General features: G+C 38.9%; 1 protein-coding gene across 1 annotated transcript; it reads right to left on the bottom strand.

The window, feature by feature from the left end:
- Positions 1–42338: 42338 nt before the first annotated feature.
- B3GNT5 (UDP-GlcNAc:betaGal beta-1,3-N-acetylglucosaminyltransferase 5) lies at positions 42339–43469 on the bottom strand (the record flags this gene model as incomplete). The annotated part of the gene is made up of 1 exon (XM_080919601.1): positions 42339–43469. The coding sequence occupies one exon, from the start codon at positions 43467–43469 to the stop codon at positions 42339–42341; it is 1131 nt and encodes a 376-aa protein (XP_080775727.1).
- Positions 43470–72089: the final 28620 nt, after the last annotated feature.

The following is a 72089-nucleotide window of genomic DNA, read 5'->3' on the forward strand; positions in this document are numbered from 1 at the left end:
TCTAGTCCAATTTACCATGTTTCTCCAGCATTAAGAACATTTTAGTATTTCTTGAAGAATATCTACCAGTAATAATTTCTTTTCACGTAGCTGTCTGGAAATATCTTTATCTTCACTTTTAAAATGAATCCTTAATTCTGGTTTAGGTACTCTGCTGATACATTGGATTTGGTTTTTATGTTTTCTCTTGAAATCAACTATTTTTTAAAAAATTATTTGAAGTCTGCATTTTTGTTAATTGGTTGTCTTTCTCTTCATGTTTCATTTGTATTAGTTTGGTTCTGATATGCTTGATAATGTTCCTTTGTTGTATCTCTGCTTGAATCTGTTAGTTGACATATTCTGTCAGCTTCCAAACGTTCTTAATGAGTTTTGAAAACTTTGTTTTTCTAGCATGCTCTTCCTCCACTCTCTCTAGGGTTTGCAGCCACACCCACATCACCCCCACATTCTGTTTGTCCCAAGATTCTCCGTTCACTGTTTTCAGTTCCCAGATCCTGACTTTCATTCTGTTCAATCTGCTGTAAAAAAATCTAGTCAGTTCTTAATTTCAGATTTTGTTATTTTCTACTCCTAAAATATTCTTATACTCCAGTGACCTGTTGAAATAATTTATCTTTTGTACCTTTTTCTCTGCTCTGTAGCTTATTGGTCAGATTTGCTTCAGTTGTTCTTTGGTAACAATGGGAATAGCTCTACATGTAAATTTGTTGATTATTTTTGTTCCATTGATTACAAGTCATTCTTTCCTGTCTTCAACTGTTGGTGACTAAGATATTGACAATTACTTCAACTGTTTCTATTTTTTGTAGGCTTTGCTTATGCCTCTGTCTTATTCATGTACAGATAAATTTTTGTTCAGATAAAGACCATGTTTTACTTGCTCTGCAAGAACTACTAAAGGTTCATTTTTCACTTATTGATATGTCATTTAATCATATGACAAGCACATAAGAAAACACACACATGTTGAATTATGTTCATAAAATGAAAATCACTTCTCTCATCAGTCCCTTTGATAGGTAATATTTTATTAGTCCTGACAAATGAAGAAATCTTACAAGTATAGTGGTTGTGTGATCTCCTCCTTCCAAAGGCAAATACAAGTCAAGATACATGAAAGGACTGAATCAGCCAAAGTCAGGGCATGGCTTAGCTGATTCCATGACAGGCTGCAAAGTGACAGTTTGGGAGACTGGGCCTAGGTTTCTGTTTCTCAGAACTGGAAAAAATCCAAAACAAGTCAATTTCAGGAAAAACCACCTCTCACAGGCAGCCAATCAGGAAGGTACCCCACCATGAAGCCTGAGTCAACCTCACAGGCACAGCCAGTCAGGAGCTGTAGAAGCTACCCCACCACCTAGCTTGAGTCAAGTATAAATAAATTTAATAAAATTAATAAGCAAAAGTCGCCCTCCCCCCAGAACTTACCAATCACAAAGGCACCCATATCCCTAGAGATAAAGCCAAACATTCATGGGAAACAAAGGTAAAAGTCACCCAATCCTACTCTAACAGACTTTAATTTGACCCTGCAAATGTTCACACTTCTGTCTAAGTCACCCAGTCCTACGTTCACACTTCTGTCTTCCACATATGTTAGATTCCTGCATGCAAGTTCTGTGCGGAATAAACACTCTTTGTTGTTGCATGCTATGTATAAATCAAAGACTTCAAAGTTCAAGTCAGGCTAGGCTGCTTGTAGAATTTATCTGTTCTACTACATCTGTACTGGTGGAGTTATTCTGATTTTACAGAGACTAAAGATGCATTTTAGAAAGGTTTGGTGATCTATCTAGTATCTGAGCATTAGGGAATACAGTATGGGAATTTGAGCCTTGGCATTCTATAATGCGAGGTGACCATGTAGGCTACATTTTACCTACATACTAGATTGCACTCTCTTGGTAGTTTAGTGCATAAGGATCAAAGAATTTAAAGTTATCAAGTTTGAAGCAAATGTCAAAATGGATTTTACCCTTTAAATGACAGTTCCAGGTATTGTTAGCTCATCTTTTCTTAACTTTTTTAGTACAGAATAGAGTTTATTCAAGTCATGGGAGAGTTAAGAGGGTAGTAGAGGCAGACAGAGAGAGAGAGAGAGAGAGAGAGAGAGAGAGAGAGAGAGAGAGAGAGATAGAGATAGAGATAGAGATAGATAGAGAGAGAGAGAAAGAGAGGGAGAGAGAGGATTAGAGGAGTAAAGAGGCTGGCCATGAGCACGTGGAGGGAGAGGGGGGAGGGAAAGGGAAGAGGAAGGATGGGGGGAGAGCAAGGCTGCAAGAGAGCAAGAGCAAGAGAAAGAGAAGGAAGCAAGCAGCTCCTAGTTCATCTTTTTTTAAAATCTTATTCTAAAACATGGCACTTTCTTTTATATCTCACTTTCCTCTACTATCATAACAGTTCCCTGCTCAGTTCACTCTTTTCTATAGAAGAAACATTCCATATGTCATGTTTAGATCATGTTTCCCCTTCCCACCTCCTCACAGATACTCTCAACTTCCCTGCCCAACTAACTCACTCATTTCAAAATAGTGTGTCCACTCTTTGCCCTCTCTATGGGGACTTTGCTAGACTGGGGATCCGAGGACCTGAAAGGATGGGCAGACCATAGTCTGGTGCTCTAGACAATCTAAGTTAGTCTCAGTGTACCTGTACACACGAATTTAACCAATAAACAATTATCCAAGGAAGGTTGTTTGAGGTCAGAAAAACATATTAGAAGAACATAATTCGTCAGTAATGCACATATTAAATATTAACAGAACAGTTTTTTCTAGAATTTTCTCAGGGCAGATCAATAAACACCTTTGCCTGACACATACTGTAGATTGCATCTGGGAGGGCATGAGAACAAGGCAGAAGGGTTTGTTCAAATTTATGGTACACTGACCATATTGGGTTCTATAGCTGTGATCAGAGATCCAACAAGAATAAAAACGTCTTAAAAATTGAATCTAAGTGTTTTTCACCTTGTCGTGTATGCAGCAAATGTCTGCTTAGGTATCCAATGTCAGTCAAACACTTTGGACAAAAACGTGCTCAGTGTAGCTGCCTTACTAAATGTCTCTGAGGACACTGAGGCAGTCTCACAAGATCTCTAGAAAGTCTATGGATATCTAAATGACTTTTGTTCATAATAATAATAAAGTCAGCATGTAACCCATCACAGTCCCAGAACTTGGGAGGCTGGTCCAAGGGGATTTTATATTTGAGGCTAGCCTGGGCTTAGAGCAGACACTGATTTCAAAAAGTCAAACTAGTCAAACCAAACCAATCTGTCAATCAATCAACCAGTCAAGTTTGTGACAGAAAATAAAAAATATTTTTAAGCTGCAGAGAACAGCAGAGATCCAGGGACACAGGTCTGGTGAGACTGTGCTGTGAGTAGCAAGGGCTCAGAGAGGGTTAGGCCTAGCGCACAGTAGGTGTGGCCCTCTGGTTGGTCCAGGGGAGCAGGAACTCTTCCGAAGAGACTCGGGTCCACTCGGAAGGCCCTTGCATCCAGACCAAAAGTTCAAGCAATTTGCCACTTAAAACAGCAGAGATCCAGGGACACAGGCCAGGTACATGGGAAAGACGAGAATCGATCACTGACAACAAGACCACATATAATCACAGAGAACAAGATGGAAAAAGGATAATGAAATAACTTACCTAATGGAAACCAAGACAACTTGGCAACACCAAAACCCAGCTCTCGAACAACAGTAAATAGCAGGATGCCAAACACTCCAGAAAAAGAAGACTCAGACCCAAAATCATACCTCAAGATGATGACAGAGATCCTTAAACAAGAATGGGAGAAAAAGCATAAAGAATTAGAAGCTTGTTAAGAGGAAACAAGAAAAACACTCAAAGAAATCAAAGAACTAGAGGAAAACAGAATTAAAGAGATAAAGGAATGGAAGAAGGAATTTAAAATGGAAATGGAAACAATAAAGAAAACACTAAAAGAGACAACGCTAGAGGTAGAAAATCTAAAAAAGAAATCAGTAGTCACAGATGCAAGCATCTCCAAACTACAAGAGATGAAAAAGAGAATCTCGGGGGCCAAGACAACATTGAAAACATAGACAAAACAGTCAGAGAAGATGCAAAAGCCAAAAAACTCCTAACCTAAAATATCCAGGAGATTCAGGACACAATGAGAAGACCAAACCTAAGGATAATAGGAATAGAAGAGGGCAAAGAATATCAACAAAGAGGCACAGTAAATATCTTCAACAAAATCGTAGGAAAAAAACGTCCCTACCCTTAAGAATGAGATGACCATGAGTATACAAAAAGCCTACAGAACTCCAAATAGAGGGGACCAAAAAGAAATTCCCCCCGACACAAAATAGTCAAAATGCCAAGTTCCCAAAGCAAAGAAAGAATACTAAAAGCAGTAAGGGAAATAGGTCATGTAACATATAAAGGCAGACCAATAAGAATCACACCAGACTTTTCAACAGAGACTATGAAAGCTAGAAGATCCTGGACAGACATCATGCAGACCCTAAGAGAACACAAGTGTCAGCCCAAGATGCTATACCCAGAAAAACTCTCAATCACCATAGATGGAGAGACCAAGGAAAAAACTAAATTTACACAATATCTGACAACAAACCCAGCACTACAACAAATTAGAGGTGGAAAACCCAATAGAAAGAGGAAAACTACATCCTAGTAAAACAAGAAAATACCTAAGCAAGAAAACCAAAAGAAGAAAGACACACAGGCACAATTCTACCTCTAAAAGCAAAAATAGCAGGAAACAGCAACCACTATTCCTTAATATCTGTTAACATAAATGGACACAATTCCCCAATAAAAAGACATAGGCTATCAGACTGGACACATAAACAGAATCCAGCATTTTGCTGCATACAGAAAACTCATCTCAGAGTCAAAGACAGACACTATCTCAGAGTAAGAGGTTGTGAAAAACCTTCCAAGCAATCGGACCCAAGAAGGAAGCTGGAGTAGCCATTCTAATATCAAATAAAGTAGATTTTCAACCAAAAGTTATCAAAAAGATAAGGAAGGACACTTTTTACTCATTACAGGGAAAATTGGTCAAGAGGAACTCTCAATCCTTAACATACATGCTCCAAATAGAAGAGCACGGGTATTCATAAAGAAACCCTATTAAAGCTCAACAAATACATTGCACCCCACAGAATAATAGTGGGAGACCTCAACACCCCACTCTCATCAATGGACAGATCATGAAAACAGACACTGAACAAGGATGCAGTGAAATTAGCAGAGGTTATGAACCAATTGGAATCAATATATATCTACATAACATTTCATCGTAAAACAAAGAATACACCGTCTTCTCAGCACCTAATTGCAGCTTCTCCAAAATTGACCCTATAATTGGTCACAAACAAGCCTCAATAGATATAAGAGGATTGAAATACTCCCATGTATCCTATCAGATCACCATGGTCTAAGGCTGGTCTTTAATAACAACAAAGACAACAAAATCCCATATATACATGGAAACTAAACAATGCTCTTTAAAAACATAGCATGGTCAAAGAAGAAATAAAGAAAGAAATCAAGGATTTTTAAAAATTTAATGAAAATGAAAACACAACATGCCCAAACTTATGGGATGAAATAAAAGCAGTACTGAGAGGAAAACTCATAGCTTGGAGTGCTTCCAAAAAGAAACTGGAGAGAGCATACACTAGCAACTTGACAGCACAGTTGAAAGCTCTAGAACAAAAGGAAGCAGATACATCCAAGAGGAGTAGACAGCAAGAAACAATCAAACTCAGAGCAGAAATTGACCAAATGGGAACAAAAAGAACCATTCAAAGAATCAACAAAACCAAGAGCTGATTCTTTGAGAAAATCAACAAGATTAATAAACCCTTAGCCAGACTAACTAGAGGGCAAAGAGAGAGTATCCAAATTAACAAAATCAGAAAAGATAGTGGAGACATAACAACTAAAACTGACAAAATTCAAGAAATCATCAGATCCTACTACAAAATCCTATACTCAATAATGCTGGAAAATCTAGAGGAAATGCATAAATTTCCAGACAGATACCAGATATTAAATTTAAACCAGGACCAGGTAAACCATCTAAGTAATCCCATAACACCTAAAGAATGCCTCTCAACCAAAAAAGGCTCAAGTCTAGATGAGTTCAGTGCAGAATTCTATCACACATATATTGACGACCTAATACCAATACTCTCCAAATTATTCCACAAAATAGAGTCAGATGGAATACTATCTAACTCATTTTTTGAGGTCACAATAACCCTTGTTCCTAAACCACTCAAAGAACCTACAAGGAAAAAAAAAACTTCAGACCAATCTCACCTATGAACTTTGATGCAAAAATACTCAACAAAGTCTTTGCAAGCTAAATCCAAGAACACATCAAAACGATCATTCACCATGATCAAGTAGGCTTCATCCGTGGGATGCAGGGATGGTTTAATATGCAAAAATCCATCAATGTGATTTACCATATAAACAAACTCAAAGAAAAAAAAAACCACATGGTCATCTCACTAGATGCTGAGAAAGCATTTGACAAAATTCAAGACCTCTATGTTAAAAGTTTTGGAATGAACAGGAATCCAAGGCCCATTCTGATACATAATAAAAGCGATATACAGCAAACCAATAGACAACATCAAACTTAATGGTGAGAAACTTGAAGCAATCACACTAAAATCAGGAACTATAAAAGGCTGCCCACTCTCCCCCTACCTATTCAGCATAGTACTTGAAATTCTGGCTGGAGCAATTAGACAGTAAAAGAAAATCAAAGGGATACAAATTGGAAAGGAAGAAGTGAAAACATCACTGTTTGCAGATGATATGATAGTGTACTTAAGTGACCCCAAAAATTCCACCAGAGAACTCCTATAACTGATAAACAAGTTCAGCAAAGTGGCGGGATATAAAATTCATCTAAACAAATCAGTAGCCTCCCTCAACTCAAAGGACAAACAAGGAGAAAGAAAATAAGGAAAAGATACCCTTCACAATAGTCACAAACAATATAAAATACCTTGGTGTGACTCTAACTAAGCAAGTGAAGGATGTGTATGACAAGAACTTCAAACCTCTAAAGAAAGAAATTGAGGAGGATCTCAGAAAATGAAAAGATCTCCATGCTCATGGATTGGAAGGATCAACATTATAAAAATGTCCATCTTACCAAAAGCAATCTACAGATTCAATGCAATCCCTATCAAAATTCCAACCCAATTCTTCATAGAGTTGGAAAGAGCAATGTGCAATTTCACCTGGAATAACAAAAAACCTAGAATAGCGAAATCTATCCTCAATAAGAAGAAAACATCTGTGGGAATCACCATCCCTGACCTCACGCTATATTACAAGGCAATTGTGCTGAAAACTGCATGGTACTGGTACAGAGATAGGCACGTGGATCAATGGAATAGAATACAAGATACAGAAATGAGCCCTCACATGTAAGTTCAGTAGATTTTTGTAAAAGGCTCTGTAAACATACAATGGAAAAAGAACAGCCTCTTCAACAAATGGTTTTGGTTCAACTGGCACTCAGCGTGCAGAGGATGAAAATAGACCCTTTCTTATCTCCCTGTACAAAGCTCAAGTGCAAGTGGATCAAAGATCTCCACATTAAACCAGGTACACTGAAACTATTAGAAAGAAAGTCGGGAAAACCTTAGAACACATAAGCACAGGAGAAACACCAATGGCTCGTGCTCTAAGGTCAAATATCGACAAATGGGACTTAATGAGATTATAAAGTTTCTGTAAGGCTAAGGACATTGTTAAGAAAACCAAATAGCAGCCAACAGATTGGGAAAAGATCTTTACCAGCCCCACATCTGATAGAGGCCTAATATCCAAGGTATACAAACAACTCAAGAATTTAGACACCAGAGAATGAAGCAATCCTATTAAAAAATGGGGTACAGCGCTAACAAGAAGTACTCAATTGAGGAATATCGAATGGCTGAGAAGCATCCAAGGAAGTGCTTGACATCCTTAGTCATCAGGAAAATGCAAATCATAACAACCGGGAGATTCTACCTCACACCAGTCAGAATGGTTAAGATCAAAAATTTAGATGACAGCAGATGCTTTCGAGGATTTTCAGAAAGAGGAAAACTTCTACACTGTTGGTGAGGTTGTAAACTGTCACAAGCACTCTGGAAATCAGTCTGGCGGTTCCTCAGAAAATTGGACATAGTACTACCTGAAGACCCAGTTATTCTACTTCTGGGCATATACCCCAGAGACGCTCCAACATACAACAAAGACACATGCACCACAATGTTCATAGCAGTCCTATTTATAATAGCCAGAAGCTGGAAAGAACCCAGATGTTCTTCAGTAAATGAATGAATATGGACGCATCTAGAGAATATCATCCTGAGTGAGGTAACCCAGTCACAAAAGAACAGACATATTATGCAGTCACTGATAATTGGATAGTACCCCCAGAAAGCTTGAACACCCCAGAAACAACTCACAGACTCTATGAAGTTCAAGAAAAACAATGGCCAAAAAAAAAAAAAAAAGAAAGAAAAATTATTATGCTAAATCTTTATATACCAAGAAAATTATTTCCAGGTTATATCTTGTTTTACATGTACTTTATGCTCATTGTAACTTGTAAGATTTTAATGCATCAAACCTTTAAAAAAATCGAGTACTGACAAAAATGTATTTATATACTTTTATGCAAAAATGCTTTAACAATCTGTACATTTATTTCTGTTTTTTAAAATAAAGTTGTTCAATAAAAAAAGGACTAGATAGGAAAAAATTATGAAATTTAAAAAACATGTAATAATAAAAAAGAGGTTTTTAAAAGTTATATATATATATTCATTTTTATCAATTAATTATTTCATTTATTTACATCCCAAATAATACAGTTGTCCCAGTCAGCTGCCTGGGAGTACTTCTCAGAGGACAGCCACTCAGGCTCCTGTCTGCAAGCTCAACATAGCAACAATAATAGTGCCAAGTTTTGGTGCCTGTTTGTGAGATGAATCCCAAGTTTGGCCTGTTAGTGCTCCGCCATTCCTTCAGTCAACACTTCATTTTTATCCCTGCATTTCTTTTAGACAGGAATAATTTTTGGTCCAAAGTTTTGTAGGTGGGTTGGTGTCCCCATCCTCCACTGGAAGTCATGTCTTACTATTGGAGGTGGTCTCTTCAGCTTCCAAATCCCCACTGTTGGGCATTTCTGGTAAGGTTACCCACACTGAGTCCTAGAACCTTCCCCCATGCCAGGCCTCTGGGGCTTTCTAGAGGTTCCCCCAACTCCCACCCCTAGCAGCTGCATATTTCATATTTCCATTCATCTTTCTGGACCTCTGGGCTTCTTTCCTCTCTTCCCCCCATACCTGATCCAGATCCCTGAACATAAAACTGAATACACCGAATCTAATAGGAGAGAGAATGAGAAATATCCTTGAAAGCATTGACACAGGAGAAAACTTCCAGAACAGAACAGGAATGGCTCACGCTTTACAATTAACAATTGATAAATGGAACCTCTTGAAATTGTAAAGCTTCTGAATAGGACAAAATGGCAGCCTATAGATTTTGATTGAGATTTTGAGGCACATTGGCCATAAAAAGCTTATGTCCAGGCAAGGTAGTATACTCCTTTAATTCTGGGAGATAGAGGTAAGCAGATATCTGAGTTCAAGGCCAACTGGAGGCAGAGCTTGTTTTAAATATAGGTGTGGTGGTACCCCCTTTTAATTTCGGCCATAACTTCTGATACATGCCTGTGTATAGACGATTGCTTATTTCTTCTTTACCTGCTTGCACTTAATTGCCAGCACATCTGTTGGAACCTACTTCTTCATGATTCCAGTTTATATAGAAGACCAGCTGAAACATCCACTCTTGTGGGACTAAGCAACTAGAAGATTCTTAGACTTCCCATTCACAGCTGCCCATTATTGGGTTAGTTGAACTGCAGACTCTTAAGTCATTCTAATAATTTCCTGTAATATATAGAGACACCCCATAAGTTCTGAGACTATAGAGAACCCCAACTAACACATGAGTATAAAACAACATCAGTGTAGCCCAGGATAGGCTCAACCGAATATCTGATCCTTCTGTCTCAATCTCTTAAATGCTAGGTTTATAAGTGTCCACCACTGTGCCCAGCTAAATAACCAGTTTAAGTACAGATTTACAAGGTTAGTAAATTTTACATGCAAAATTATTATGGTGCTTCAAGTTCCTCCACAGAATTGTAAAACTGTAAAAACCAAAAAAGGCCCGTTGGTTCCATGAAGTGTAATAGAAAATGGAAAATGTCATAGTATAATTGCTCAGACTCCATTTTTTGAAATTTGTTCATAAATTTGCATGAAGAACAATTACTTTAAAATTTAAAAAATTAATTATTCCATTTATTTACATCTCAAATGATAACCCACTTTCTAGTTACCCCTCTAAAAAAACCCCTATCCCACATCCACCCTCTATGTCTTCTTCTCCCTCCCTTTTGCCTCTATGAAGATGCTCCCCCACCCACCATCTCCCACCCCACTGCTCCAGCATCTTCCTGTGCTGGGGCATCAAACCTCCAAAGAACCAAGGGCCTCCCCTCCCATTGATGTCAGACAAGGCCGTCCTCTGCTACATATGTATCTGGAGCCATGGATCTCTCTCTGTACACTTCTTGGTTGGTGGCCTAGTCCCTAGGAACACTGGGTAGTCTGGACAGCCTATGTTGTTCTTCCTATGGGGTTGCAATCCTCCTCTGCTTCTCCAGTCCTTCCTCCAGCTCTCCTACCTGGGTCCCTGAGCTCAGTCTGATAGTCAGCTCCAAGCATCCACATCTGCATTGGTTAGTTGCTGGTCAAACCTCCCAAGGAACAACCACACCAGGCTCCTGTCAGCAAGCGCCTCCTGACCACAGCAAGTGTTGTGTTTAGTGTCTGCAGACAGGATGGATTAGCAGATGGAGCAGTCCCCGGATGGCCCTTTCTTCAGGCTCTGCTTCAATTTTTGTCCCTGTTCTTTTTTTGGACAGGAACATTTCTTGGTTAAAAACATTGAGATGGGTGGGTGGCCCCATCTCTTGACTGGGGGCTATGCCTATCTTCTGTAGGTGGTCTCTACAGGTTCTATCTCCCCCTTTCTGTGCATTTCGGCTAAAGTCATCCCTGTTGGGTCCTGGGAGTCTCTCATTTCCCTGGTGTCTGGGACCTTTCAGTGACTATCCCCAGTTTTTCACTCCACCCCCACCTCTATGTATTTTTATTCAATTTTCTAACCCTCTGCACCTCTCTCCCATCCCCTCCAGTACCTGATACTACCCCCTTATTTCTTCTCTGTCCTTTCTACCTCCCAGGTGCCCCCTCTCTCCACCTCCTGCTATCATCCTGTTCCCCCCTCAGTGCAGGATTGAAGCATCTACACCCTAATCGGCCTTCCTCCTAAACTCCATATAGTCTGTGTGGGTTATATCATGGGAACTGAGAGCTTTTGGGCTAATAACCACTTATCAGTGAGTACATACCATGTGTGTTCTTTTGTGTCTGGGTTACCTCACTCAGAAGGATATTTTCTAGTTGTACCCATTGCCTGCCAAATGGATGACGTCCTTGTTTTGAATGGATGAGTAGTATTTTATAGTGTAAAGGAAATATATAAATATCTATTCTTTGATTGATTGATTGAGGTACATCTAGGTTGTTTTCAGTCTCTGGCTATTACAAATAAAGCTGCTATAAACATAGTGGAGCAAGTGAGCTTGCGCTATGCTGGAGCATTTTTTTAGTACATGCCTAGTAGTAGTATAGCTAGGCCTTAAGGTAGAACTGATCCAATTTCCTGAGAATCTACCAAGTTGATTTCCAGGGTGATTGTCCAAGTTTGCACTCCCCTCAGCAGAAAAGAACTGATCCCCCTTCTCCACAGCCATCCAGCATTTGTTTTTCTTTGAGTTTTTGATCTTAGTCATTCCAGTTGGTGTGAGGTGGAATCTCAGAGTGGTTTTGCATTTCCCTGATGACTAAGGATGTTGAACATTTTTTTTTTTTTTTTTAAAGTGAGTCTCTGCCATTTGAGATTTCTTTGTGGAGAATTCTCTGTTTAGTTCTGTATCCCATTTTAAAACTGAGCTATTGGACTTTTGGTGTCTAACAAAGCTGCCACACACACTCACACACAGTGGGATCTGGCCAGGATGTAAGTACATATGTGTTTAACACTCTAATAAACTGGTTTTCAAAATTGCTCAACTATTTTACATTCCAACTATGGTGTATGAGAATTCAGGCTGCTTCACCAGAAAAAAGTGGAACTTCTCTTTTTACAAAATTGGCTTAAGTGTGTTAAAGTAATAATTAGAAATTCCATAAGTAATGATGTTGAATTTCCTTTCACACACTTATTTTCCATTGGTTTATCTTCTTTGGTGAAGTTCCTGTCAAGATCTTTACTTTCATTGCTTGCTCTTTGTATTTCATTATTGTTGAGTTTTGAGAACTCTACATGTTCTAGGCATCATCAGACAGGTCACATGTCTTCCCCCAAGTGTACTTGTTTTTATTCTCTCAGCTATAGCTTTTGCATTGGAAATGTTTTAAATTTAGCTGGTGCCAAGTTCATCAGCTTTTTATTGGTGGGATGTGTATGCCTCAGCACTACATCTATCTACCCAAGAGATTATGGCCTATGAACTTTTTTTTTTTTTTTTTTTTACTTAGGGGCTTCTTTGGTTACCCAACACTTCTGGCAGCTAATATGTTTTTTACACCTCAAGACATTTTTTACCTATTTGGACACCAATAAAAACACTCTTCAGTTAAATTTTGACACCATCTTCCTGGAGCTAACACTAGTGAATAAACTGTTCCTAAGCAATTAAAGACCCATATCTCCTGTATTTGTAATTTACTGTAGGCTATGGATTGTGTGGTTCTTATAACAGCAGCTTTGGCTTCTATAATTTGATGGAAGATTGATAAAGCTCTGAGAGAAGGTTACTTAGCATATTCCAGTTTCTTATGTAGGATGCAGCTCCAGTTGTTGCAGGTAGGAGATTTGCAGAAGGAAAGGTGTGCAAGTGGTGCTTGGAGCTTCCCTGCCTTCCCACGGAATCTGCTTCTGGAACCTGACAGTCCTCACCAGCTGAGTTCCTCCAGTCTCCTTATGCAAGAGGTTCTACAAGAGTTTTCATCTCCAGCTTTAGCAGATTAGTAGAGCTAGTGGGTGGGGCTGAAGTTCCAAGACTGATGAGTTCCCAGACTGAGGCCAAAAGGGACCATCTCGAAATTACCCCACCTTGGCAAAACTCTGGTATGAGAACAATGAGTTGATAGTGAATAACAAGAGTTCCTCATTATTCAAGAAAGTCTTGGGCTAGGAGGCTCTTTTCCAGAAACTTGGGACAAAGAGCTTTCTATCTTTCCTTTTAGTCTGTGATACATTTGAATTCATTTTTGTATAAAGTGGAAGAGGGCATTTGTCGAGGTTCTGTTTTCTGGATTTAAATATCCAGTTGTTCCAGCACCGTTTCTTAGAAATTTAATCATTGGTCCACTTCACTGACTTCATCATCAAAAGTCAGGCTAGCATTGCTCGGGGCTCTGTGATGCAGATGTATGTTCGGGAAGAGGAGGTGACTGTAAGGATGTACAGAAAGGAGCACTTTGTTCTTTATCAAGTGTTGTGCATACTGAATAATGGTTAGTGTTAGAAGGGGACGCCTTGTTCAGAATCTGGAGTGAGCTCAGGTGTGAGAGTCTCTGAGTTAGAGAGCCCACGCTGTACTGCTGTACCCAGATCAGGTCTGTTATAAAACAGTACAAAAAACTGCAATTTAAAAATATGTCAGAAGAAAAAATTGTGTATTCATCAGATGTGATTATGTAACAAATTTTGTGAGGTATGATAATATATTATAAAATAAATAAATTAATAAAAAATTTAAAACATCAGTTTTCAGTGAGGTGGGGGAGGGGGTGAAGAACTCAGGGAGGAGGGACTGGGAAATAGGGCAACTTTTGGAATGTAAATAATAACATAATTTAATTAAAAATAAATAAAAATATTTTCTCTTGACATGTGGGTGTTTGTTCATAATCAGAATTGTTAGTGTATAAAAACCACCTTTGTTTTTGTTTCATCTACATCTCTGTTTGAAGTGAGTTTGGGATATGTCAGCAGGATTATTAGTGTCACACAAAAAACCCACATGAAGACTGGAGTTTGAATCCCCAATACCTATGTAAATGCAAGTGGTCCTATTGGCTCACTTGTTATTCCAGCCTACAGAGCCTGGAGAATTCCAGGAGTAGGCTGCCTAATTAGAGCAGTTGTATTGGTGAGCTCTGGGTTCAACTGAGAGACCCTGTCCTAAGGAGTAAGATGAAGAGTGAAGGAGACAGACTCCCTCCATGTCTCTGCCAAAATGAGTTTGGATACATTAAGTATCCTTCATAGGCATGCATCTGTGCAGCAGATCTTTTCAACATCCATTCTTATATCTCTAGGAACTATGATTTTATTTTGATATTCTCCAGACTTTTATTAAGATTCTTATTGCATAGTTTTGGACCTCATCACAACACTCTTTTTTTTTTTAATGGCTGAAATATGTAGCTTAGTTTGGGAATGCTGAAAAAATTTACTTACAGTAGGTAAACCCTGACCTGGTTGGAACTGGGCTTTCTGATCCAGGCCACCATTTTGTCAAGGCCTATAGGATGTGGGTATTTCACATACAAAATGAAAAAAAGAAAATGAAAGAAGACTTTAAAGTTTCTGCTGGATAGAACAGCCAGCTTCTAAAAATATAAATGCTTGGTAGGCAAAAATTGAGGTATGGTTTAATAATGGTAGAGCTTAGATTAGATACATTTTCTTTTCCTTACAAATTGTCACATTAAACTCTACTTCTGACTTTCATGGAAACATTGAACAAAAGCTGACACAGGAATTGGGGAAACTTTGGTGTGTTTTATACTTGGGGGAGAAAACATCATACTATATATCTTATGGGTGTTCTCTCTCTCTCTCTCTCTCTCTCTCTCTCTCTCTTTATCTCTCTCTCTCTCTCTCTCTCACACACACACACACACACACACACACACACACACACACACACAGAGAGAGAGAGAGAGAGAGAGAGAGAGAGAGAGAGAGAGAGAGAGAGAGCATATGAGCACATGAATTTTGTTATTTTCCAAAAGTCAAGGGTGTTCAAAGCCAGCAGTGGAGAGGTTCTGAGGGCTGAGTGCCTGACCTTGAGAAAGTTTGAATTTTTCAGCTATAGGCTGGAGCAGAGTTGGGTGAATTGAAGGTGAAGTTTCCCCTGATGACAACCAAAACATTCTGCATCTTCTGGTGTGGGGAATGAACCATCCCTGCATACCTCAGAGACACTCTTTGTTCTTGAATGAATCATGGACATTAGCATATCCTAAAACTCATTCCAGTATACAGATAAGCTGAAACTAAGGAAATTGGCCGAGGCTGCATTTTAGGTTTTGTCATCATTACTTTTCATCTGAGCTCGAGAAAGCTACCATCCTTGCTGAGGTTGTGTCTGTCCTCTTCAGTAGTTGTCTTTGGACTTGTTTTTGTGCCTGTAACTCAGTGGAGACTTGTTTGGGTGTATCTAGTGGGTGAGAAGCAAGGGTCTACTGAACATCTTAGAACTTAAAATCCTTCCCACAACAAAACCAGTTTCAGCCCAAATGTGAATGGTACCGCTATCTGGGTCTTTGGAATAGCAAAAGCTTCGAGACTGTTTGATGTAGACTGGAAGTTATATAAAATCTATGGAAGTTCTTGATGTAAAGGACATTTCTTTACTTAGATGCATAGGAATGGAGACTACAAAATTGAGGAACATTGAGGATGCAGTGAGAGTGAAGCTAAGTGCTGTAGTCTCCTGTCAGCATGCTGAGGTTCCCGGGGTTGGAGCAAAGTGTGATAGAATTAAGAAGTGAAAACATTTAGGAAATGAACACTCTCAAAATAGGACTCATGCCTCATGAAAGAGGCTGAAGGAAACTGGCTAAAAGCACACCTTACCAGACACCATGCCTGTAAAATCTTGATTTTGGATTTCTCAGACTTAGAAATTAAGTTTTGGTCTTTATAAATTTCTTACTCCAAAGAGTTTTGATCATTGCAGTCCAAAAGATTAAGATGCCAAGTGGTTGTTTTATGTGAAGTTTTATCCCCTTTCCTGTTTTCCTTAGTGGCTCACACTTAGTTTTCTCAACAAAATCTTGTTTTTCTCTGTACCTTGTATTCTTGGAAAAAACTGCCTGCTGTTCAGTAACGAATCCTTGGAACACATTTAATTAGGTATAAGAATTCACCTATGCATTTATTTTTATTTTTATTTTGCCTGTGTGTATGGGAGGGGAGATGGGGGGAGAGATAAAGAGAGACATACAGAGAGACAGAGAGGCCTACATGTGTATGTTTGTGTGATATATGCACATTTTGGGTATGAGCTTGTGATGGCTGAAGGCCAGAAGAAGGCATCAGGTTTCCCTAGCTATTGCTGTTCTCCTTGTTCCTTTAATAATTGTTTTTTGCTGTGTATTGAATTCTCATTATTTGTCTAGGGTGATAGCCAAAAAAAATCCCATTAACCCTCTAGTCTCTATCCTGTTCAGTGCTGGGTTGCTGTCCTATGAAAGACCATGTTCAGCTTTGATGTGGGGGCTGAGACCTGAACTCTGGTCCTTTTGTTTATAACACAGTCTAATCTCTGAACCACCTGTCCTACTCCCCACAGAAATCAAGATTGTAATGTTCTGTGAATTATTTTTATATAAGGAAAAATTTAAATTATCCACTAATGAGCCCACATACTATAAGCTACATATTCAAACTCTATATCCATTTCTTTGTGTGCCATTGGATTCTAAAGGGAGTGAAGATTTACCTCTAAATGGAAGCGCTTATTCTGTGTTATGGTTTCTGTTGAGGTCTTACCCCTAGCATAGCTGGAACCATTTTGTTCCATGCCCAACAGCTATTTCATACATGCTTGCCAGTCATTGACACAGAAAGATAACTTGACTCAGAGCAGGGTCATGCTGACCACATACCCTGCTATGTTCTGTATGTTATGAGGTTTTTTAATCTTAAGAAATTCCACAACTATAAGTTTCACATAGGGCCCGTCAAATCAAAAGTCAATACAAATTTTTATATCTAAAATGCTTTGAGTCAGGTATGACCACCAGGCAGTCCTTCTAGTTCTTGAGTATGAGCTCATTTGAAGATTTTTCTGTTTTCACCTTTGTAAGTTGACAAATATGTTTGGGGTTGTAGCTTCAGCCCCTGAATTTTGAGCTGCCTCCCTGATTGATCAGGAATGTGTATCAATATAAGTATCAGGGTGTGTGTTCAATAAACCAACTCTGTATGATTGAGATCAGTGTTTATGTGGTTTGTGGGCAACTCCTGGACCCAATTGGTTTCAGAAGTGAAGTCTATAATGGCTTGCAAGGCATGGCCCTAAGCAAAGGAAGCAGAATGCTGATCACATCTTCAACTAAAAGCAAAAAGCACAGAACAAGCTGAAAGTACAGCAAGGCTATGAAATCTTAAAGTCCATCTCTGGTTATATACTTCCTCCAGCAAAGCTGTTCCTTTTTCAAACACCATTAGCAGCTGGGGGAACATGTTTAAATGCCCAAACCTTGGGGGACATTTCTTTTTCAAAACATCACACTACGTTTCTCATTTATCTTGGTGACTTTCCTCTCAATATTGCAGATTATCTTTTCCACATCTTGAACAGAATTCATCTTCTGGTTTGTTCCATCTTTTGAGTCATTAATTTTTTTTTTACCAGAACTCTTTGAAATCTTGGCATTTAACCTGTTTTGGTGTCCTTGACTCCAGCAGGCAAGGACTATATAATATTGTAAAAGTCATGTTGTATTGCCTTTTTTATGTTGAATGTATCTGTGTTGCAATTTATGAATTTGTTGATTTGAAGGTCTCTTCTGGGATTTTGGGAGAGAACTTTTTATTGAATAGCTACTGTTGAAGGGTTCCTTAGTCTGTAGAGTCACGCAACAAGAAAGAGACAAACTGATGTCTCAGCAATAGTGTCGAACATACAAGATCCAGAAACACACCACAGTCAATCATAACTGACTAATTCATCATCAATAAATGTGGAACTGAAGTTTTCTATGAAGTTAATAATTACACAGTATATAGAAGTAGTAAGGAAGAAACAGAGGGGAGTTGGGAAAAGAAACAAAATATGAAAGGAGAAAAAGGAACAGAGAAGTGTGTGGTAAATATTAAAAAGAGGCTTAACCTTTTATCCCATGCTTTGCCAGCTCCCATGCAGGGCCATCTGGCACTGCAGAGATCTCTATCTGGTGCTCCAGGCCACCTCTAAGAACTCAGGCATGACTCAGTCTACCACCCCTGCTGCTTCTGTCCCAGGTGGACACTACTGCCCCAGTGTGTTTCTTTCCTCTACCACCCTGTACAAACATGACTCCACAGTCCGGTAACTTATCAAACAAGTTTATATGCCAAATTCTCAATTCAAAACCCTCTACACAACAAGCTTAAAACTAGGAGACAAAGATATAAACTGTCCTTCTATTTGAGATAAATAGGCCCATTGAAACCCTTAGAAATAATACTAACAAACTTATCAAGCTAAAGATATGCTGAGAGAAACATATATGTCTGCCTCTCTCTTGACTCTGCCTCTCTTCCTTCTTTCATCTCTGTCTACTGCTTCCTCTTCTGCTTCCTTTTGGGGGGTGTGGATGAGGAGAAAGGGGTTTATTCTGCTTACACTTCCACATTGCTGTTTATTACCAAAAGAAGTCAGGACTGGAACCCAAGCTGGTCAGGAAGGAAGAGCTGATGCACAGGCTATGGAGGGATGTTACACACTGTTTTTGCTCAGCCTGTTTTCTTATAGAACCCAGGTCTACCAGTCCAGGGATGGTGCCACTCACAATAGGCCATCCTCCCCTTGATCACTAGTTGAGAAATGCCTTACAGCTGAATTTCATGGAGGCATTTCCTCAACTGAGGCTACTTTCTCTGTGATTTTGTCACTCCAGCTTTTGTCAAGTTGACCCAAAACCAGCCAGTACAATTGGCCCCTTGTCAACTTGACAAACAAACACACTATTAAACCTCAACCCTCACTTTCTTATTCATCCCCAACATCTAAATAACCTTAAAGGTTCCAGTCTTTACAAATTCTTACATATTAAAATTGCAATCTTTTAAAATAATATCCAGTCTCTTAAAAATAAGAGTCTTTTTACAATTAGAAGTCTCTTAACTGTGGGTTCCACTTCTTCCTTCAAGAGGGAAAATATCAGAGCACAGTCACAGTCAAAAGCAAACTCAAACTCTAACAATTCAATGTTGGGGATCCACTCACAAGGTTTTTCTAGACTCCTCTAATGGCTTGGGTCACTGTTCAGCTCTGCCCTTTGTAGCACACACCTTCTTCTAGGCTCCAGTGGTCTGTTCTCCACTGCTGCTGCTGTTCTTGATGGTTATCTCATGGCACTGGCATCTCCAAATAACTGCTGTCTTCTGCTGCATCAAGGCTTCACCAGTAGCCTCGCATAGGTTTTCTTTATGGTACCAAGACTCAACTCCTTTGCATGACTCCTCAGTCCAGGGGCATTAATTGCAACTGAGGCTGCACCTTCACCAATGGCCTTCTATGGGCTCTCACAGTGCTGAGCATCAGCTGCTCTTCATGGCCTCTTCATGTCTTCAAAACAAGTACCATGTGGGTTACTCTTACAGTCCAGCCACTGCATGAGTTACAACCTTTGTTATCTCTGGATCTTTGTGATCTCAGAAAGAACTTCCCAGAAGATTTCACCTCAGTGATGCTGGTCTCTTCTTAATCCCTACTAATTTCTTAGCTCCAGCTGACCAGCATCAATCGTCCCAGTAATGCAAAGGTTTTGCTTTAGTAGTTCTGGTGTCTTGTTGATCACAGCTGATTCTTCAGCCCCAGCTAACCAAAACCATAGAGTCTTCATAGTCAAAACAGCAACAGCCATGATAAGAGTCTTTAATCTTCCTTCTGAAATTTCACAAGCCAGGCCCCCATCTTCTACACTATTCTCAACATTATCTTTCAAGTTTCTACAGAACATCCCACAGAGCTCTTACTATCTCAATGGCTCTTCTAGCTCAAAGTTCCAAAGTCCTTCCACAGTCCTCCCCAAACATGGTCAGGTTGTCACAGGAATACCCCACTCCTGGTACCAATTTGTCTCAATCAGGATTTCTATTTTTGTACAAACATCATCACCAAGAAGCAAGTTGGAGAGGAAAGGGTTTATTCAGCTTACACTTTCACATTGCTGTTTACCATCAAAGGAAGTCAGGACTGGAACTTAAGCAGGTCAGGAAGCAGGAGCTGATGCAGAGGCCATGGAGGTTGTTACTTACTGGCTTGCTTCCCCTGGCTTGCTCAGCTTTCTTTTTTTGTTTCTTTTTCTTTCTTTCTTTCTTTCTTTCTTTCTTTCTTTCTTTCTTTCTTTCTTTCTTTCTTTCTTTCTTTCTTCCTTCCTTCCTTCCTTCCTTCCTTTCTCTCTCTCTCTCTCTCTCTCTCTCTCTCTCTCTCTCTCTCTCCTTCCCTCCCTCCCTCTCCCTCCCTCCCTCCCTCCCTCTCTCCCTTTATTTTTTCTTTTTTATTCTATATTCTATATTTATATTTGAGATGTTATCTCTTTATCCCCACCCCATTCCCATACCCCCTCCAGTTGCCTTCACAAAGGTTCACTCCCTTCTGATCCCCCTCTCCACCCCTCTTCAGCTTTCCTAGACCTTTCCTTGCCTACCTATCTCCTGTTCAATCATGTATTGCCTTAACATAAACCTACAGAGAATAATGTCTTAGAAGAGAAAAGTTCGAGAGGTTACAAAAAGTAACATCAGAAAGGTGCAAAATAAAGGAAAAATTAACAAAAGGAAAACTGGATGTTGCAGGTTATTTGATCATACTGTGAATCCAGAGATTACGTTATTTATTGGAAAACCCTCTTTTTGAGTTGTGGTGTTTGTTGGTCTTTGAAGACTGGACACTGCCAATTTTATGCAATGAGAGGAGCCCCAGTTAAAATTGTGAACTTTTGTCTTCTTGGTGGTTTGTGATGTTGCTAAGCCTGTTTTAGACAGATGCCTGGTGTCTGTCAGAGCTGTTTCACAGGGGCTGTTCTCATCAGTTTTGTATTCTGTGAGCAGAGCAGGCTCAATTATCCTACTAAGACTCCTCAGATTATATCCTCAGGTGGTTGTTTTAGCTGGGGGCTGTCTCTAAAGTGTGTTAAGAATTTGTCAAGCAACCATAGTTATCATACTGGTACATGAGTAGGACCTGTTTTATACTTTGAAAACCTCTTCAGCATTAATCAATCCATTAAAAGGAAGTAGATCTGGACCTCATCAACATCCTGGGAATTTCAGAGTTTTTAGGCTCCTATATCCACTAATGGCAGACAGCGCCTCCAAAATTTTGTTCATCTGCTGTTTTCTGTCTCAGAGCTACCAAACCACAGATGTGAAATTTTTGACGATTTAGATGGTTACTGAGGGAGGTCCTGAAACAGCTTACTGTTTCCTTCACCCTTTGGCTTATGTCTAGCTCTTTTTTCCTTTACAACCCTCTCTGGATTGTCCCTCATCATTTTAATTATTCCTCACATCAGATTAAAGTGAATTTTCCCAACCTATACAGCTTTCCTGTCTTGGGCATATAGGTTAATTCAGGTTTTAATAATTCTATTTTTGTAGTGGCCTCTGTCCTCCAAGTTGTAATGGGATTTCTCTCTAACGCCAATCCATCTTCCAGAAGAATTGCCTTACCAAAACTTGCAACTAGATTTGAGGCCTGTGAGGCTTGAACCCTGGGTGTAGGCCACTTGCCTTTTGTCTGGATTACTTGTTAGAAGTGCCTTCTCTGTCTATTTCTTCTGCCAGGGAACTGTCTTGCTAAGGTTATGTTTAGATTGTTTCTCTGTACCATGCATCTGTTATTGTGTGTATGAGATCTCTTCCCTTAGCCTCTCATTTCCTTCATGAATTGCCAGAGACAATACCAATACAGTAGTGTTTCTTAGAAAGAAGGTTTTTATCCTTTTCAGCATCTCACAATATAAATTCCAAGCGAAACATACCAGTAATAGTTGAATAAAACCCCATAAAGTCTTATCAAGAATTGTAGCAAAGTGGGTGCCTACACATTTCCGAAGGACAGCATCAACAGACATGCACATATAATTTAAAATCTATGTCCTATATTAAAAAACATAGAATACATTTCAAGTACATCATAATATAAATCCCAAGAGGCCTCCAATCTACACAAAGGACTATAGGCAACTAAGGAATGCTGGGAGTGGGAGAAATAGTGTTTGCCATATAACCATACTCATGAATAACATTATAAAGACTGAGTAGGTTGTATTGTTTTCAGGAATACACACACACACACACACACACACACACACACACACACACACACCAACAATTAAAGAAAAAGACAATAGAGCAAGAGATTGGGTGTACATAGGAGTGTCTATGGGGAAGAAAAGGAAGAGGAAATGATGTAATCATAATCTCAAAAGATGAAAAAAGTATTAAAACAGGAGCCTACCTTATTCTAGTTAGTCATGATAGCAAATGGGGTGTCATGGTTGTGGGGGAAAAAGCAATATTTGTTTACCATTGGGGATAATGTAAACTTTTGAAGATGCTATAAAAATCAGTATAGAGATTTTGCAAGACCCTGAAAATAGAATTACCATGACCAGATTTACTTCTCCTGGGCACAGCAGAGAGATGTTCGCATGTCCATGCATATTGCTATACCATTCACAATAGGCAAGCCATGGACCACCATAGATCAATGGATAGAGAAAACATCATATGTGGATACAATAGATTTCACGGAGATGTGCTATAGGTTGTGTGAATGCCAAAACATTGGGATAGAAAAAGATATTCAGTGTTCATGTACACAAGGATAATCATTTGGCTTGGTTTATAGACCACTGAGATTACTCTTAACTTTCAATGCATGCTAAACCCAAAGTTCTCAAGAATAGGAATCTAGGTTATGCTGTGTTCATTTGACTTTTAGTCAAGGCATTCCCTTGTGGCCCAGGGAATTGTGATCTTACCCATTCTATTTAAGAAAAGGATTCAAATGCTCAATTTGAAAGCAATCTTCCTTAGTTACAGAGCCCATGTTAAAGAAGGATAAAGTTGTCTGATAACAAGTTAAAAGAAAAATTATGCCAAACAAATTGTTATCCATTTCAGTAATTGGGCAAGGGCACATTTATGATACAAAGGAAGACAACTGTCTGCATGAGTGTTTCTATGCTCACCTAGCAATAATACTGTAATTGTTGGGGTATATATGCTGAGGCTACAAAGCAAGGCTCTCTTTCAAAAGATAGCAAAGGAAGGAAACGTAGACCTATGTAGACAGACAGAAGATAATGAGGAACCATGTTTTTGCTTTCTTCTTGAAACACCCAAATGGATGAAACACAAAAGGCCTTTAGCCAGTTTTGGTACATACATCAGTTAAAACTTAGCTTGTATCTACAACTATGACAGTTTCAGAACAAGTTTTGCTAAGTTTATTATATGTATATATACACAAAAGTTCATGGAACTTATTGGCAATTTTCTGTGGATGTCACATAATGTTACATAAATGTTTAATGATTTGAACTGAGTGAAATATTCCCAAAAGATCCCTGACTAAGTTCTTTTTAATAGACTTCTTTTTTGGTACAAGCTTCTGATTTTCAATTTTCTTGTGGAAGTTTTAGAATTGAATTCTCTTCTTCTTCATCTGGTTCCCTTTTTATGTTCTTGTTTATTTACATAACCAAGTGGCCATGGTTGGTAGTAATTGCAGTCACAGTGTATATAGGTGACAGACTACAGACCAAAAAAATTCCGGTTTAATTATCAGGAACGACCATCTATCTCCTCACATCCTGATAAGGAGAAATAAATTCTCTCCCCGTATTTTCAGTGGTGCCACAAAATTTTAGAATTCCAGTTTACTTTTGGTATCCATGGCAGTTGAGTGGTGTTCGTCTTTGTTTTGGACAGATAATCTGTGGCATACAATTCTAATATCCTATGTACAGGATTAGTCTCAAAGATAACACACACACAAACACACACAAAGGCAGAGAGACAGAGATAGAAAGACACAGAAAGAGCACATAAGTCTGGGTTTCTCAGTTCTCTTAGAGAATAAGAGGATGTGAGTCTAAATAGTTACTTATCTGCCAAAGTTCATCCCTGGCAGGGTTCAGAACTCAAAGGAGGATGTATAGAATCTATGAAAGAAGATTTGGATCAGAAAGTATACTTCACGAATGCTGGCACTGAGACAACTCAGGCCACCTTATTTATACATCGATTACTTCACAGTTTAAAAGGTTTTTACATTCACTTTCTCATTTTTTACATTCAATCTCTTTTAAGAACTTCCTACATTTGACAATGCTGTGCACATTGTACTTTTTCCTTTCTTCTCAGTTCTCATGGTTTTCTGCTGACCCATAAACTATATCAAGAAAGATGAAACAGTTTCAACAGCAGTCAATATATGACCCAGCACATTGGTACATAACCAAATGACAATGGTTGGTAGCATACCCAGGAAATTATGATCTAATTATTGGCACCAAGCATCTCCCCACATCTTGATAAGGAAATATAACTCTTCTAATGCCAGGGCTTTCAGCAAATTAGTAACCTATATCAGTTCCTCATCCTTGCCTGGCTCAACTCTGAATGTTCCCATTAAGTCTTGGAGCCAACGATTCAGCAAGACCTTGATAATTTTTTGATAATCATCTAGCTCTTGTTTGAAACAGGTCAGTAGGAAAATTTTTGCCAAAATCAAGTTCCCATCAGGAGAGAGCATACTGACATTAGCTGACCAGTCTAACGTCTATTTCTGTATGCAGACCAGGCTCTTATGTTGACTCAACTGCATCATAATTATTAACAAGCAGAGGAGTAGTTCTGTTCCCATGCTCTTCAGAGACAAACAAGAGTGATTTACTACCTCAAACACAAGGCAAAAATGAACCAAGCAGTTTCTCGTGGTCCTTGCCATGTTGGGACCCAACATTTTGGGCCTTGCCCTAAGAAGAGCCTTTTACATTACACTTAATTCATCTCTTCCAGCAGAGTCTTGGCCACTGCCATCTCTCTTGTTTTTGTTCTTTAATTGATTCTCTCAAATCTCTTAATTAGCAGCTGTCAATCTATTATTTATGTGTCTGAGGATGACTGGAAAGAGCATAACAAGGATCACTATTAGTACTAGTAGTATGTCTAAATTTATAATAAAAGATACAAGTTATTAGTCAAAATGAAAGAATTGATTGGAGCAAGAAAGTGTTATCCACCTCCTGTATCAAGGAGGTTGGTAATCGAGCATGTGAGGGGTGCTGATATGAGTATGAAGCTTGTGCATACCCATGGCCAAGTCAGAATTATCCAAAACTTGTAAATGAGCTTGAATTTGTTCCCATGTAACCTCAGAGCTATTGTAAGGCAGAGAAGTTATACAAACCCATTTATAATTAAGATAACATTAAGTGGTAAGCCTAATCTTAATAGTTTGAATTTGAGTTCCCATATATAAAATGGTTTTCTCTAAAGCATGACTATTATCTTCCAGCCTGTGATCTTTCTTTTCTTGAGTAATGAGCGCTAAAAAGATTTCTCAATTTAGAGAGATTATTTACATGGTCTGTAGTATAAACTTGTGGGATCAGAGCTGTAGTAGACAGTAGATACAGGTAAACAGGTAGAAACGCTTAAAGAGGAAACACAAAAATCCCTTAAAGAATTACAGGAAAATACAACCAAACAGGTGAAGGAATTAAATAAAACCAGCCAATATCTAAAAATGGAAATAGAAACAATAAAGAAACCACAGAGAAAGACAACCCTGAAGATAGAAGACCTGAAAAAAGTCATAGATGCCAGCATAACAGAATACAAGAGATAAAAGAGAGAATCTCAGGGGCAGAAGATACCATAGAAAACATTAATACAACAGTAAAAAAATGCAAAATGCAAAAAGCTTCTAACCCAGAACATCAAGGAAATCCAGCATACAGTGAGAAAACCAAACCTAAGATAATACGTATAGAAAAGAGCAAAGATTCCTAATATAAAAAGCCAGTAAATATCTTCAACAAAATTATAAAACAAAACTTTCCTAACCTAAAGAAATAGATGCCCATAAACAGAAAGAAGCCATCGAACTGCAAATAGATTGGGCCAGAAAAGAAACTCTTCTTGTCCCATAATAATCAAATCACCAAATGCACAAAACAAAGAAAGAATATTGTAAGCAGTAAAAAGAAAAAAGAGGTCAGGTAACATATAAAGGCAGACCTATGAGAATTATACCAGAGACTCAACAGAGACTCTAAAAGCCAGAAAATCTCGGGCAGATGTAACACAGACCCTCAGAGAACACAAATGCCAGCCTAGGCTATTATACCCAACAAAACTCTCATTTAACATAGATGGAGAAATCAAGATATTTTATGACAACACCAAATTTACACAATATCTTTCCATAAATTTAGAACTACAAATGTTAATAGATGGAAAACACCAACACAAGGAGGGAAACTACACCATAGAAAAAGCAAAAGAATAACCTTTTTTCAACTAATCCAAATGAAGATAGACACACAAACATAATTACACATCTAACAACAAATAACTGGAAGCAACAATCGCTTTTTCTTAACATCTCCTAACATCAATGGACTCAATAAAAAGACATATAATAACTGACTGGATATGTAAACAGGTTCCAGCATTTTGCTGCAGAATGGAAATGTACCTCAGTGACAAAGAGAGATACTACCTCAAAGTAAAAGGCTGGAAAAAATATTTCAAGAAAATGGTTTCCAAAACAAACAAACAAACAAAAAAGCAAACAAGCTGGAGTAGCCATTCTAATATACAATAAAATAGACCTTTAACCAAAACTTATTGGAAAAAAATGAAAGGAAGGACACTTCATACTCATCAAAGGAAAAAAAAATCTACCAAGATGAACACTGAATTCTGAATATCTATGCTCCAAATGCAAGGGCACTAACATTCTTAAAAAAAAATTTACCAAAGCTCAAAACACAAATTGTACCTCACACAATAATAGTGGGAAACTTCAACACCCCACTTTCACCAATGGACAAATTATTAAAACAGAAACTAAACAAGGACACAGTGAAACTAGCATAACTTACGAACCAAATGGATTTGACAGATATCTATAGGATATTTCTTTCTTAAACAAAAGGATATACCTTCTTCTCAGCACCTCATGGTACCTTCTCCAAACTTGACCGTGTAACCAGTCACAAAACAGGCCTCAACAGATGCAAGAAGATTGAGAAATATCCCATGAGTCCTATCAGATAATCAAGGACTAAAGCTGATCTTCAACAACAACAAACACAACAGAAAGCCCACATACACATGGATGCTGAACAACTCTCTACTCAACAATAACTTGGTCAAGGAACAAATAAAGAATGAAATCAAAAACTTTTTAGAATTTAATGAAAAAGAAGGCACAACATACCCAAATTTATGTGACACAATGAAAGCAGTGCAAAGAGGAAACACCATAGCTTTGAGTGCCTACAAAAAGAAACTGGAGACAGCACACACTAGCAGCATGACAGCACACCTGAAAGCACTAGAACAATAAGAAGCAAATACACCCAAGAGGCATAGATAGCAGCCAATAATCCAATTCAAGGCTGAAATCAACCAAGCAGAAACAACAACAACAACAACAACAACAACAACAACTCCAAAAAACCCATACAAAGAATCAACAAAACCAGGAGTTGGTTCTTTGAGAAAATCAACAAGATAGAAAAACACTTAGCCAGACTAACCAGATGCCACAGAGACAGTATCTAAATTAGCAAAATTTGAAATGAAAAGGGAGACAAAGAACAGAAACTGAGAATTGAAAAAAAAATCATTATCTCCTACTACAAAAGCCTACACTCAACAAAACTGAAAAACCTGGATGAAATGAAAAAATTTCTAGACAAATATTAGACACCAAAAATAAATCAGGATTAGATAAATCATCTAAAAATTCGAATAACCACTAAAAAAAAAGTCTCCCAACCAAAAAAAGAGCCCAAGGTGAGATGGGTTTAGTGCAGAACTCTATCAGACCTTCATAGAAGACCTAATACAAATACTCTTCAAACTATTCCACATATTAGAAACAGAAGGAACACTACCTAATTTGTTCTATAAAGTCATAATAATGCTCATATCTAATCCACACAAAGACCCAACAAAGAAAGAGAATTTCAGACTAATCTGCCTTATGAACATCAGTGCAAAAATACTCAATAAAATTCTTGAAAACAGAATCTAAAACTACATCAAAATCATCACCCATCATGATCAAGGAGGCTTTATCCCAGGGAATCATGGATGGTTCAATATATGGAAACCCATCAATGTAATCCACTCTATAAACAAATCAAAGAAAAAAACCTACATAATCATCTCACTAGATGCTGAGAAAGCATTTGACAAAATTTAACACCTTTCCATGATAAAAGTTTTGGAAATATCAGGAGTTCAAGGCTAATACCTAAACATAGTAAAAGCAATATAAAGCAAACCAGTAGCCAGCATCAAACTAAATGAAGAGAAACTTGAAGCAATTCCACTAAAATCGGGGACTAAACAAGGCTGCCCACTTTTCTCTTACCTATTCAACACAGTACTCGAAGTTATAGCAATTAGATAATTAAAGGAGGTCAAAGGAATACAAATTGAAAAGGACAGAGGTAAAGTATCACTATTTGCAGATGACATGATAGTTTACTTAAGTTACCCCAAAATTTCCCACAGAGATCTCCTAAACCTGATAAACAACTTCAGCAAAGTGGCTGGATGTAAAATTAACTCAAACAAATTAGTAGCCTTCCTCTACTCAAAGGATAAACAGGCTGATGAAAAAAAAAATAGAAAAAAATGACCTTGATGCTTTAGTTTAGTAGAATTCCAGGGTGGTGAGGTGGGAGGGAGTAGGCTTGTGGTTGGAGGAGCACCCTTATAGAAATAGAGGGAGGGTGGATAAGGTAGGAGGTTTCTAGAGGGGAAACCAGGAAAGGGGATAGCATTTGATATGCAAATTTAAAAGATCCAATAAAAAATCCTTTCAACTGTATAAAAGTAGATGTATAAATAAAGGTGGCCTTAGTTGTCTCAGTACTAGTGTGTGTAAACTGTACTTCCTGGTCCAAGTCTTCTTTCTCTGATTCCACACATCCTCCTTTGTGTTTTGAACCCCAGTATAGCTGGATTCCACCACTTCTTTTTTACTTATTCAGATCAGTTGAAACATTCCCTTCCTGGAATCACATGGAATAACTGAAAAAAAAAAAAAACTGATAGAGGAAAAGGGACAAGGAGCATGTTGAAGTCACTATGGGACATCATAGATGAGTCAATTTTGTTGGACACAGAATACTGCATTCTTATCCTTCATTCACTCCCCCCAGGTATGCATGTTAATAACTAGAAGATTAATGTCAGATGTAGAGAGTCCTACTGAAGTTGCTAAAGCATACAGGCGACAGAGGAGGCTCAGGATGTCAAGTACTCTTGGGATGCTCTAATGGTGTCAGTTATCAAACTGGAAAAAGGCACAATGGGTGAATCATTCACCAAGCCAAAGACCATTTATTGCCTTAGGTTTTGTCCCCAAGGGCCACATGCATGGATGCCCCCAAGTCTGGAAAGCCAAAGTAACTTCAGCATGACTTCAGGTTAGAGAAATTGGCTGATGTTAGATCTGCTGCTACACAGAGCTGATAAAACTTTTCTTTTTTCTCACACCCTAAGAGTGGTCAGTATAAAAATTTTTAGAAGAATATACATTTTTACAATTTATATAACGAAATTAAGCAGCTTTCTGGTATTTGTACCCAGAAACACCTTAGGTTTAGCCTGTATTTTAGGGCCACCTGTCTCCATTTGTAATGTACAAATCAATTATTTGGTTCCTTGGTATATTTTTAATGCTTTTGCACTTTAGAAAACTATTATCGAAGAAGTGTTTTGGAGTAGTACACAAAGGAACTCTAAAAGAGACTCAGTCCTTAGACAAAAAACATTAGAAAAATTCACTAAGAAAAACAGAAGGGACTTTTTTTTTTTTTCTGAAAGAGATGACTTCTGTTTCTGAATTTGTAATGAACTAAATATATGGGACTTAGAATCTGAACAGTGCCAGAAAGATTTGTAGTCAAAGAATAATGTTAGCCCGTTATCAAAGGAACATTTCATTTTTTATTCTTATTGGATATTCTGTGTTTACATTTCAAATGTTATCTCCCCCACTTTCATCCACCCTTCACCTTCCCTTGCTTTCATGAAGATATTCCCTCTCCCAACCATTCATAAAATTATGAAGCTTCAGTAAGGCAAAGGACATCGTCAATAGGACAAAATGACAACCAACAGGATTGGGAAAAGATCTTTACCAATCCTACATATGATAGAGGGCTAATATCTAATATATACAAAGAACTTAAGAAGTTAGAGCCAAGAAAATTAAATAATTCTATTTAAATGGGGGTACAGAGCTAAACAAAGAATTTTCAACTGACAAATACTGAATGGCTGAGAAGTACCCAAAGAAGTGTTCAACATCCCTAGTCATCAGGAAAATGCAAATCAAGACAACCCTGAGATTCCACCTCACACCAGTCAGAATGGCTAAGATCAAAAATTCAGGTGACAGCAGATGCTGGTGAGGATGTGGAGAAAGAGGAACACTCCTCCATTGTTGGTGGGTTTGCGACCTGGTACAACTGATCGTGGAAATTGGTCTGGTGGTTCCTCAGAAAATTGGACATAGTACTACCTGAGCACCCAGCTATACCACTCCTGGGCATATACCTCAAAGATGCTTCAACATATAAGAAAGACACATGCTCCACCATGCTTATAGCAGCCTTATTTATAATAGCCAGAAGCTGGATAGAACCTAGATGTCCTTCAACAGAGGAGTGGATACAGAAAATGTAGTACATTTACACAATGGAGTACTACTTTGCTATTAAAAACAATTATTTCTTAAAATTATTAAGCAAATAAATGTGTCTAGAAAATATCATTCTGAGTGAGGTAACCAAGTCACAAAATAACGCACATGGTATGCAGTCACTGATATGCGGGTACTAGCTTGGAATGAATACCCAAGAAACAATCTGCATGCCTCGTGAAGCTCAAAAAGAAGGAAGGGCAGAATGTGGATGCCTCAGTCCTCCTTAGAAGGGAGAACAAAACACTCACAGGAGGAAATACATGGACAAATAGAGGAGCAGGGTTGAAGAAAAGATCATCCAGAGACTGTCTCACTTGGGACTCTATCCCATGTGCAGCCACCAAACCCATAATGCTGATACCAAGATGTGCTTACTGGCAAGAGCCTGATATGGATGCCTCCTCAGAGGCTGTGCCAGAGCCATACTGATACAGATGAGGATGCTTGCAGCTAATCATCGGACTGAACACCGGGACCCTAATTAAGGAGCTAGAGAAAGGACTGAAGGAGCTGAAAGTGTTTGCAACCCCATGGAAAGAACAACATTATCAACCAACCAAACCATCAGAGCTCCCAGGGACTAAAACACCAACCAACAAACACACATTTCTTTATTCTCTTTCTGGTACAGACCACTGCATTTGTAAAATGATAACTGCTGATTCTCCAGCGCATCCTCGGGGAATTAGGTTCGCTCTCAGATGACACCGAGGAAGAGAATCTGTGTTTTAGTTGGCTGTCCCTGTGCTTTGGGGGCTCATGGTGCTGGTGGCACAAGGATGACACTGAGAACACCTGGGATACTCTGTGGTCTTTCGGAGACAGCCTGTCAGGCCAGTTCCAATCAGCATACACAGTGGCTGGCTTCTGGAGCACAGTGCGGAGCCACGAGTCTGCAGGCTCTGTTCTCACAGCCGACCCTGCCCCAGGGCTGGCACATGCAATTAGACAGCTTACACCATCCCATTTCCAAAGGGACGTCAACGTCCATGATTTCAGTTGTTCTAGAAATAAATGGATTAGAAGCGGCTGACTTCCAGCCAGCCACTGGTGCTGAGCTTGCTGGAGGATCAGCTGCTGTTGTCCTAACTCCATATTCCCTATTGTTACTGAGAGGATTCCAGCTTACTGGGTTCTGCAGATCTAGGCATCATGTGGTAAGAGAATGTTTTCATTGTCTGTACTCAAGCATGACACATTAGTCCGAAAATTCAAAATAGGTATTTTTTTTTGAACCCCAAAGCACTTGAATCAAAGAGGAAAGAAGGGAAGGGGGAGGAAAAAGAGCTGACATATCTTCCCTCTCTTGTCCCACACAGTGACAGTCATTAATTCTAACACATATTTACTGTTGTATCTAAAACATATCACTATTGTAAGTATAAAAAAATATATCATAGATAATTTAGAACAAAAAACAAGCACAGCCATTGAACTTGCTTATTATTTTCCAAGTTAAAATTAACCACTTTAGAGTTATAACATAATTTTTATCTTTGATGATTTTGGTGGGAGGCTGGAAAGCTGCCTCTGGGTTAAGAACACTTGCTTATCTTGCAGAGGACTCAGGTTGGATCCTCAACCCCAGTATCAATGGATCTTATACCTTCTTCTGACCTTCACAGGCACTGTATATGCACATGGCACACATACATGCAGGCGAAATAGCCATACACATAAAATGAAAAAAAAAAAGCCCAATAATTTAACTTTTTCTCTTTGGAGTTCTTTTACATCACTTTCCAGGGCACAGGATAATGGAATTATTCTATCTTCGATTCTACCTCCTGCTCTTTCTCCTGTTCTTCCTCTTTCTTCTTTATGTACGTGTGTGTGTGTGTGTGTGTGTGTGTGTGTGTGTGCGTGCGTGTGTGCATGTGTGTGCATGTGTGCTTATGTGTGTAAGTGTATATGCATGTATATATGTGTGTGTATATATATGTGTATATGCGTGTGTGCATATGTGTGTGTGTGCATGTGTGTTCATGTGTGTAAGTGTATATGTGTGTGTGTATGTGTGCAGTTACTGAGGATTGAACTCAGGACCTTACATATGCTAGACAAGAGCTCTATTATTCTTATTTTTTGAAACAGTTTTACTAAGTTTCCCAGGAAGGCCTTAAGCTTATGACCTGCTTTTCCAGCCTCCTTAGTAAGATTACAGACATGAGCAGGCCCAAACGGATGCTTTTTCTCATGCAAATGTTCAAAAAGTATAAACTCTATAGCCAATATTCTGCTAAGTAGAAATAAACTCAAAACATTCATGCTAAAATCAGGAAAGGACAAGAGGATTTAGACTCTCCATTTTTATTTAATACGACTGTTGAAAACTCAGCTACAGCAATATGATAAGCAAAGAAAGCAAAACGGACACAAATAGGTATAGGATTATTCTTATTAACAGATGACATAATTTTCTGTAGAATAGTGCCTCTAAACCCCCACCAAACAACTAACCTACCAACCAAAACAACAACAAAAATCAAGCTAAAACAAGATGAGAAGCTTGCTGTGTCGTGCAAGAGTTAAAACAAAATTAAGTCCCAAACCAAATTGAAATTAAGGGAAAGAATACTACAGATAAGTGGACTTCCAAATTAAAAAAAATCTCATCAAGCCTAGAATGAATGACAGAATGAATGATGTGTGAAAGGACTCCCAATAAAGGTGAGAGTGATTTTTAATTGGATCAGCCTAACAGAGATCTTTCCTCTCCCAGGTAAGAAGGGAGAACCTTGTGGGTGCATCTGTGTGTGGTGCCTGTTTGCAATGGTATTCTCCTTCCTCAGAAAACTACAGTACTTATATGGAAATCTTTGTTATGTTCCCAAGATTAAAACACGAGTATCTCATAAAAGGGACATGACAGCTTATAAACTCCCAAGGACAGCGTTATCTTTTAGAAACATATTATCATGAGAAAATTGAATCTAAACCAGTGTTAGTATTAAATGGTTTATTATTTTAAATATTTTTATAGGTTCTGAGTTCACAAAATATACAATTCACATAAACTTAATGCTCCTTTTGTTGAATGGTATATGAATTGTATGTAGCTCAGAAAGCCTACATTGAAAGGAAGTATTATTCACAGACCATATGAAACAACTCACAGACCATATGAAGCTCAAAAAAAGAAAGGCCAAAAAGTGGAAACCTCAGTCCTTCTTAGAACAACAACAACAACAACAACAACAAAAAAAAAAAAAAAAAAAAAAAAACCAAAAACAAAAGCAAAAAACATGTGTATAGCATCCTCTCAGAGTGGGGTACACCTAGACCTTAAATCATTAATAACTCAAGTGTTAAGAACGTAGCCTTGTGACAATTTTTGGTATTTAAAAATTATTATGTTTAATCTTTACACATCAAGAAAACTTGGACTATTTCCATGTTACATTTTGTTTTACATGTACTTTATGCTAATTGTAACTAGTAAGATTTCAATGCATACTATCAAACCTTAAAAAAAAAATCAAGCACTGACAAAAATATATTCATAGATTTTTATGCCAAAATGCTTTTAAAAATCTGTACATGTATCTCCGTTTTTTTTTTTTTTTTTTTTAAATAAAACTGTTAAAAAGAAAGAAGTATTAGGGAAAAGAGCAGAAGTGTAAGGGGGAAAGCCATTAAACAAACAAAAGCCAAACAAAAATCTCTTAAACACAAAATCCTTGGCCATAAGACTGGCCCAGGGGCCACATTTACAGTTAAGTCACTCGGCTTCTGCATTAGTTGCTTTTCTTTTTGGTGACACCACAACTAAGGCAACTTATGGGAGAAAGGATTAATTTGGGCTGTGGCTCTAGAAGAGTAAGAGTCTATCACCATCACAACGGGAAGGAGGCCTGACAGCAGGACCTCAAGGTGGCAGGAATATCTTTAACCTGAAGCAGGAAACAAAGAAAGTGAACTTAAAATGGCTTCATCCATTTCTTTAAACTTTGAAAGTCACTCCAGTGACATAATTTCTACAATAAGGTTGAGCTTACTAAACCTCCCGGACGATGTCCACCAACTGGGGACTAAGTATTCAAACATCTGCTCCCAGGGATCATTCCCTTTGAAATGGCCACCTTGTTTCCTATAGGTTCCTGGCCATTTCATAACTGCCTAAAAGTTCAAAATCTTTTCTGAGAATCCAGACAATCTCTTAACCTCTAGCCCACTGTGAAACCAAAAACTAAATTACATACTTCTATCATATCATAGCACTATACACATTGCTATTAAAAAGGGGAGAAGTAAGAGCATGGCGAGGAAATACTGAACCAAAGCAAGACTTTATAAAACTCAGCAGAGCAATTGCCGATTCTCACGAATCCATGTAGATGTACGGGGGAATGTGACTGTGGCCTTTGGCTTTGCTGTCTGCTGTTTTGAAGTGCTTCTGCTCCCTGTGTGCACCTCTCCTTGACAGATATCCCACAGCTCTGGCATCTCCTACATCTTAGGGTCTCCAATTAAATCCAGACTTCATTTTCTGCATCTTGACTTCTTGGGGACTCTAGGCAGGGATGCCTCTGCCACACACATAGCCTCAGCAGATCTCTGAAACTATCGATGAAGATTTTTACAGACCCTTTACTCCCATATCATTTGTGATCCTAAAGAAAGCACTATGTAAATGGTACTGCTAAGTTTGGCTGCCATCTTGGGGTGGCCCCTGGCCTCTTGAATCGTATTTGAAGCTACTGTTTTTTGTTGTTCCTTTCTTGAAGCAGAAAATTCTTTAGGCGTTTTCCTTTCACAAGTTGGAATGTTAACTAGCTGGGTTCTTGCCTGAGGGTACCCTCGCCTGCATTGCATCAGGCCCTTGTCAATCTCCTTATCTCTTTTATGATAAACTTTGGCTGCAATAGTGTTTTCTCTTCAAACAGCACTTTGTTTTCTGTTTTTTGTTTTCTATTTCATTACACATTTTTTTTTGTTGTTGTTGCTAAAGACCTGTGTAGGAGTGATCATTTATGATCACGTAACAGAGTCACCTTAAACCTTCCTGAATTCCCCTAAGCCAAAGAAATCAGTCTATTACTTTAAAATTTAGCCCCAGGTAAGTTCTTAGAATAAATGCAGAAGACAACCACATTCTTAGCCAATTTTTTACAAGTATAACCTCTCACCCAGTTGTTTATGTACTGTTCCCTCTCAAACTTCTTGAGTAGGGCTTGCATAGTCTACATTGTTCCCAGCACTGTTCCCCAGGCTATGACTAAAACAACCTGTTAAGAATTGCTTAAGTAGTCAACTACTTTTCTAGGACTAAGTTTCAAAGCCCTTTACAATGCTCTAAAAATCAATATGATCAGGTTAGTTAGCTGCCAATTTAGTAAATTCTAATCAAAAAGAGACTTCATCAGAGGAGGGGTTCTAGAGATCTGTAGACAGTTAACATCTTTCTCTGGGTATTCCTGTCATTGATCATAACAGAGTAGCCATGATAGCAGAGATGGAGATTATTCATGGGCTCTGTAACATGTACTTTCATTAACCAAGGCTGACCTAACTAGAGTTGTTACTGAGTGGCAGATGAGCCAGCAGCAGAGAACAGCATTGTACCCCTGATGTGGTGCCATTCACCAGGATGACCAGCTAGCAATCTGGTCACAGAATGATTGTGTTCGATTGGATTGGATTGGATTAGATATTGCATCAGGTTATGGATTTGCCTTTCCTGAATATAATGCTTCTACCACTCATGGGCTTACAGAACACTTTATCCACCATCATGGTATTCTAAATACATTGCTTCTGAGTAAAGAACTCAGTTCACAGCCAGAGAATGACATTAGGCCCATGACATGGATCTACTAGTCTTATGTTCCCTATCATTCTAAAAATGTTGGCTGGATACAGTGGTGGATGGTCTTTTGAAGACACAGTTACAGTGCCAACTAGGTGATGATAATGTGACAGATGGAGCTAGATTCTCCAGAAGACATATGCTTTGAATCAGTGCCCAATGTATAGTAGTTTCTCCCATAGGCAGGATCCAGGTATCAAGTGGTAGAAATGGGAATAGTTCTGCTCCCTATCATCCTAGTGACCCACTAGATCCACTAGAAACATTTTTTTAAAAAATTGATTTATTTATTATATGTGAGTACACTGTAGCTGTCTTCAGACACACCAGAAGAGGGCATCTGATCTGATCACAGATGGTTGTGAGCCACTGTGTGGGGGCTAGGATTTGAACTCAGGACCTCTGGAAGAGCAGTCAGTGCTCTTAACCACCAAACCATCTCTCCAGCCCCACTAGAAACAATTTTGGTCTTTGTTATCACAAACACTAGTTTTGCTGGCCCAAAAGTTTTGGTTTTAGAGTGGGGAACACATCTGCCAGGTGGCACAACCAGCATTCCTCTGGATTGGTAGCTCAGACAAATCTCTGGCCACTGTAGGCTTCTGATGTCTTTAAGGCAAAGGGCTAAGAAAAAAAAATAACAGCATTAGGTGGGATGGTTGATCCAGATTACAAAGGGGAAAATGGGATTGCTTATAATGGAGGAAAAAAGATTATGTATGGATACATGGGATCTGTAATAAAAGTCAATGGGAAAATAAAATACCTAATTTATCTCCTTGGAAATGAAAGTACAGGTCACTCTCCAGTAGAAGAATCAAGACCTGCTGGGTTACTTGCTAATGAAGGAAATGCAAAATAGGAAGGTAAGGTCATGGAACTAGTTGCAGAAGCAAGGATTGCAAGTAATAAGAGTATTTCTATCCTATTTTGTTAGGGAGTTGTTTATATATGCTTACACACATGTTACAATAATATTTACATTTTCTTTTCTCTATTCAACACCAATTGAGATAATATCAACGGTCAAATGTAAATTGATATTCTTACATTCAAATTATGAGACATTAAAAGACTATGTAAAGGATTTTGCCACTTATTTAAAATATAGGTGTATTTTACACATCTACAGTTGTTTGTGGAATAGGTATATTATATAAGGTAAAATTGTGACCTGGTTATTGTTTCTTTTGGAAACAAGGCATGACATAAAGAAATGTGGTTGTGTGTCAAGTTAATAAGGAGTGTACTTGTGATAGCTAATCTTGGCAAATTTAACTATATCTAGGCTCAACTATTTGAAAACATTTTATCATAAGAATTGCAAAGGTAAAATGTGAAGAAATTAACAAAAATCTTATGCTCTTGTAAAACATTGTTAAGGCAAAAATCATCCAAGTTCATCATGAGATTAAAGAGTCTACAAGACTGCTCTGTTTTGCCCTCATTGTGATCACTAGTCTTAGCTATATCACTTAATATGAATTTCTTTATTTATTCTTAATAGTATAGTTTCGAATTTTGACATATCACTGATAAAAAGTTACTGGTGCTTATGTTAATAGGCACAGTATGTTTAACAATGAAATATTAAGATTTTAATTTCATAAATTGTAAAGCTTTAAGCACTGTAAGGAAAATGTTGACACCAGAAAGTACCCATGAACAGCTTTGGATAAATATTCTTTTTCATAGGTAAATATCTTGCCAAAATAATATTACTATGTAATTGGATTTGCTGAGTCTCTACTATCATAATTTATACTGTATCTAAGAAATAAAACTGGAATGGTTGTAGGAAAATTTAATCCTGACCCAGGGTTTCTCCCCTGCCTTGCTCATTCAGTTCCCGGATAAAAGATACACACACACACACACACACACACACACACACACACACACACACACAAACACACACACACACACACACACACACACACACACATTTACCACCTTAATCAGTACTACAGCTGGGTAGATATCTGCCCTCTAAGCTATTAGAATCTTCTTTCCTATTGATAACCCTGAACTCTTACTGACTGTATTTCATCTGGGCTGTTCTTAACTTCATTTGGCTAGTCCTCAAGGCCTTGATTTTCTGGCACACATAATCCATGTCTTTATGGACGTGGCTCTAGAATGCAAATGCCATGTTTTCAGGGTCTCATGTCGCTATACAATGACAGAAACACATGGATAATTACAGGAACTCAGGATGGGTTAAGAGAGACATACAGAGGAGACTGGAACTATGCTACATGTCCCCTGTGGCCTGCTTCAGGAAGTGGAAGGAGAGAGAGGCCTCTGTGAGGTCTGCAATGACCCTGTTTGGGCCATTAACATAGACCTTCCAGATTCTTTAACCAAAGCTTTTCAGAGAAAATGCTCTTGAAAAAAGGAACAAGCATCACCAAGGGAGGGACAGAAAATAATGGAATTGTAGTAATGTTGGCAGTGGGTAAAGTAAACTTTTAGGGAATAAGAAAATGGGGCTTCTAAAGTCAGGCGGAAGAGTTTAGAATCCGTACTGGACATGGCATATTTAGTGCAGAATGAAGGTGTGAGGTTTGCCCTGGTGTAGAATTCATAACTGCCTGGAAAGAACAATGAGGGAGGCACCTAAAGTCCTCTCATGTCTCATGGACGGATGGAGAAACGGCATGCCCAGAGATCTCAGGCTCAATTCTCACTGTAGCTACGATGTCCGGGCAAACTGCGAAAACGAACTTTAAGTTAATGGGTTCTTCTAACTAACTGACCAGGTCCAAAATCTCTGGTCCAAACTGCAAACATCACCGACATGCCTTGTGGTTACAAAGTTCTGCTGCACCCAAGTAATGCAGATGCTCCCAAGTTCTCATTTTATTCAGCTACTGAATCGAGTCTAACCTCCTCAAATGGCATCTTAATGCGCTAAAACTGCAAGTGCTTTTTGTCATGGCATTCTGAACAAATGGTTAGAATTTCACAGACACAGCAGACCTCCTTAAGTAGCTCCATGACAACCCTCCAAAGCGAGCACAGCAGCCGTGTGACACAGAGTGACGTCCACACACAATTTCAAATGCACATAACTAAAGAATGATTTTTAACTTATTTATTGGAAAGCATAGAAATTTTAGACATACTATTATTTTTCCGTACAAGATTGAAACTCAAGCAATATAAATATTTAACATTTTGGTATAAAATTAATAGCTGGAAAAAAAGATGCAAACCAATAACGAGGTAAGTTTTTTTTTTTTTTAATTTAATTTAATTTAATTTTTTTTAGCAGTATTACTGTGTGCAGCCATTTTTTAAAACTCAAGTGACCGTTTGGGCCAGCAGTTTATTTCCTTTTTCATTTTATTTTTCATTTTGAAAATAGCCCTGCATTAGAGCACCAAGTTGTTCCTTTCCTTTTTAAAAGGCTAGAACAACTCTGTTTATAAATACCTCTCAGGGCTTTGGATCCTATGATGGAATCAACTGACAACTCCAAAAGACAAAGTATCTTCATAGTTCCTTTAACTCCAAACCAGTTCCAAAATTAGAATTACAAATTCTAAATTTGTAAGCAAATTTAGAAAGATAAACAAGGTTCAAGAGAACCCAATCAAACAAACAAAACCTGCTTCATAGAATACCAGTGTAAACACAGCATCTTGCACACAAGAGAGAGAGAGAAAGAGAGAGAGATGACATTTCCCAGCCAGTGACAACTTTTACCAGTTCTAAGGAGAAACATGGACACATATTATCCCATGTAATCCCAAAGCCAACAGTTACCAAATTGCCAACTGGTGAGAACTGACTATGAAGCTGCCTTTCAAATTACATGTTTGTTCTCTGGTATTTAAAAAAAAAATGACCAGAAAATCTGAACTGTAGTAATCTAAAACCCTGAATCTAGCCTAAAAATAACTATCTTAGAATGTTTAACATAGTCTTGAAATTAGTAAGGAACTACCTGAGCAGTATAGACAAGCTTCATATCTCATAATAAAAAACCTTCACAAAGATTTCTGTAAACATTAAAAAAATTCTACCCGCAAAAACACAGGTATCATTATTTCCTTGTATATTTTGAGAAATTCTTACCTTTTATTTTTGTACATTGTTTCCAATATCATCCTAATAACGGTAGCTAAACTTTCCCTACCCTGTGCCTCTGCCTGAGGTTTGTGAAGCATCTTTCTCCCTTTGCTGAAATCATGCTCTGGCCTGTGCCTGCACCACAGGTCCTTAGTCAATGAATATCCCTCAGTTCCATCTGATGGTGCATTGTTTGCGTAACAGCCACAGGTTTTAATCTTATTTTGTAAAATACATGTAATTTAATTTATTAGATCTGCCAAGCATGCAAAGAACATGCAGATTTACCAAACTTTCTACTCTCACTTGGGTGGTTTCTCTAGCATTCTTCCTCTGCTTCCATGTTTGACATATGTAAAAGATAACCTCCGATGGTTATTGAGTCAAATAATGGGTTAGTTTAGACGTGGTACTGTGTTACAAACTTTCAAGTTAAAAGTCTGCACTTGGAACAAAGTCTGTGGCCTACAAGACCTACTTGGTAAGCAGTGGGTTAATCTGAGTATTGAGTGCCATGGTCTGGACTCCAAGCTAACACATTGCAAGTTCAATGAAAAGAGACGTTTAATCTTCCTTTGTCTTTTCCCTTTTGGGTGCTGAGCTCTACCTTCCATTTCAGTCCCTCCCATGTTATACTCCTCAACGTAAGCTGTGTCCAAACAACTACCTTAAAGGAAGGCCGGTAGTTAATGCTTTAAAAGCAACTGAATAAGTCATTAAATTAAAACCAGCTTATTGGAGTTGACAGTAATTTATCGTTAAAGACGGTCCTCCAGGGGCTAGGAAATACTCCTGTTTTATGACTTTAGAGTAAGACTGCACACGGCACTCTTAGGGCAGAGCAGAGCACTTCCTAAAGTTTTATACTAAAAACTAAATTTGAGAAAATGATATAAATAGGTTTTAAATGATTCCAGAACTGCCATCAATAGCTACAGAAATGCCAATGTTAAGACCCAGCTGTAACAAAATGCAGATTTTTTTTGTATGTCCTCATTCCTAATATGGCCTTATTTGAATGAACCTTTCATCATGTTGGTATAGTTTCTTCTATTCTACTTGCCTCCCCCCCAACCTCTAGCTAGTACTCTTTAAAGTCTTCTAAGATATGAATTCCTTGAAATACAATGAAGCTGTGATTTAATTTAGAGTTACATTGACTAATTTGACTGGGTTTTGAAATGATCTCTTTGCTTCCAATTCATTTGACTTAGGGTACAGAGAAACATTTACAGATTTCTTTTTTTCCATTCAAGTTTGGCTCAGTGACAGTTAACAGGGTACAACATCCAAGTACTGTTAAGCAAATGCAGCCCGACAAGGATATGAATTCCTGTAAGTCAATCTGCAGAGAAGAACTATCTTAATTAATCTGCAGTATATTTGACCAAAAAACCCCTTTGAAATGTTCTTTACTTTAGGATCTGTGGCCTCCACCCAGAGGTCCTGCAGATCTTGTGAGTGTCCGTGAGATGTCATCATCTTTTCATAGATGCAGGGATGATAAGGAATCTTCCCTTCTCCAGAGAAAAATACATGGTCCTGTGGCATTATCCCTATTTTATTGGCACAAAGGCCCATGAACACATCATCTATGTACATACTGGAATTTAGTGTCTGTGATGCCTCATGGATTTTGGCAGCTACATCACTGGAAACAACATAGGCAGCACCAGCTGTATAGTCAGGGTAGGCTGGCCACTTGTACATTTCATAGGGAACATAGTATTTGCTGCTTTTATCTCTAACGGGAGGGCCACCTCGATGAACGTGACCAATCCAAAAGTCTCGAACTCCAGTCTGCTTCAGCCCTTGAAGGTATTCAATGAGATTTGGCATGTGGATAAATATATCATCATCAGCAGTCATTAGGAATCTGGCATGTGGGCAAAAGGTGTTTGCCCAGCTGAACTGAAGAAGGAATTTAAATGTAAGATTGTGGAAAGAATCAATGAAATCTTGCTGAATTATATCCTGGTACACTCCATCTTCCCAATTCAGTCTTTTCTGCAGTTTTCCCTTCAGTGGACCAGGAGTTCCCAATGCAAACAGAGTTTTGATGCTGGCATTCAATTGAGACTGAACATAATTCTCATTGCCCCACGTTTTTCTGATGGCAGAACGCCGGTCATAGTTTTCTGGGGCACTCTTTATAAACAGTAAGAGGAGGACATCTTGGGCCTGACACTTCTCTCTGTGGTTGATCAAGTATGGGTGGTGAGGTTGTGTGGAGTTGTGCTTGAGAGACAGGGAATCGTTCACAAAGCCATAGCTGTTTATGAGGTATCTGTAGGAGTAGGACTTCATATGGCTCATGATGTAGTTGTTGATTGGGCCCCAGAAAACCATGCAGCTCAATATGGAACAAGTGGCTAAGAAGTGAAGAAACTTCAATCTTTTAACCCTTCTGCCGCCGACAAACATTTCCATGTTCTCCAGTCTATATGTGTATGGCCTCTTGCTTCTTCAGGGCGATAGAACTTTGTATTTGTAGAAAAGATCTGTTATCTTAATTCGTATTGGTCATAAAGCACGAGAAAGGGTTTCATTCCACACAATATTCTCTTCTAGCAACATTTTCTCTCGAATCGGAAGAGAATCGCACACTATAGAATGAAGACATGGGTACATCCAAATCCGTCGACCCTGGTGTCCCTCATCGAGTTCTCTTTACCACCTCACATCCTCGATCCTTGCGATTCCTTCTATGAATGCGCTGTAGCCCTATCAAAAGAACAACACGTGAATTCAATGGTGAGTTACCACAAAGAAAAAAAATACTTTGCCCCTTACACCAAATGTGACTTAAGTGATCCTTACAAAAGTATTTGTGGCATTAGTATTTAGTAAGATAAATTAAAGTTCCATTAAAACTCCCCCATACTAGGTAGGAATGAGGGTAAACTTTCTTTCTTTCTTTTTTCTAAAATCAAAGTTTACACTCAAGAAGTCAAGATTTGAGTTTCAAAAGCAATTTCCAAACTGCCAAATTACTTTATGAGTTCTAAATCTGTATAGGCATTCTCCTTACACGGACTTTAGCAGGGACTTCATAATTAACATGTTCTAAACTGGGTAGGTGGAACTTTCAAGCCTAACTTTGTGGTCAGAGAAGCGAACACCAAGGGCCTGCTAGCCACTTGCTGTTGATTGTACTAGACCATGCATTCTACCACAAACCCTGAGAAACTAGGGAAAGCACTTAGTCTTCGTCAGAGTAAGTATGCGCATAAATGTGCTAGTAAAAAGAGGAAGTTAGATCATTTACCCAACCACACAGGATCCTTTAATTTGAACATGGTTTTCTGTCTTTTCCTTAACATCTGTTGCTTCTATCTTTACTTTGTCTATAGCTAAATGTGCTCTATTCATCCATGCCAGAAACTCAAAAGTCTTCCATTGCCTTCAGCCCCATCTCCAATTGTTTAACCCATGAGACACTTCTCAATGTCTTTCCCCTTCCGGTGATTACTCTTTCTCATCTAGACTGGGGCACAGACTTAAGGGTAGCAGTTGAGTCAGAGTAAGCTTTCCAAAACTCTGACATAATCAAAGAACCCCCATCCCCTCCGGCGAGACAAGAGAGAGTCTGGGTTATGAGTTAACAGGACATTTTAGATCCCTTTGAGTCTACTCTCCAACTACACTATCATACTGTTGGACAGTCGTGAAGGGCTGGCAGTTGAAGGACTACTGTGTGGAGTAGCCTGCCCCACTTTTCTCATGTGCTGCAGGCATTCTTTAGTTAGAAGCTTGGATTATAGTTTCCCCCATTCTATCAAAGATGTTCCTCGTTCGTGCCTAGAAATATACTTGCTTCCGCCCTCGGGTGGCACATATGTCTCCTGGATGTTGGTTAGGGTTAGGGAGAGAATTAATCACAGCAGCAAGCTTTCAAGACCACACCACAGGCTTCAGGGCAGAACCCCTGCTTTGTGCCCAGATACTTGCAGTCATGCACCTTCTTCCTGAACATTGACATAAAAAGAACTGCACACCACGAGGACTCTGCAGAAAATGTCTCACTCCAGCGATGGCACTGACTTTCAGACCTCTAGGTTTTCAGATTATGCCCTTTTTCTAATTGCTCCTAGTCAGGGTAGTCACTGCAGGGCTAGTCATAAGGAATGTTCAAAAAGGAAACTAAAGTAAGTCAAAAAGAGACTTTGTCTATAGCTAATCAACAGGTGTCATACTTTATCTCCTGAGATATATACATTTTAAAACTAGTTAGGAAGCCACAATCAGCAAAACCAAACAAATAAAAAAAATGGAGTAGACAAAAAGGCAATAGTTATGAGCCTTACGCTGTATGCATTCAAGGATGTGGTGTTAGTGCATTGGTGGGCTTAATTATAGAAAGGCTCTTTTATGAAGGGCAGACCAGTCTAACAAAGTGACCTACCCTCCTTATCATGTCTGGACTTAATGCTTTGAAGGAAAGCAGGGGAAAAAATAGAAAACACTAGTGTTTGGTGCTGGATTCTGCCTAATGTTAATGACATAACTTTCATTCGGGAGCAACATTTTTGTTTCTACAGTGATTATTCGAGTAAGGGATGTCTGTGAAGGCCAAAAGCAAGAGTGTTTTCACTTCCTCACAATATGTCATAAAGGGTCTACAGAGTTAAGTTGAGGCAACATAATTCTTAATGGATAAATTCTTTAAAGCAGCACCAACATTTAAGGAGTATAAGAACAGTTTCAGTTGGAGCAAATTTATAATTTCTGTTCTTATAGGTCCAGTAAGAGAACAAAGTTTGGGAAATGTAAAAATTAATAGTCATTACTGGCTTTTCGGGATTCAGAATCACCTAGGTGACAAACCTTTAGGCATGTCTGATGGAGTCCTCTCCCGAAGAAGGAAGAACCAAGCAGACCAGCATTCACTGTTGAATGCTGCCTGACAGGGGATGCTCTGTCACACTGCCTCGCCCCACTCCTGCAGTGACTTCTTTGCCATGATGGAGAGGACTCTCAAATGGTGAAGCAAAACAAACCTTCCCTTCCTTAAGTTGATTTTGTCAGGTGTTTTGTTATAGCAACAAGAATAGTAACTATCACATTAACTTTTGGAATGTAAGGCAGTACGGACATTGGGCTGGAGAGATGACTTAGTGTTTCGGATCTTTTCCAGATTCCCAGCATCCATACTGCAGTTTGCAGCTGCCTCTAAGACTTGTTCCATGGGTTGTGATGCCTTCTTCAAGCCTCCAAAGGCACCTCATACAAGTGCCATAGACATGCGTATAGACAGCACACACAGACACACACAGACACACACACACACACACACACACAGACACACACACACACACACCCTGAGTGATCAAGATGAGGGGCACATATATACACAAATAAAATCTTTAAATTATTTTTAAAAGCAAAACAAGGTGTTTCCTAAAATACTAAAATACTTCTAAAATATTCAAAGAGCTGTTACCCAAAATAAATACCCAAAATAATTATTAGGATAACATAGTTCTCTAGGCATCTTTAAAAAAATTCCCTACAGTTAGTGTGTCAAAAAGCTACATGTTTCCTGATTTTTTAATACTTCACCATATCAATTCACTTCTTTGTTGAATTTGCTTTTGCAATCCTGAATATAATATATATATATATATGTATACATACATAATATAAAACTTGATAAAAATTTTTAAAATTTAATCAAGATAGAGATGTTTGGAGTTTAAGTTCAATTTAAACAGCTTCATTCTTTAGTGTAACCACGCAAGAATGTTCGTGTGCTGTGCGTGTGCTGTGCAAACCACCATACAAACACAACAGAGAGGCATGACATGGCCATGTGGAAGCCAGGTATGGAGGACAAGCACGCTATGGACATGTGCAAGCCAGACATGGTGGGAGAACACGGTGTGGTATTTCTGGTCTTTAGTCTCAAAGCTTTTACAGTTAGCTTGAGATAAGACTTACTGTACACACATAAAGTATAATTCGTGTGTACTCAGGGATGAGGTGTATTCTCAGCATTACTTCGGATCAATCTACTGGCAGCTAATACAAAGGGAAAGTTATTAAAAGCAGATGAGAAAGAAGAGCTTAGGTTCCGTCATGGTAAGATCATGAATACGATGATGGTGAACATCCAGGTGTCCAACAGTGACCTATCTGTGAGCATTTAGATGCACTATTTGATTGATAGTTTTGCCACACATAGGACAAAACGTAAAAGACAGTGTAAGCATCAGAAGATACAATTGTCTTTCCTGAGTGATGATGTGTTATAACATTTTACAGTTTATTTGACACATGCATTGTTCTGGGTAGCCCTGAAAAGCAAGTTATGTCTACATTTAATGAATTTAACAGATATTAACTAGTCCCATACCTGAAAAGGCCACAGGCAGGATGCTGGGTGTGACTTCAGAAACCTTTTCGGGGTTGATTGATATTCCACCAAGAGTCAGTAGGTATAATGTTGCCACCTGGAATCTGGACCTAATAGATGTATGAGAATAGAAGATTCCAGAAGTTTAGAATGAGGGGGAAAAAGTACATCTATTTTACTCTGCACCTGACTTGTTTTTGAACTAGGTGCACTCCGAGGATCACTTGACAGAACTTAATACATAAAGCCGGGACCACATCAACTATATACATTAATTTTCCTTCTCTGTAAACTATTCATGGCTCCTTACTACAGATTGGTAGACAGCTGATACTTCCAGGTGGGTATCAACCTTTCAAAACTGCCATGTCCCAGTACTCTTCTAAAACATATTAACTAGATACGAATTTACTAAATTATAGATTGCTAACAGCCACCTAATTGAGCAGGTGGAGCGTTCCATTATCCTTGACCAGAAGGAAGGCTAAGGACTGCCAGGCATAGCTGCACACACGTTTAACCCCAGCACTGGGCATGCCCGAGAGTTCCAGGACAGCCTCGTGTACAGAGCAAGTTCCAGGACAGCCAGGACGACACAGAGAAACTCTGTCTTGAAAAATAGACAAACAACAACAAAACTAAAATTGTCCTGGTGCTAAAGACATCTTTCAGTGGCAGTCCCACCAAGGTAAGATGAGGCTTGTCAGTTAGGAAGCTTGAAACCTGAGTGGAGTTAGCCTGTTAGCTTATTTTGTTAAGTGCACTATCAGACACTTACAGAGTGGTGGGAAAACAGGAAAAGAGACAGAATATAGCATTTCATGTGGATTTTATGTTATAGCTCAACTTCACCTTTTGGAATTTTATTGCCTATCCCGGTGGTGCGTGGGTTTTGTACAGTAAACAGGCTTTCTGGTGTTAAATAACTCACAATAGAAGATAACTCTTAGTACAAGACCAAGCATTCACAGCATTAAATGTAAACAAGAATTAGCCTCCCTGAAGTATGATCCAGGTCAACGTACTTGAGGTTTTCCTTCTTATCTCTTCAGGGTTCCCTTCCTTGCCTGGATACATGCAACGTTACCCTCAGCTGGAACTGAGAAGAAAAAAAAGTCAAACAAACAAATGAACAGACATGGAGCACATGGTCCATGGAGGAGGTAAGAAACATTTTCTTTAAATAGAAATTAGGGGTTTAGGGAGAGTTGATCTTTTCACTGATAAGGGGTCGTGATCTTAAAGTGAGAGAACAGCATATGGGCTTTGCTCAGTCCTCTGAGAACAAGTATTTCATATAATTATTAAAATATTTGTTAAGATTCAAAGGAACAAAATAGAGTACACCTCTGCAACTGTATATGCATAAGAACTGCAGTAAAGGGAGCCTATGAAAAGACTAGAATTTAACAAGAAATGGAAGAAGAGAAAGGGAAAGAGGGGAGGAAAGGAGAGAGAGGAAGGAGGGAGGAAGAGAGGGAGAGGGAGAAAGAAAGAGAGAAACGGACGGACAGAAGGGAAGAGGGAGAGAGGGAGGGAGAGAGAGACAGAGAGAGAGAGAGAGAGAGAGAGAGAGAGAGAGAGAGAGAGAGAGAGAGAAAGAGAGAGAGACAGATAGTCAGTCTGTCTTTGACAGGGCCAGCAGAATGAACTGCAGAGCCTTTTGACCTGTGTCAGGCGCTCATGTTCAGGATCTGTGGCCCTGTGTCAGCTCCTTCTGCCTAGGGCTGGACAGCATAGAGCAGCACCTGAGTTTCAAGGAACGGTGGGTGGGGTTCCACTTCAACAGCATGAGCTGGTTTGGCTCTCCCAGAATTAGTTCTTGTCTGGTTTTTGTTTTTCCTTCATAGTAAGAATGACTCAAAATTATTGGCCCCTTCATGGGAGAAAAAAATCAAAACAAGCCCAAATTGTATTATAGAAACAGTCACAACTAGGGGATAAAACCCTATGCTGCTGCTACTTAAGTTTCCAAGGTATTAAATCATTCCTTATATGGAGAATGTCTTCTTTTCCTGATCATCTAGTTAATGCTTAAATGAGTGCTTCATTTTCACAGTAAGTAAAGTGAAAGTAAATGGAGTAAACTTTTAAAAATGTATATCTTATCTGCCCATGCTTCTTCTCTTCAAATATAAAGATTCCTATGCAAGGGAGTATATGGATATATATGTATATGTATCTGTATATGTATATGATATGTATACGTATATGATACGTACATGTATATGTATTTATATGCATATGTATATATATAAAGTGATGTATGCTATGCACTATGTTGTATACTGTAAGCAATTCTAGATTCACATTATCCTACATCTTTGCTGACAGAGATCTGATGTTCGTTGGTGGAACTCTGGGTAATTTGCTTGGTTCTGCTCAACAGAACACACATAAAATCCTGAGCACAGCTGTGTGACTCTGTGACTTTAAGAAAATACTATCTTCTAAGTTTTCCCCACTATTTTTTTTATATATGCTCTGAAACTCTTAAATGCACTTGGGCTGCAGACGGGTCTCAACGTTTACAATTTGTAAGTCAGTAAGTGTAATGATTTTATCCAAAGTGACCCATTTTAAAAGATGACCCATTTAGAAACCCATGAGTTATGATCCAAGCTGTTTTTGATCTGAGAATTAGAAACCTACAGACTTTAGCCATAAATCTCTGTTTGGATGTATTTGTTTTTATAAAGAGGGATTTGATTCAGATTTTAATGAAATATTTTAAGTGCCTAGATTTCATTTGGAAACTTTTTTTCCCATCTTCTGAATTTTCTTTGTAAGAAAAGCAATTCTAGGAGTCTGTAGGGTTACTTGTCTCCCAGGGAGCGCCGCGGTGAGTTTAGACTTTACTGTCACAACACTCATGGAGATCTTACATGTCTTACAAACCCTTCCTCAGGAGACCTATAGGTTCACATAGCCGCACTTTTGCTGAGTGCTTAGTACGGGTAAGTGAGGTGGAATGGGAGGAAAGGACAAAGATGGGGAGAGGAGGCGGGAGTGCAATAGAAGGAATATGATGGGAACCTTTAGTTAGGGAATTTATCTTGCATTAAACAGCAACAAGTAAAACAAAACAAAAAACCCACCCCCTACATTCCTTTAGACAACCTTTCCCGTTGAGCTGGAGACTGAACCCAGCCTTAGACTTGCAACCCTGTTCCCTGACTGTCTTTTGACGAAGTTCACACTTCCAGCTGCTTACAAATCACCTTTCAGTGTTCAGGGTGGGGTCATTTTCTGCACCTTCCCTCATCCTTTTCTGGGTCAGTTTCAGCTTTCTCCTATACCTCTCCCTGGCATCCCTGCCACCGGGGACCAGACTGTTTCCCAAAATAAAGGCACAGAGGAGCAAATCCAATTTTAATGGATGTACTTTCACCAGAAAGTTAGCCTAAATATTAGCTCTACCACCACCAAATACCTTGCGGTGGCATTTGTGTCCCTGTAACATGACCCATAACCTAAGAAAGCCATTACTGCTGTAAAGAATGAGTCAAAAGCGGTTACTTTTACCTATCTGATCAATCAGTTCACCAGCATGTTAAAGAAAATAGGAGTAACTACAAGTTGCTCATTAGGAAGATCTTTCCCCAGTTTCTCCTACCCGCTTGCTTCCCTGTTTCCTTTTTTTCCCCCTGCCGGCAGCTTTTTCAAAGAGCCGGTCAGTTCCCTCACGTGCAAGTCACCCCAGGCGTTCAGCCGGATCTCGGTTCAGCACTGATAAAACCCAGGACCCAAACTGAAGCCGCGCGGGGAGGGGGCGGCGGGGGCGCTGGACCAGGCTTTGCAAACCCACAGCCACCTCTCCCCACCGGCAGACCCGGGAAACCGGTGCTCTGGACCCCACGGGTCGGATCCTACCTGCGGCACAAAAGCGGCAATTGGGCCTGGGGTGGTCGCCGCCCCGCGCCCACCAGGCCGCAGTGAACAAAGGGGCTGGCTGGGGGAACTCTCCCTTCTTCGCTGCACCTCCGGAACGGGCAGACCCGGGTCGCACCTCCTGATCTATACCACCCTGATGCCCCTGGGCCGCCCGTGTGGACTACCCCCCGCTCCCCAGATCGATCCGGTCCCGGGCTCGAGGAGGGAAGCTAGAGTCCGGGCGGGTCCCGGGATTCTCCACTAGCTGCCTGCCCTCGGGAGAGGACCGCGGAGCCCGCACAAAGCTCGCCCAGCCAGAGACACAGACTCTGCAGGGGGTGCGAGAGTGTCCCAGTCTAAAGCAAAGCCACTTTCCCCCAGAGAGGGGCCTTGGCTCACAGTAGGATGCAGCGGGCACTCTGGGTGGGCAGTGACTGACCTTTCATCCAGGAGCCGCGTTGATGAAGACTGGAGACCCATTCATCCAAACCACGCTTCAGTTAGTCATTTCCGAGCTGAAGGTTTTGATGGACAGCGGTCTTCTCTTCGTCACAGTTTCTCCAGCAAACCTTTAAGGGCCCGCCAGTCTTTTGTCAGGACACTTGGGACTTGAGCCTCTCTGGAAGCCTAAATAACAAAGGAAGGAAACGCAAATTTACAATGAAGCGATGGCTACACAGCAAAAGTTCCTTTAAAAGCAGACCTCTCTGTTCAGCTTCCCCATTGATTTACATTCGAACTCAGGTAATTTCAAGTGCTGTAAAACTCACCGAGTACAAACCCAAGTCCTTAAATGTCCCAGCCGGAGGTCGGCTGTCCTCCTAGAAGTCTTGGGGGGAAAAAATCTCAAAAACTTGCAAACTAAATTTCGGTTGTAATCGAGGGATCTAGGGCAGGAATCCAAGGGAGACCCCGCTGGAGCCGGCTAGAGCCGGCCTAGAGGGGCGGGTCCGATCAAGGGTCTTGGCTCAGGCTGGGACGCAGCCGCGGGAACCTCCAGCTGCTTGCTAGGTCACTCCATTCTAAGCTTCAGCGCCAGCGCTCAGCCCCGCCTAGCCAGTCCGCTCCTACACTCCCCTACCCGGGTTTGTGAAGGTGACATGCCCCGCCCTAAAGTGCTGTCTGTGAGGGACTCCAGGAAGTGATTGCTAGTAACTAGGGCCATTGATTCAGAAGACCAAACATGCTCCTGAGCCCAAAGGAACGTACCTGCAAAGCCTGTAACCATCACCACAGTGTCGACATCGGCTGGAGGAAGGAGATAGTAAATAAATCCTTTTTGTGGCTAGTTGCTTGCTTAAAAAAATATGCTGTTCTAGACTTTTCCTTATAGAAGCATTCAGCGGAGCTCCTATTTTGAGGAGTTTTGTAGTTATACATACTGAAAACAGGACAGAAAAAAGATGGATCCAAAAATTTCAAGTCCAGTGTGGGTTTGTAATTATAAAAGTCAGCAAGTTCAAAGTAGTTGCTGAATCAGTTTAAAACATACTTGTTATTTCTAACTTACTTTTAGAAGATTTTGTAACTGCATCTTAAAAACCCTTCAATGTATTTCCAGTCATGAAATTCCTTTCATGTATTACTCACACAAAGTATGGTTCACTGTTAACTCGTCTGCCCAGAAGCCCACAAGCAGAAATACTCATGTAATGGGACCTCTGATGGAGTCAGATCATGGTCTATAAAAAGGAGCATTCATTGTTACTACAGGGTTAATTACCCCCAATTCTCTACTCAGATCTTGACTAATCCCTCATAGGGTCCTCACTAAAACACATGTGTATGTTGTATTCCTATGCATACATTCAATTGGGACTTTGTTCCTTTTCAGTCATTTGGAACTAGTTACATGTGTCAATTTATATAAGTAGGTACACAGGAAATATGAACTGATGAAAAATAGATACATATGCAAAAAGGCCTTTCCCCTCCAACCTCTATGCAAGTAAAGACATTAGGACTAATGATTTTAGAAGTAAATTCAGTTGGGTATGTTGTCAGATGCCTGTAATCTCAGCACTCAGCGTGATTTCCATGACTTTAAAGGCAGCCTTGATAACATGGTATCAGGTTAGCCTAGTGATACATATAATTATTATTATTAATTACAATCATCTAGAGTAGAAAATTAGTGAGATGTGGAGTTGGGGTGGGAGGAATAATGGTTAAAGAACCTGAGGCTGAGAGAAGGGTAAAGTGGTCTCTCTGGGCCAGACACATGCATGATGTATGATGTCACACACACACACACACACACACACACACACACAGAGACAGTCAGACAGACAGACAGACACACACACACACATAGAGAGACAGTCAGACAGACAGACAGACAGACACACACACACACATAGACAGTCAGACAGACAAACACACAGACACACACACACACACACACACACACACACACACACACACACACACACACACACCCCAGGGGACAGGAAAAGGAAGTCCATTCATCTAGAAAGATTCTTCTAGATCATTTGGCTCTGCATTCATAATACCTTTGAGAAACGTATGATTTCATTGCCTCAGATGGCATGAAGCTTCTGAGATGGGTTGGGCATAAAATTAGATTGTAGCAACAGGAGGGAAGAGGTCGGTGTATTCTGCCACAGCAGCTGCTTGTGAGCATAGTGCCCTAGATTTCCAAGCAAATGACTTTGAATCATACTGTCAGGAATGTGCTACAAAATATATCTGAGAAATAAAAGTAACACCAACTTATTAGATTTAAAAATAAGAGGGCTGACATTTTCATGTTAGAATTAGAAAGTACAGATGAGATGGGGGACAGGGAGTGGCCCCGGAGGAGGGGACAAGGATGTGAGTGAACCGGAGAGTAGAGAGAACTTTCCACACTGCCGAGCAGAAAGGAGTTCAGTGATACTGAAATTCTGCCAAGTACAGTTGAATCGTGCCACCATGGTGTCAGACTTGACTTGTTCAGCTAAATTTGCTTTCTGGGTTGTCAGAGATGGCCCTATACAGACACTGTTATAAATCCCAGGCTTGGTGTTCTGAAACTGACCAGCATTCTTGCAAGACTTTACTCGGTGAAATCCTGAACTAGCTTCTTCATGGAATTTCAGGCAAGCTACTCAACTTCTCTTGGGTCCCATGTCTTACCTATTTGCTGGGTGAGTAAGAACTCAGTTCAGTCTTAGTCATCAGCAGAACACAGTGACAAGGACTATCACGATGGGTGGGGTGAACGGTTGCCATCCCCATCCCCATCACAGGCTGTAGAAAGTTCTCACCTCTTTACAGAGAAGCAGAAGTTGGCTTTAGGCTCTCCTGCTTCATTGTTATCAGGGGTGTTATCAGCTGTGTTTCACATCTTTGAGTATTCCAGTATGTAAAACAGCATCACACCCTTAAAACAATGCCCACGCCCTGGCTGCCTCTTCTACTTCCCACAAGTCCCTCTCACTCACATACCTTTCTGGTGTGGTTGTTTCTCCCATACTTGCTACTCGGTGGCGTCTTCCGTTGCCATTCATCCCTCATCTCTATTTCTATCCTTGATTCTAGTCTTCAGAATAGCATGTGTAAACAAGAATGTCAGAAAAGATGTTTGAGAAGAAGAAAGTGGTTGAAACCCCCATCACTCTTACTGTCTGCTTATAAATATCTGTGACATTTTGCCACTATACAATGATCTGTTTTCTTGATTAGGTTGAGACTCTTCACATCCTGTCCATGAAGGTGGAGATTGGTGCCCACAAGTACCCCAAGGGTGCCTTGCACAGTCAGTAAATGTATGCCGTATTAATTGTCGGGTTATTTGAACTTTTGCCAAGTGTCTCCATATAAACTACGTGTGACATTTTCAGTACAAGAATGATGTGGGAGTTTCACATAAATTTAGGACGTCAAAATGGAGCAGACCTGAATAGAAAAGCAACTGCCAGATTAGATCAGTCTATAGTTATGAAAACTTCAAACATCTGGAAAAAGGTATGTAGTGTTGGGATAGAAGCTTTGTGTTTGTGTCATCAGGAAAGAAGAAAAGTCTTTGGACCCCACCCGAAACAATAAGGATCAGATTTGATTGAGGAAGATCTTCTAAAGATCTTGGCTGCAGGAAGGAAGGATAAAATTAAAAGGACCAAATGAATGGGTAATATACCATGCCAACCCTCTCTTAAAACAATCTGAAACTAATTGAGGCATCAAAATGTCTCTAGCCATAATGTCTCTTCAACCCTGCAAGGCAAATAATCTTGCTGGCTATAGAATTCTCCTGACTTATTATTACATATCCTATGACATGAATGGTGATTTATATTGTACTTTGGTTATGTGATCAAACTAGACCATAAGGGGAAAAAATAAAGCAGGTTTTTTCTCACCTGCTCAAACATCTTTAACTGTTCTGTGAACATTCATATATTACATTAATACAGAAGTAAATATTACCTCTAAAAGCTTTATGTTCACACACACACAGACACAGACACACACACACACACACACACACACACACACACACACACACACACACACTCACTCAAAAATAACAAAGAATGCAGACCTGACAAGATTCACCATCAGAGATGCTGAGTTGCTAAGGCTTACTGTTGCAGATCCCTGCCTGATCTTACCAAGACAGATCAGACTGCCTCTGTAGCTGTGTTCTCAAAAATCTACTTCTAGAACAACATCAAAACTTACTCAGTCCAGCACCATAGACTGTTCCAATCAGGATTTCAGTTGAGCCATGAACGGTCTCAGCATACAGAGACTGGACAACAAATGCTGCAATTAGCTTTTTAAAAGACTAACTATCTTAGTAATTTTTTGCCCTCCCCAAAGGAATTCTACACCCCAAATCAGCAGGAATCACTTAGAAGAAGAATATACACCATTCTCAAGAGGAGGGATGGTTGATTTTTGTCATTCGTTGGATGTTGGGTGTTTGTCATCTCTTAATAGAGGCTGGTTGCAAATAGTTATGGTCTTGGACAGGTCCCCATGCTCAGGCTGATGATTAGCTGCGAGCATCCTCATTTGTATCAGTAAGGCTCTGGCAGAGCCTCTCTGGAGGCATCCATGTCAGGCTCCTGTCAGCAATTACTTCTTGGCATCGGCAACAGTGACTGGGTTTGGTGGTTGCATATGGGATGGATCCCCAGGTGGGGCAGTCTCTGGATGGTCTTTCCTTCAGTCTCTGCTCCACATTTTATCCATGTATTTCCTCCCATGAATATTTTGTTCCTTCTTCTAAGAAAAACTGAAGCATCTACATTTTGGTTTTTCTTCTTGAGCTTCATATAATCTGTGAATTATATATTGGGTGTTCCAAGTTTTTGAGCTAATATACCCTTATAAGTGAGTGCATACCATGTGTGTTCTTTTGTGACTGGGTTACCTCACTCAGGATGATAATAATCCATTTGCCTAAGAATTTCATGAAGACATGAAGCTGAGTAGTACTCCATTGGGTAAATGTATCAAAATTTCTGTATCCATTTCTTTGTTGAAGGACATCTGTCTGGCTATTATAAATAAGGTTGTTATGAAAATAGTGGCACATGTGCTCTTGTTATATGTTGGAGCATCTTTTGGGTATAAGCCCAGGAGTGGTATAGCTGGGTCCTCAGGTAGTAGTACTATGTCAAATTTTCTGAGTAACCTCCAGACTGATTTCTAGAGTGGTTGAACTGGCTTGTAATCCCACCAACAATGAAGGAGTGTTCTTCTTTCTCCACATCCTAAACAGCATCTGCTGTCACCTGAATTTTTGATCTTAGCCATTTTGACTGGTGTCCAGTGGCATCTCAGGGTTGTTTTGATTTGCATTTTTCTGATTACTAGAGATGCTGAGCATTTCTTTAGGTGATTCTCAGCCATTTTATTTTCATCAATTGAGAAGTCTTATTTGGTTCTCTGGAATCCAATGTCTTGAGTTCTTTGTATATAGTAGGTATTAACCCTCTATTGGATGTAGGATTGGTAAAGATCTTTCCCAAATCTATTGGTTACTATTTTGTCCTACTGACAATGTTCTTTTTTATACATTTTTATTTAGTCCCATTTGTCCATTCTTCATCTTAGAGAATAAGCCATTTGTGTTCTGTTCAGGAAAATTTTTCCTGTGCCCATGTGTTTGAAGCTCTTCCCCACTTTCTCTTCTATTAGTTTCAGTGTATCTGGTTTTATGTGGAGGTCCTTGATTCACGTGGACTTGAGCTTTGTACAGGAAGATAAGAATAGGTCAGTTTGCATTCTTCTGCATGCTGACCTCTATTTGAATCAACACCATTTGTTAAAAGTGCTGTCTTTTTTCCACTGGATTGTTTTAGCTCCTTGTCAAAGATCAATTGACTATAGGAGTGTGGGTTCCTTTCTGGGTCTTCAGTTCTATTCCATTGATCTACCTGCCTGTCTTTGTGCCAATACCATGGAGTTTTGTTTTGTTCTGTTTTGTTTTATCAGTATTGCTTTGCAATACAGCTTGAGGTGGACGATGGTAACCCCCCAGACGTTCTTTAATTGTTGAAAATAGTTTTCACTATTCTGTTTTTTATTATTATTCTAAATGAATTTGGAAATTGCTCTTTCCAACCCTATAAAGAATTGACTTGGAAATTTGGCAAGATGGCATTTTTACTATATTAATTCTGTTAATCCAGGACTGTGGGAGATCTTTCCATCTTCTGTGATCCTTTTCAATTTCTTTCTTCACAGACTTGAAGTTCTTGTCATACAGATCTTTTACTTGCTAGGTTAGAGTCACACAAAGGCATTTTATATTGTTTGTAATTATTGTGAATGGTGTCATTTTTCTAATTTCTTTCTCATCCTGCTTATTCTTTGAGTAGAGGAAGGCTGCTGAGTTGTTTGAGTTAATTTTATATCCAGACACTTTACTGAAGTTGTTTATCAGCTTTAGACATTTTGTGGAGGAAATTTTGGGGTCACTGAAGTACACTATCATATCATCTCCAAATAGTGATACTTTGACTTTTCCCTTACAATTTATATTCCTTTGACCTCCTTTTGTCATTTAATTGCTCTGGTTAGTACTTCAAGTTCTATATTGAATAGGAAAGCAGAGAATGGCAGCTTTGTCTAGTCCCTGATTTCAGTGAAATTGCTTTATGTTTCTCTCTATTTAGTTTGATGTTGGCTTGCTGTATATTGCTTTTACTACGGTTAGGTTTGGGTCTGAATTCCTGATCTTTCCAAGACCTTTATCATGAAGGGGTGTTGAATTTTGTCAAAGGCTTTCTCAGCATCTAATGAAATGATCATGTGGATTATTCTTTGAGGTTGTTTATATAGTGGATTATGTAGCTGGATTTCCATATTTTGAATCATCCCAGCTTCCCTGAGATAAAGCCTATTAAATAATTATTTTGATGTGTTCTTGGTTTCGGTTTGTGAGAATTTAATTGAGTATTTTTGCATTGATATTCATAAGGAAAATTGGTCTGACATTTTCTTTCTTTGTAGGGTCTTTTGTGGTTGAGGTATAAGGGTAATTGTGGCTTTAAAGAACAAATTGGGTAGTGTTCCTTTTGTTTCTATTTTGTGAAATAGTTTGAAGAGTGTTGGTATTAGGTCTTCTTTGAAAGTCTAGTAGAATTCTGCACTAAATCTATCTGGTCCTGGGCTTTTTGTTTTGTTTTTTTTTTTTTTTTTTTGGTTGGGAGGCTTTTAATGACTCCCATTTTTTAAGGGTTATGGGACTGTTTGTATACTTTATCTGATCCTGATTTAACTTTGGTAACTTGTATCTGTCTAAAAAATTGTTTCCTCCATGTTTTCCAGTTTTATCGAGCATAGTCTTTTGTAGTTGGGTTTGGTGATTTTTTTGAATTTCCTCAAGTTTCTGTTGTTATGTCTCCCTTTTTACTTCTGAATTTGTTAATTTGGATACTGTCTCTGTGCCCTCTGGTTAGTCTGGCTAAGGGTTTATTTATCCTGTTGATTTTCTCAAAGAACCAGCTCCTGGTTTTCTTCATTCTTTGTTAGTTCTTTTTGCTTCTACTTTGTTGATTTCAGCCCTGAGTTTGTTTGCTGCTCGCTACTCCTTTTGGGTGTATTTGCTTCTCTTTGCTCTAGAACTTTTAGCTGTCAAGCTCCTAGTGTATGCTCTCTCCAGTGTTTGGAGGCACTCAGAGCTTTGAGTTTTGTTTCCTCTTAACACCGCTTTCATTTTGTCCCCTAAAGTTGGGTATATGTGCCTTCATTATCATTAAATTGTAAAAAGTCTTTAATTTCTTATGGTTAATTTTGGTACATACACATGTGTATACACACCTATATTTTTAATATTTATTTGAGATATTGTAATTATATAATTCTTAAAGATACAATATAAAGTTCTAGTCCTTTTATAAACTGCTATTATGAACTGTTAGGGATAAATAAAAAGTACAAGTTACTAATCAGGCAGTCAAACTTATGATAATATTATACTAGTTTAGTTAAGTATACTAAGATGTTTTCAAGGTTATTTCTGTAAAAATAGCTAAGAATAAACAGTGTTTGACAACCAGATAATACAGATAGGCAGTTGTTCTTCAAAAACCTCAGAGATTCACAGAATATGACATTTAAAGTTATCTAATTATTAAAAAATCTTTTGACTACGAGATAGGTCTGTTGCTGACAGTACCCCATTTGATTTCAAAGAAGATAATGAACATTAATAACCTCCATATGGAATTGCTTCCACTTCAATTATGTCAAACTAGCTACTAGTGAAAGAAAAATCTCACAGACAAAATGTTGTCCATAAAGGATGCAGGGATGTCAATTGGCAAGCTCTGCCAAGATCAGATAAGTGTTGCTGGCAAGTCTTACCAACACTTCTAGGGGTGGGGTATGAAGGTGCAAAGTCTCTAGAAGTTGGGCAAGTGGCAAATGCACTTATAGGAACTGGACAAACTTTCTACCACACTCCCAGCATTTTATTGACTTTCAGGCAAAAATATATGATGCTGTCGTTTTCTCAATGTTTTTCTCCATCACCTGGTACAGCATCAGTGGTCTCTAGCTGTGCTGGCAGATGTGAGGTTGGCTCAGAGAGGAAGTACCAGTGGTATATACGCCAGCATTGTGCCTGGGCTGCTTGGCTAAGTTCCTCCTTCATCTAAACAAGTCTGTTATAATTCCTAACTCACAAATTCTGTCAGATATACTGGGCCAGAAGGCAGAAGATAGATGCTCTAACATTATAGAGATAATTCTGAGAAACTGTTTAGGCAGCCAGTGATATCTGTCTTTTATAGAAGCTGCTTTTCTGCTTCTAAGGTACTATTTATTCCTCCTCAAGTCTCTGATGAAATTGAAGACTAGATTCTTATAGTCTCACAGTCAAATTAAATTGTTTAGGATTTCAGAAGATATTTTAAGTCTAAATAAGATATTTTTAAATTGTCAATACAAGTTAGGATAAAATTTGAGTAGGCACAAGACTTTAAATACACCAATATAGTTTTCATAATTGTCTCATAATTGTTGTTATTGTATTTAATTTATATTTGAAAGAGAAGGAGCCTTTTATTGGACTAAAAAAGAGAAATTGTAGAGAAAATACCCTGTGTATTGTATGTATAGAATAAAAGGTGGGATATCCAGGAGGCAGTTGTGGGAGAATTGCTCAGAAAGATGTGATGGGGGAGGGGAGACAGATGCGTGAGCACAGATAACCAGCCATATGGCAGAATAAATGGGTTTATTTGAGTCATGAGCTAGTCAGAGAAAACCCTCACTATATGGTCACAGTATCTGCAAATATATTTTAGTCTAAGTCGTATTTCTAGGTGCATGGGGCTAGGACGAAAAACCAGACCTAACTTCTACAGACAACTGCAATTGAATTGTCTATCCTTTTTTTCTTTTCTTTTCTTTTCTTTTCTTTCTTTCTTTCTTTCTTTCTTTCTTTCTTTCTTTCTTTCTTTCTTTTTTTTTTTTTTTTTTGAGGTGGTGGGGATGAAGTCCAGAGTCGTGGACATGTACTTGATTCTGAGAAAATCTCCAACCTCTCTGTTTTTAATATTAATTACTACATTGTCATAAACTTGCTTTATGGAGTGTTTGTGGCTTATGTTCCATCAGAAGTGAGCATTTACTCACTTCTAAAAAGTATCAAACTCTAGTGTTACCTGTGATACGTAGAATAACAATGTCTATAACTAGTTTTCTCTCTAAGACTATCTTACATCAGCACTTGGGAAGCTTTTCATTTAATTGGAAACAGTATATATTGCCTGTAAAAGTCTTAGTTGTTTTGATGATCCAAAGAAAAACATTTAAACATTTTCCACTTGAGACTCCTTTGCACCAGAAAAATGTTTATATTACCTAAGTATATTATGTTTAATGTAAATAGATACATAAGCAAATACTTCCTGATAATAGATACTGAAGAAACTTATTTTAAGGCAAATTTTGGTCTAGATACACATTTACCATTTCACCATAGCTAAAAATGAATTCACATATTAGATATATGGCTACGTTTATTTATAAAAAATAAATGTTGGCTATTTGAAAGTGGAAGACATAGATTGCCTTCGTATTTGCCAGAGCTGATTGATAGTTGGATTTATATAATCATTTGTGCTGAGAAAGCTACTGGGTACAAATGCATAGTACAAAATGGCAAAAAGTATGTTTTATGGCTGTTTCAGAAATTGTCGGAAATCCTTCCCTCATTTCAAGCCAAAGGTCACTGAATGATTTTTTAATGAAACTAAGTTTAGCTAACAAATAGCAATTTTAGCCAGCCTAGCAGTTTATTTTAAAATTAATCAGCCAATTCGTTCATTAATTTTATTTATTTAATTTTGATACAGGGTCTCATTTTGTTCAGATTGACCTCAAACTCACTTTGTAGGGGAGAATGGCCTTGAAACTTGGTTGAATCTGTCATTCTTTTAGCTCCTGAGGGCTCATTAGTCTGTGCCGCCATTCCTAGTTTGTGCAGTTGGGACTTGAGCCAAAATGGACTGTGCAGATAAGTACTCTGTCACCTGAATGATGTCCCCAGCACCAAACACCTATTTTAAGATACAACGTTTGAACTTGATACAATCTAGAGATATACTAATCTGTTATTAATGTGCTGAATAATGACGCCAAGAAAATATGAAGTCTTTGCTTTTAACAATTGAGCCGTTATGTTCCTATAAGAACAGAAAACTGTATGTACAGAAAAATACAACAATTCGTAATACACAACCGTCTAGAATCTTACTCAGAAGTATTTATTTATTTGTTTGTTTGTTTGTTTAATTTTTTTGGCCATTTTTTGACCTTCACATTCAGCCATGTGATTCCTTTTGGTATGGGAATTCACATTTAAAGAAGTTGTATTCTAAAGGAAGCCTGATGGGAATGCTTACTTGGTTCTGCAAGCTCAGGGGATAAGAAGTCATACAAAGAGAGAGAAAAATATCTGTGAGAAATGTTTGCATCACATAAAAGTTTGTATCATATAAGTGAGCAAATCATCTTAGGGAAACAAAGGAATCAATAGAGTAATAGGTATGTATGTTTATATGTATATATATATATATACATATATATGCATGCATGTATGTATGCATGCATGTGTGTATATATGTAGCACAGGACAGAAAGCATAGTGTGTCTTCTTAACTTGTTCCTTTGATATGTTCAAGCACCAGTATGCTTTGGGGAGTTTTCTTTTTGCAGTAGACATTCAGGCTTCCTTTTGTTTTCTTTTTTCGCTCTTTACTTCGTTTCTTCTCCCCTCCTTCTTTCCATCTATCCATCTCTCTCTCTCCCTCCCCCCTCTCCCCCTTCCTTGCTCTCTCTTTCTTTCTCTTTTGGGTAGGAGGGTTATGATCTTTCCAGCCACAGTTTGAATAGGTTTATAGGCTTTGCGTATGAGAAAAAACATACAATTTATATTTCTGAGATTGGCTTCCCCACCCTACTTAACATCATGTTTTCTGGTTATGCCATGATTTATATTTATTGCTGCATAAAATTTCAATGTGTATGTAACTTGTTTTCTTTATGTCTTAATCTCTTGGTGGACATTGAAACTAACTTCATTTTATAGCTGTTGTGAGTAGTACAGTTAGTTTTGGAGTACATTGACTCTGAGTCAATCTGGGTATATACTAGAGTGGCAAAGCTGTGGACTGAAAAGGTTGCCTGTGGTAAGGTTGTAAAATCATGAGGAACTGAATTTGGAGCTCCAGAACACAAGTAAAAGATAGGTACAATGGCATAATTCCAAGACACGGAGACAGAGACATTCAGATCCCTGGAGCTCCCTTCCCAGATAGCCACGCTGAATAAATAAGCTCCAGTTTTAGTGAGAAATCCTGTCTCAAGATGATGATGATGCTGGTGTTGTTGGTGGTGGTGATAGTGGTGATGGTGGTGGTGGTGATGGTGGTAGTGATGGTGTTGGTGGTGATAGTGGTGATGGTGGTGGTGGTGATGGTGGTAGTGATGGTGTTGGTGGTGATAGTGGTGATGGTGGTGGTGGTGGTGGTGGTGGTGGTGGTGGTGGTGGTGGTGGTGATGGTGGTGGTGGTGGTGATGGTGATGGTGGTGGTGATGATGGTGGTGGCAGTAGTGATGAGGTTAGAATCACTACTGAAGAAAATGTAATGTCTACTTTACCTCCGTGCATGCTTGCACACACATTCACATGTAGACACAACCACACAACATATACTTAAGCATACCACACAAACACACACACACACACAAATGACAGAGGGAGAGAGAGGGAGGGAGAGAGGGAGGGAGGGAGGGAGGGAGAGAGAGAGAGAGAGAGAGAGAGAGAGAGAGAGAGAGAGAGAGAGAGACAGACAGACAGACAGACAGACAGACAGAGTGGCATATATGGGTAGTGATATGGTTCTATTTTCAGCCTTTTGAGACCCCCATCCTGTGTTTTCATAGTACTCACAGTGCCAGTTTACGATTCTTTCTCCACATCCTCATTTCTTGTCATCTGTTCTACAATGTAGTTGTCTTTCTGGGATGATACGAAATCACAAAGAAGTTTTTGTTTGCATTTTCCTAAAGGCTAGGTACACTGAATACTTTTAGAAGTATATATTCATCCTTTTGTATTTCTTTGTCTTAAGGTAATTATTGTTGTAATAAAACACGAGGGCCAGAAGCGACTTTGGAAGGTAAGGTTTAACATGGCTTACACTCCACATTGCTGTTCATCGTCATAGGAAGTCAGGGCAGGAACCTGGGGGCAGGAGCTGAGGCAGGAGCTGTGGGGGAATGCTACTTACTGGCTTGCTCACACTGCTTCCTTCCCTACTTCCTTCCTTTCTTTCTCCCTCCCTCCCTCCCTCTAACTCTTCCTCCTTCCTTCCTTCCATCCCTCCTTCCTTCCTTTCTTTAAAATTTTAAATTTTATTTATTTTTATTGAAAATAGATTCTTTTATCATACAGTATATCCTGATTTTAGTTTACACTCCGTCTATACCACCCAGTTTTTACCCACCTCCCCCTTTGGCCAACAGCTCAATTGAATGCAGCCTCTCCTGACTTTAAGAGATGGCCAGTAGAGACTTCATCTCTCCCATTACTAGGGGTCCTCATTAGCATCACCTTCATAGATTTCAGAAAGTTTTCATTGCACTAAGTTCCTCTCCCAGCTACCAACAATTCACCTCAATTTCAGCCATCTCTCCTGGCACTCTCTTCCTCCCTCCCATCTACCTTCTCCACATGATTTCCCTCCTCCATTCCCATTCCCACCTGCTTCCAGTTCTTCTATAAAATCTACTCTATTTCCTCTCACAGAGAGATCAGTACATTACCCCAGGTCCTCTTTTTACCTATCCTCTATGAGTAGTACATTGTAGTTTAGTTATCATTTATTTAATATCCACTTATAAATGAGTACATACTATCAATTTCTAGCGTGCTGTGGTCCCAAGAGTCAAGCCTCATTACCAGGACAGCAGCGGGTACACAGCCATAGTCAGCCAATGTACTTTATTCAAAGTTTTAGCATCATTTCTACAAAAGGAAGAATAAAGATTTTCCCAGCTTCCAGTTTACACCACATGCTGTTTCTCTAGCGATAGCTTATCTTGGTTCAAAGTGACTGAAACCTCATTGCAGACTGAGAAATTTGTCAGCAGTCCAACTCTTAGATGTGTTGCTTCTTATAATTAAAAACAAAGTAACTTTCTCATGATAGAAGGATCAGAAAGGTCAGATCACTTCCTTGGGTTTGCAGCTTACTTTACAGAACACCAGGATTCTCTGCTTTAGAAAATGTTTCCTAGGTTTCAGTGTACTGAGAGTGGCAAAAACCCTAGGGTGAAGCTAGCAAGTTGGGAGTAGTCTCCTTCTTTCTCCATTTTCCTCCTTTTTTGTTCTTAAATTTAGCATCTAAAATATTTTGCCATAAGCTATGTACTTGCAACATGTGATTATGAAAGGAACCCTTGCAAATTGCCAATCCGAAACCGCCAATTAAAATAGTTTATTAAGTAACACTAGCTCCTCCAGGTGCATGAGTCACACTCAGTAGCAAAGTTCAAGGATCCACGACAGACAATTTATCAGTTAAGATGTTAGCCATTTTATATACATCATCAGATGTAAAATGCTTTTTGAATGTGTCCAGCACTTGGTATTGTAATTATTCAATATTCTTTCTAACAGCAGAATTTCCTTTCAATTATAGTTGAATATTTTCCCCATCTTGAAAACTGGCATTATATTTGAAAATTAGTAACAGAAAACATAGTAGAATTCTAATGAAAGTTATCAGTCATAGTTTACTTGTAGCATACAAGTACTCTACTCTATCTTTGGTTAAAGGAAATATAATAGAAGCACAATCATACCCACTTATTTGCATACGTCTTTGATTACTCATTTGTATCAATAAAGATAGCGTATCTTCAAAAGTAGTTAAATTTTACAAAAAGTATGCCTAGTATAAATTCATTCTAAAGGATGGTCTTTTTGAGCAAATATTCCAGTTGTATACTGAACAGTATTTAATAAAAGCAAATCAATAGGAACATCAATAAGGTAACAGCTCAAAAAACTACTTTCAAGGGCAGGATTTCTCTGCAATGCACATAAACAAATTATGTAGCTGATAAGTAGGAATGCCTAAAGACAGACATAACCAAATAATATTTCCAAATAAGGCTTGAAAATTATTTAAAGTTTGCCAGCACTCTGTTCTTAGCTTTGTCTTTGTGAGGAAGTACCTGTTGTGGAGGCAGCTACAGTATATGCTAAATAGCCAACAAGCTGTTTTATTCTGAATCTTTTCAGGAAATATTATCAATCCAAATGGCTTAAACACTTCTGGTAAAATTTTCAAAACATTTTTTAACTCTAAGATTCTAGGTGTTACATGTAGCTTTTTGCTGCCCTGCCTAAGATCTGGGAATGGGCGGTGTTACCAGCTCCCACCCAGCTTCCCTTGAATTTATAGATAAAAGACAAACAGACAGTTGTTCACTTTTCAATTTGCTTTCTAAGCACAATTTCTGGGCCCTACTATCTACTGCCTAGGAAAGCATGTCCTTGATAATATTTTTATCTCCACTCCTCCCACTTCATTTGCTAATTACATCCTCAACCATCCACCACTGTAGTAGTGTCCACAGGCTGACAGTCTGCCTGAGACCTCACATATTTTGTCAAGTTACTCCATCAGAGTCCAGGTGAACTCTCTTCTCCCTTGCATCTCCGTTTTCCTCCAGGGATATGGAAGTTCTGCCTGTACCTTCTGCCCAGCAATTATCCTATGGCTTTCTTTACTGACAGATCAAGAACCAATTGGGAACAGGACCGCCCCTACAATTAGGCCCCGCAAAAAGAATATTATCCATATAATGGGGAATATGTTAATGAGGTTAATGCTGTCTAATAGTATACAAAGCCTTACCTACATAAATCTGACATATAGTAGGGGAATTCATCATTCCTTGTGGGAGTACTTTCCATAGGATTTTTATAGGCTCCATCTATAGAGTATCAGAAAAGTCAAATGAACACTGTATTCTTCCAAGGTATAGAAACATTCCTTTGCCCAGTCATCAGCATGTGAAGCAAGGATACATAAGCCATTACAATATTTAATAAGAGACATAGGGTTTTCTTTAGAATGTATGCTCAGGGGGGTCCTTTTTGACCTAGCATTTCAGCTGTAAAGTGTGATAATGGACTACAAATCTCTCTTCTGTATCTGCTTCTGCTGATGTTAGGACGTTGCACAGTATCTCAGGGAGGTTTAAATGCTAGTCAAAGGCTGGACAATGGAACATTTATTTTTAAAATCTGATTAGCTAATCCAGATGAAAGACAAGGAGCAATCTCGTCAGCTGAACTATTTATCATCAGCCTTTAGCAAGTTGAGCAGGTCCGAAGCAGATCCCTGGATGGACTCTGTCTGCCATGTGAAAATCTGCTAAGACAAATATAAACTAGTAACAAAATTGAAACTGTTTAGGAATTGTGGAGTGTATGAAATTCTGAGTCAAAGAAATGACATTCTCAAGAGCAGGCAGATATACTTATCTGGAATCCATTGGATTTATGATAGCGGAATGAAAGCTTCAGGGCTCTTAATTCCTCGAAGCTTATGTAAAATTTAGTTTACAGAAGACTGTATATTAGCATTTATTATTGTATTGAAATCTATATTTTAGAAACTTAACTGAACAGAGAACTTTTTTGCATGATGAGAAGCATCTTTAAGTTTATATTCAGAAGGCAACCGAAGAGAAATTAAAATCTTGACTTTGTAGCTGAATTGTAAATTGCCAGTGTTCTATTAACTTATTAGAACTCCAATAATCAATGTTAAAATCCTTAAACTTTGAAATAACAAAAGCGTGTGTAATAAACATTTTTTAAGAGTTCCATAGGCTTATTCCATAATCCCCTGTCCTTGTGAACATGCAAAATTAGGATTTTAACTCATGTTTAATTCATATTCCAACACATAAATTTTGTTTAAAGAATATCATTAATATTTAATGTGTATAATTTTTATTCACTGTATAATGTACACATTAATGTACATAGATTACATTAAGTGTTATAATCTATATTAAGGGCATATAGTCTACATTTAAAGTATATTATTAATATTTAATGCATGTGACTTGTATTTACTGTTTATAATATATATTAAAGTATGTAAATTATATTCAATGTATATCATTTATATTTAACTTGTATAATATGTTATTTTACATAATTTAAATTTGGGACAATCTGTGTGAAAACTAGGAATTGTAGTTATTTACTCATACTAGAGCTGTAAATCTTCAATGCTGTGCTGTCCGCTGGTTCTTACTGCATTGCTCCCTTACCTGAGCATTTCTCTCCCTGCTTCCCACAGCTGCCTTAGCCTCTGTCCATCCAGGGATGGGGGGGGGGTCAGAGAGTGCTCATGCAGTGAGCTTGGAGCAACAGAACCTGCTGGAGATGACCCAGGTGGCTGCGACCTCCACTGCAGCTGGATGCCTGTGTGTGCAGCTCTGGAACAGCTACTTCTCTTTTACCAAGGTTTCTCTGATAGCTTTTTCCACTCTGAAACTGTACTTCTCCCTCCTTGTTAACTTGAAGTCTTATCTTAAACTGCTTCAAGGTTGCTAAATTTATTGTACCTTCTTTATATTCTTTTTAATGAGCTCTCTTATCTATATTATTATACCAGTCCTGCCAGATATAAGGCTGATTGATTATAGGAAGGTTAAAAAAATATGTGGAAAAAAAAAAAAAACAGGTATAGGAAGGTTGCTTTGAGAAACCAGCCTACGGCAAGTATGTCTCATAGCCTAAAATACTACCGAAGGGAAGAAACTAATCAACACAAACTTTATAGGAATTTTCTCTCTTTACCCAACAGCCTTTTCTACATCCATTTTTCATAATTTGCCAATCTTCAATATCTATACTGAATGCTTGCTGATAAGCTCTAAAAGATTCTACAACCCCTCCTGCCCATTCTACAGTTTAAAACCCCTGACTCCTTTTCTTTTTAACTGTGCTTTATTAAACATTGTAACTCTCTGTGAACTTAACTCTTTCTCACTATTCTGTGCTAAGAACTTAACTCTTTACCACTTGAACTTTAATAAATGCTAAAATGTGGCAGCTAACACTTTTTAGCAGTTAGAAATTAAGTAAAATAGAAAAGAATTAAGATGCTTTATATAGACAAATACACACAGTAATTTATACTTTCGAACATTCATACACTCACATTCTCTCTGTGGCTGGTCATAATCAGTCATCTCTACAAATATTCATGTATATCTACATACATATTCATAAACCTATACGAATGCTTCAGAAGAGAAATCATGCATGCTGCAAAAATACGTAGCTTGCTATTTTCCCTGTAATAGAGATTTTTGATAAGCACCCTACACAATGAGCTTTTAAGCAAAGAAGAGTTACTTGTCTATAACAAGGTTTACTCACCGAAGTTTCTGGCTCTCCTGCAAAATGTCCTCACTTGAGTGTCCTGTAATTGGGTACCACTTGTCAATGTCTAGTGTGTTGTGGTCCCAAGGGTAGGGTCACATTAACAGAATACTGGGGGGTACACAGCCAGAGTCAGCCAGTGAACACTTTACCCAAAGCTTTAGCATAATTTATACGAAAGGAAGAATAAAGATTTCCAACCATTTTCAGTTTATGCCAGGTGCTATTTCCCTAGCAATAGCTTATCTTGGTTCAAAGTGACCAAAACCTCATTGCAGACTGAAAAATCTGTCCAACTCTTAAATGTGTTGCTTCTAATAATTAGAAACAAAGTTGCTTTCTCAGGAGGGAAAAGCTCAAGAAGGTCGGGTCTCCTCTTCAGGTTTGCGGCTCACTTGGTGGAGCACCGGGACTCTCTGCTTGAGAAAGTATGGCTCCTCAGTCTCAGTGTGATGAGTGACAAGGACCCTAGGCTTCCTCAAAGCTAGCAGGGAGCAGTCTCCTCATGCCACTTCTCTACCACATGCCATAACTTTCCTTCTGGGTCTGAGTTACCAGAAGGAAACTTATTCAGGATGATTCTTTCCCTACTTCCACTTATTTGCCTGCAACCTTTTGGGTGTTTTCTTCTTAAATGGCTGAATAATACTCCATTGTGCAAATGTTCTACATTTTCTTTATCCAGTCTTCAGTTGAGAGAGATCCAGGTTTTCAGTTTCTGTTTATTACAAATAAAACGGTAAGGAACATGGTTGAGCAAGTGCCCCTGTGGTAGGATGTAATATCCTGTGGGTATGTGCCCCAGACTGGCAAAGTTGGAACTTGAGGTAGATCAATTCCCAACTTACTAAGAAACCACTACATTGGTTTCTAAACTGACTGTGCAAGTTTGCATTCTTACCAGCAACGGAGGAGTGTTCTTCTCGCTCCACACTCTTGCCAGCATGATCCGTCTCTTGTGTTATTGACCTTGGGCATCCAGACAGGTGTAAGATGGAATCCCAAGGTAGTTTTGATTTGCATTTCTTTAATGGCTAATGATGGAAAACATTTCTTTAAGTGTTTCTCTGTCATTAGGGAGTCCTCTGTTGAGAATTCTGTTTAGATCTGTAACACCTATTTTAATTGGATTGTTTTGTCTATTGACGGGCATCTGTGATACAACAGGTCTGTCCCACATGATATTTAACCTTTCTACTTGTACCAACACACCCTTACATTTTCAGCTTGGGGAATAAAAGCTCTTCTTTGTACCAGGCCAGTCTCCTGTACCCAACTAATTTCAGTCCATGCAAGTCATTTTCAGCCTCTAGATGGAACTTTCTCTTCTCTCTGACTCTCTTTCTTATGTAACAAACTCAGCATTAACAAAATAACAAAGAAAGTCCAGGTGCCCATATCTCATCACAGAGACACCAACAATATGAAATATGAAGAAGTCAAATATTTTTCTCCAAAAAATACCAGGCACTGAGGAATTTTTACCAGTGAGCCTTCTGTAGATGGACACCAGAGCACAGAACTTAAAAGAGCAACAATGACAGTGTAGTGTTACCGTGTGGTATCAGCATTTCTAATAAATTCCAGGTGGAGTTTCTTCCCACCTCAATGGTTTATTTTCATGAAAGATTGACACACACTCAACCTTTATATTTTAATATGCCTGGGCTCCATGCTGCTGGAATCTACCTCCCACCGACCATTCCGAGTTACTAGCTAATTTCAAAGTTCAATCTTGGCCAGTCCTGACTGAATTAAAAAACCCTTTGCAAAGCGTTCTCCTGGCCCCTTTCTATGGCGGTTTTGCCTCTCCGTTCTGCGCTCTTTTCAGGCATGTGTCTCCCTTTCCTCTCCCCCCCTTGAGGTTCCAAACCCTGGAAATCTAAAACCCCACCTCTTTACTTTCTCTCCATCTATTGGCTGCTGACATTTTCATTTGCCAATCAGACTGAATTGGGGGCAGGTACCCAGAAACTACATGTATACCCTCTTGTGCAAACAGTTTTTGGGGACAATTAGCATTAAAATGCAAGTAGCCACTGAACTGTCTCAAAAATTCAAGGAATTTAAAGAAGACACAAACTTTTTTGTCTCAATGAAACCAAAGAGGATGAGCTAAGGAGTAATACATGATTAGATGATGCCCAAGAAAACATAATGTGATGTTAGAAGGTGATGCAAATCCAGACAGATCACACAAGGCCACCACAGTCCCACAAGAGGAAGTTTATTGGGGGTGGGGTAGAGTGGGAGAGCAAAGAAGAGAAGGAGGAAAAAAGAAAGGGAAAGGGGGTAAAGGGTTTGGGGTCTCTGCCTTTTCTTTGGGCAGTGACATAACCCCATACAGGACAGCGTACAGGTGAGGAGCACG

Source organism: Micromys minutus (assembly GCF_963924665.1).
Source record: "Micromys minutus genome assembly, chromosome: 7".
Lineage (NCBI taxonomy): Eukaryota > Metazoa > Chordata > Mammalia > Rodentia > Muridae > Micromys > Micromys minutus.